The sequence below is a fragment of the Denticeps clupeoides genome, chromosome 2 (genome assembly GCF_900700375.1).
Source record: "Denticeps clupeoides chromosome 2, fDenClu1.1, whole genome shotgun sequence".
NCBI lineage: Eukaryota > Metazoa > Chordata > Actinopteri > Clupeiformes > Denticipitidae > Denticeps > Denticeps clupeoides.
In genome coordinates, this window is record NC_041708.1 from 33,756,379 (window position 1) to 33,828,467 (window position 72,089).

A 72,089-nucleotide genomic window follows, 5' to 3' on the forward strand; every position below is an offset into this window, starting at 1 on the left:
AGATACCATTTCCAAGCAAGCAGTATTAAATTTCCATCATTTTGCTATTGATCAATGTTGCTTATTATGTTTTTCCCAAAGATTCTTTGTTCGTAAAAAGAGAAATGTTGAATGGCTTGAGCCACGATTGTGGAACTTTTTTCACTGGAGGTCTCACGTGTTTTATGGTGACTGGGATTTGGGTGAATTTGTGTGAAAGAGGTGTTTGTTTTCCTCTGCTGCAGGCTGCTGATTTTTGCCGTCAAATGCTTGTTACATGCACGCTCCAACAGTGTGTATATTCTGCACCATACAACAACTTGTTTGTAAGAAAAGAACATCAGATTTTATGCCCCACTACTGTCATGTGCTTCCATGGTGTATATATTGAATCTGAAATAACTTTTTTTCCCACACAGTCCTTAATGAAAATGAGTTTTGATGACATCAGCAGGCATGGAAAAAAAATCCCCACAAAAAATCTCATTTTGGATCTTTTATATCAGTGCGGTGGAAAGATTGACTCACGGGTGGGTCTTATCCAGCTGATTTGACATTCGGTGTAAATGAGGACGGCTTTCCTGTGGAGTGATTTGTAATATTAACATGCAGATTGCTGTGTGCACATATGGATTACTGTCACCTTTTGGTGGCAGCTGTGTTTCAGCCATAAGATTATTAGTTTCCAAAATGCATGTTTGCTTTGCAGGATTTTCATGGATTCATTCATTCATTCATTCATTTATTTATATCTACTCCAAATTTAATGAAAAAAAAAGACCTTCACACGATTTAGCTACAGAGAAGACAACTGTTAACAAATGCAGTGAGTAAAATAATTTTTTACTCCATAGGGTCAAAAGTGTGTTTTGAAAAAGTATTCTGCATTTTTCAGGATGCTCTGGCATTATCCAACCTACGTCAGGTGTCAACTGTAATGAAAATGTATATTTGTGCCTCGTTTGCATCACACAGCGATTTACTCCAAACCATCCAGTGCAAATGCTGGCATCCTAAAAGCAGAATAAAATAGGATACTGTAATTACCTCCTGACCAGGAATGGCTAACCGCGCTCAGTGGACCTCATGAGAACTACAGCATGACGTTTCTGCAGCTGCAAGGTCGACAGTTCATCCCTCCAAGGTTGTCGTTTGCATGTGATGGTCAAACAAAGAAGCATTCTTACAACCGGGGGAATGAATTGACATCAGGGCAGATTAATTAATCTGCTAAAACGTTTTTTTTTTATACAAACCCTCTGAGTAAAGGACATTAACAACATTGATACATAAATCAGACAGTTTGATGGTAGCTGGTGACAGAGCTAATGTTATTTCCCTGAAACAGATAATAGCAATAATAATATGCATGTCATATTGAGCTCATAAATATTGCAGTCAGTCTCAGCTGAGCGGATGCATATGCATAAATACCCCATGTCGTGTGTCACATGTTGTGACTGGGGTTCAACGCGGTGGCCTTCAACGGAGTGTTGCTTTGCTATGCGTGTAAAAACAGGAGGAAGCATTAATATCTCCACTAATGACCCCCGAAAATGAAAGGCCATTACGGTAATGATATTGGGGTTGGGCGGGGGTGGATTTTTTTCTCTCTTAGTCTCTTCTGGTGAGAAAATGTATTGATATTAAAGGTAAAAATTCCTTCTCACTTTCCTTTTTTAATGACCACAGTGTTGAAAGTCACATCCAGTTGAGTATATCTCCATCTACAGTGGTTTGTTTTTGTTTTATTTTTCTCAATTATGGTCAATTAGGTAAAATGAGCATTTTCCATTCCACCGCCTTTACTCCCTGTGTCAGTAAACAAATCGAGACCAAAGCGGTGCATTTTCCTCTCTGAGATCACCATGACAAATGCACCCATTCTGTAGCTCTATTCCCTGAAGAATATTGGCTGGATGGCACTGAATTGCATCACAATTCCATTTATGACCAGGGGAAGAAGCCAGGATTGGATGTTATTTTTCTGAATCAAGGACGTCTGGGTGAAAAAATGGATGTTGGCCCCAGCTGCATTTGCATTAGCTTTTATATGTTGCCCACCTTTGTAAAATGCACTATTTGTGAACCTGAGGCATTTAGAATAGGTCTCTGGGAGGAAGGGACGGTACAATATCATTGTAGGGCCCTTTGAAATCCGTTTTTATTTTTTTCCTAAATTCCATTTTTTCTGTTTTATTTCTTCTGAATTCCATATTTATTCACCTTATATATGATAAATCACATTTAATTGCTTGGACATTTACTGTTTGATTTTGTAAACCATTTACATGTAAATAATTTGTGCTTTTCATGCAAAGAACTATTTCACAATATTACACATTTTTCCATTTGTAAAATAAAAGTGCTTCACATTTGACCTCAACATAAAAAACGTAGCAGGTAAACAAAGATTGGGGAGACCTGGAATGCATAACAAACTGGAACCAAGTTAATAAAATCATGTTTTGAATCAATTGATTCGTTTGCATGACCAAGAGTTTGCTTGCGTGACTGGCTCACACTAGTTTTGCTTCTTTTCTCTGTTTCTGATATGAGTTATTGACTGTAAGTGGTCACATATGTTCCAACAAAAGAGCTGTTCTTCTGATTCATAAAAAACTGTTTGGGTATTGTTCCGCTCTAAACTTAGCACTAAGAACTCGAATTCCGTAATTTTTGCATAAGTTTGGTATCATAAACGATCGGGCAAGTGGTCCAGACTTGGCACCGACAGCCTCTTTGCCATCGCTGATCGCAAGTTTACATTGCGTTGGTGTGCGAAAGTCCCGCCTCAACCGGAAACACGTGCAGTGGGCTGGAGCAGCCAGAAACGCTAATTATACACAGTTCCGTGTTTTATAGCAGATTTGTTTGATTCCGTGATTCCGTCCATGTTTTCCACATCATGAAAATCTTAGGGCCCTATCATTGTGACTGCGTTTGTGCCTGTTTTTAGTACTATTGTTGGATGCATGTCTAAATTCTTTTTCTTTCTGGTGTGGTATCCCAAGACCAGGGAATGCTGTTTATGAGGTAAAACTTCAAAATGTGAGATTTACTGAGTCATTGCTGTCAGCCATGACTGTAATGTCCTTTGGTTAATTTTACATTGGTATACATTTTCTATGGGCAGTAGCTCTAAATAGTGGTACACAATAAATAACACAAACACAAAGATAATGCTTAAACAAATATTTATTTTGTATTTTGCATTACAGAACTAAAGGTGAGCAGCAGAGAGAAAAGCCTCATGCACATTCATCAGTCCACCACAAGCTCTGTCTTTTTAGAAACCTACCTTCTCCTAGTGCAGCTTTTTTTTAATATATGTATATATGACCAAAATCCATGGGAGTGGCACCAACACCACATCACTTCACCACTCTAATTACAGTTTTTAATATCCAGGTTACATTAAGGAAGATAGATTACAGCGCCGGTGCAATCTGACTGCAAACTCATAAACGATCTATTATAATACCAGCTTTTGTCCACGTCTCATCTAATTAGATTCTCAAACGGCCACGGTATCAATCAATAATTTCAATTTCGGATCCCTCTTTTTTTCGCCGCGCGTTTTCGTGTTTGTTTTGCTGGAAATAAAGCAGGAGAACAAAAGCTAGTAATTTATTCTCCCCGCGGAGCTCGAAGCACATTCCTGCCCATCAGTAACAGACTGCGGTCTGGAGCCTGACATCGCTCTAATTAACATGCAGATATGCATCATCTCATTCGCAATTCAAATAGCTTCCCTTTTTTCCGTAATGCACCTCAAATTGTTTCGACTTCAAACACCGCGTGTGATTTCCGCAGCCCCCCCGGACGTCCTATAATGTCTCCCTTTATCCAGACTGGGAGCCGTTTATTGAACAATCTGCTGCAAGTCGAAATATGGATACCTGGAAAAACAAACACAAAACAAGCCCACCCCATTAAAACAGCCCTGGCACGAGCTTCATCTTCACGTCAGGTGGTGGTGGTGGAGTTCCCTTTGCCCTGCGTCGGGTTTCGGTGGTGGCGTAGATACTCCTGCCTCCGCGCTCAGTGTGTGGTATCTCCCCATAAAGACTATTCCGGTGGCACACTCGGGAGAGGGAGGAGGCTGTCGACTCAGCACTTATTAATATGCGGCGCATAACTGTAGCCTTCAATGCCAGCCTTCCACTCAACATTAAGCCAAGAAGCCCCCACATTGTCGTCACCCCCTCCCTCCCACGCGAACGCCTACATACCTTCCCCCTTCCCCTCCTGCACATACGGGGCTCTCCCAGCACCACGTGAGCACCGAGCAACTTTCCCATGTGGGGAAGCGGAGCCCTCTGACATGGGTGACATGGAGGGAGATTCCCTGCCAAAGATTTGTTGGGGAGGATGGGGGGGCCCTGCTTGCCATGCGGCAACAAGTGTTGGAATCAATGGCGCGCAGTTACTCAGCACATCCACTCCGGCCGGCCGTGGCACCGCGCCAGATCTGCCATCTGCCTCCCGTCCTGCTCCGGCAAATGGGCTCCACGTTTCGTAATGTTACGCGCCTGCCATCCCTGTTGCGCGTCCCGGGCGTGTGCCACACATCCTGCTCCCAGAGCGATAAGGCGGTCCCCCGGGGGCCAGGTGGCGTGGTGCCCGCTCTGCTGTTAGTCCAGCAGAAACAAAAGAAGCAGGGCACTGGGGGAGGGTAAAATAACATCCAAAGAGCATCCATATCTTGTAGTGTCATCAAATGGTTCCCTCCGTTGCAGTCGATGCCCCTCTGAATGCCGAGATGGATCCGGCTTGCATGGGATCTCTTCCTTCCTCCTCAGACCACCTTGGTTTTGTTGTCGGGCTGCTGGCACCGTACACCAGTGCGCTGCTCACCGGGCTGTCTGCTCCTGCTGCGGCTCGCACTGCCACCAAGCCTCCTCCTGCCCTGGAAAAGGAGTGAAACACTACGGGATCTAATGTGCGCCAGCCCCGTTTGAAGCTGCAGAAAAGTGAATAATCAATTAAGTATTGATTTCTTGTAAGATTTTGTAAATTTCAAAGCCAAGACAAAGAGGACAGCTTAAGGAAAGAACAGCAGGGACCCGGCGTAAATTAGCCAACAATCGGCTACGTGGAATAAACGCCTCATCAGAATTGCGTTTTTTTTTTTTTTTTCCGCTCCTAATGGAATTAAGGCCAGTTGCTTCAAGACAATGACTCTTTTTAAAAATCAGGACGGCAGGCAAGCAAGAGTTCAACCCATCTGCAGCGAGGAGAGCTAATTAAACGGGCTTGTGCGACGAGGGCTCATTTGAATACGGCTATGCAAATGAGCTTGCGGCTTTTTATGGATCAGAAGCCAAGCCACACGAGGAGGAATTAGCGGCTATTATGCACGCGGAGTGCTTCCTTTTTTTTAAGCATGAGAAGGAAGAGGAGAAATGCACTCAAAAATTAGAGGCGTTCGAGTGGCTTCATAACTCAACACAAAAGATCACTGAAGAAGCGTTCAGCGGATTCCACTGTCTTTTTTTAGCATTGGGTGAAAAAAACATGATAGCGGCGAACCTATTAGGACGATTCATGCATGCTGATGAAGTCCTCGGCGAATGATAATTACCGCTGTTCGAATGCCTAGCCGGTGAGCGCGGGTGGAAACAGGAGAGAAATGTTAGGCGATAATGATATTCGGCATGCAGAACATGTCATATGCATGATGACAACGGGCAATTATAATGAGCCATTCATTTCCCTGCCAGATAAAAACGGCTGGATGGTGCTGGAGCCCCCCAAAAAAAGAGGGAAGTTCTGCCTTTGTCCTGATGGCCGTTCCGCTTCCGTTAAGATTCCTAATGTTTTAATTTTGTTAAAAAAAAAAAAAGAAAGAAGGAAAAACATAATTAAGGTTCTTAGAGACAATTAGCGACAGAACACATAAATGATCTAGTTGTAGAAATTACGCATCTAGCGGGTCCCTCGTTGAGCACACAGGTCCAGGCGCTTCGTCCATGTGCTTGGCAGAAGGGGAAGAGCCGTGAGACAACTGTAGAGCTGCCGCCGCCAGCCTCGTGCGCTGCTTTGCATATATGCACGCGCCGCCGTGTGACTGGAATAAATAGCAGTATGTTAAACAAGGGGATTTACATGCCACTTTGTAATGACGGGCTGGCGCCTGTTGGCAGGGAGAAGGGGCAGGTATGGGGAGGGGCGGCAGGGGGAGTCGGGGGAACACCTGCGTCGCAGATCTTGAGGGATCACGTCGAGGAACAATGTGCCAGCGTCTGACAGGTTGCTTACCCAGCCCACCCCCTTCCGGAATGTACCATGGGGGGTGTGGCGGGCAGTCATATGACTGCGCCGAGGACTTCCTCCCGCCCCACGTGGAGGTGCCCGTGAGTGGCACAGATTGGCTCGCTCAGCCGAGAGTGGTATTTGGCCATTAACAGCCTGGCAGTCTCCTGGGAACCCTTGAGGAACATCTGCTGCTGGAGCATCTATTACACACAAGTGGAGATAAACAATGTTGCAATTAATGGACATTAACGACCTTTGATGCTTCGTAACAAGATGGTTTTATTTCGCCGTGTTATGCTACGCTACATTACTGACCCGTGCCCTGCTGTTTACACTCTGCGCTAATATCGCTATTACATGCAAGATCATTGCATGTTGAAGATGTGTCAAGGCAGTTGTGGTTTTGTGGATAATTATGCTTTGCAAAAAATCCATTTATATGATAACCAAAAAAAGAAAAATTCGACCAAAGAAGCCCAAACTATTTAAAAATCAGTGCTTGATCGCACAACTTTAATAACAAGGATATTCAAAACTATTCTGATGCACTGCTATTGTAGGGTCCCTGTATTATATTGCCAGACTCACTTTATTCTCATTAAAAGAGGTGACAGAATATAAATTTGATTTTAGACTGTATATAGAAATAACCCTGGAAAATGCTGATTTTGTTGTTCTTTCGGCTGGTAATACGAAAGTATCCCCGTTAATTCAGAGAGACCTCTGGCAGAAGAATTATGGCATCTCTAAACAACATTTTCCCACTGATGCTTGCTCTGGGGGTCTTGCCTCGTACAATAATAACAGACTAATAGCAATGTGAGGTCCTAGTGCAGTTTTCGATCATATCATTATATAATTAAGTGCAACCTTAGAATGTGTCCCTCAGCAGCACCAATGTGATTCAATTACATTCATTACCAAACAAAGGTTATTTAAAGGATAATCGCAAATACGAATGCAGAGGTAATTTACAGCAGACTCATTAAAACACTATTATATGTAATATCCTGCAACAAATTTCATTCTGAAGATATCATTACATTGGAAATAATAAATTAGCTCGCTGCGGTTTAATACAATTTGTATAACCTAATGCCATTATAAACCCAAAATAGAGACCACTGCGAAACAAGGCTGTTGAAAAATTCTGCCTAAATGAGGGAATATTAAAGTCATCAGTGCTGTGACATTCCTCTTTAATGGCTGTGTCTGGGGTGCAATATGACAGGAGAAATATCATGTTTCATAACTGACAGTCCCTGTGTTTGTGTTGCCTGGGGTCCCTCAGCTGAGCAATAAACTATAATTTGATTGATGGAAAATTGAAGTGGCCCATCTAACATGCTGTTCCACCTCACCTCGGGCCTTGCAGCCACTTGTACATGCCGGGTGAGGCTTTCTTACACTCTCACAAATGACGTTTGTTTTTCTTTCCATTCATCTCTGCGCCGTCCGGACGCCTCGTGTACCGAACATAAAGATGTAGCCGCGCAGCTTAGATGAATTAATGTAACAAAACAAATGAGGCAAGAGGAGGGAAGGAGTTGCGTTGATAGACCAGGCAATGCCATTTCTTTATCATTGCGGCCAGGCCCCCTGTCTGCATGCAGAGTCTCTGTGAGGCTGGATTAGGGCTCTGCCTCAGAGGCACCATGACATTGGCAGCAGGGAAGAACAATGCAGAACAATAAACACATGCTGCCTCTCCGCTCACCCATCTCTGGCTCCCATCAAATCAATCCAGCCATCATAATACTGTATGTTAGCCTGAAAAAGTAAAGCTTGTGAGGGCCATAAAAAAAATGCAGCTGTAATGGTTGGTTTGTGGCAGAATATGTGGTTCACATTTGAAGATGAATATCTCTGGGAACTAGGTGGATTTCTTAATGCAAGGCAGATAGTATAGCTTCAGTGGGGTCATTATGTGTACTTCTAAAATCCATAGAAGTTGCGTAATTCATTAACCATCCCAAACAGAAAACTCAGTGATGATATTTAATCTGTGTAATGCAAGGACAGTTATCCATATGGGAGTTACGATTCATATACTCATTACGTCTATTCATATCATGAGGTTTAAAGTCTAAATTACTTTGATTTACAAAAATGTATTTCGTTACTTTATGCAAATTTTTACTGATTTTCTATAGTGGATTCTCTGCTCAATTGTTCGGGTGAACATTTGCAGGCCTTTGAAAATGTGCATCATTTTATGAAGGTTATGATGTCATGAAAAGGGAATTGGTTTTATTCTTCAGTAATTTTATGATGGCTGTATGAAACCCAATATCCACAGTTGTACTGAAGAATCCAGTTTTACAAGAGCAATATGATAGATGCTTAAAAGATGGGACTCTCCCTTTCTTGGTACTGGCCATCAAACCGCACCAATGTATATTAGATTAAAAAATCAGTCATTCAGATATAAAAAGAGAAAAACACAAGGAAACCATATCAGCTCAACTGGCACCAGCTCCCTTCTGGTATTTTATTGCAAAATGGGGCCAAATAGCTCTGGAAGGCATAGGAATACAGTCGCATGATTTAAACCAGCAGTGTGCACTATTTCTGACCAGAGACCTCAAATATGTCAGACACCAAATGGGCTCCAAGTCATTTTATGGTGGGATTAAAACAGGAACAGGGTTTAATTGGAAAAAATGAATCCAAAGTACAGAGAATATATATATGCTGTGTGAAAAGCAAGTGAATAGGTTGTTTTAAATGGGAAACTACATGTGCCGTTTATAGAGAAAAACAAAGCGCTGTGTGTGAACTCTGTGGTGAAAAAAAAGAACAGTATACATATATGCAACAGTATATATAGACTCACATCTCTTTCATATTCTTTTTATATCCAGTGCTTTGCAGATGCTAAATCCTTTGGATAAACTACAAAAGACACAGGTTTGAGTTGAGTTGCTGCCACAGCTACATTTTTAAAGGACGATAAAAGTACTACTTTACATTCAAAGGGTGGATTGGAACAAGGTAGGATTACTTGTTATGATGTTTACCTAGGTGTGATGTGTGATGTCTGCATTTAACAATGTCCCAGATTACCCAAATTCTGTATACATCTGTTCTGCATAAATTTGGAAAGTGTGTCAGTCTTATTCTCTTACAACTTCACTTTCTAAGAAAAGAGTTGTTCTACTGAATTGTTGACCTCTCTTCAAATGATGGTACAGCTCTAAGTTTTCACACCCACCTTAGGCTATACGGGTTTAGATTAATCAGGTTAGTAGAACCTACCCCATTCTTGTTGAGACATCTGTTCTATGAAATGTTCTATTCCAGATATCAGCAAGATCTGGACCATGCTATTCTGTTTTTTTTACCAGACTGGTGTCCAAGTGTTTGAGTGGTTCTGAACATATCGAAAATGGCTGGTCTTGTTGGGTGTTCCCAGTATTCAGTTTGTCCTTAACAAACAAAAGTGACCAAAAGTGACCAGATATCAGCAAGATCTGGACCATGCTATTCTGTTTTTTTTACCAGACTGGTGTCCAAGTGTTTGAGTGGTTCTGAACATATCGAAAATGGCTGGTCTTGTTGGGTGTTCCCAGTATTCAGTTTGTCCTTAACAAACAAAAGTGACCAAAAGAAGGAAGACTAGTGGACCAGTGACACGGTTATGGATAACTAAAATGTGCAATAATAATAATACCACACAAAGAAAGTAGGAGCAGTGTGTCCATGTGGACCAGACTGTGTTTTTCTGTAAAACCCTTGCTCCCTCCTTCATGTGGAAGCTACTTTGACATGTGCCACCTACCTAAACACAGTCACTGACCAAGTACACCAAGTACACAACAGTAAGAGTATTCCTTTATTGCAGGATAAGGCACTCTGCCACACTGGTGAGGATTGGTTTGAGGAATATGACCAAGAGATCATGGTGTCCAAATTTCCCTGATCTAAATTTGAGTATCTGTGGGATGTACTGAAATTTATGCACATAGGCAGGAGTTTTCATGTTGGACCCAAGAACAAGGTCATAACACACTCGTGCAGCAATTCTTATATTCATAATACATACGTAGTTAATATTATGTACGGTGAGTTTGTACCTTTTTGCTTTTAGTTATAATTTCAGGAACAACTGTCAAACTGCTTGGTATGCAGAAATATGCGGTGGACTTTGATGGCATCTAAGGATGTTTTAGTTACAGTATTATTCATGTGTGGACTGCAGAGGATTCACTGAAGGATGTGTTCATTCTCCACTTGATGGGGGGCAGAAGTACAGGTATAATCTGCTACACAAAGGCAATGTCATTATAGATGTGGCACATTATTCTAAAGTGGCAAGTGATGATAAGGTAAAGCGGAAATACAGAAAGCACAGACTGAGCACTACAATTTGTCACGGCCAGATAAAATGTGCAGCAGTTGATCTGAGGGAAGTGCCAGCGTTGTTTTTTGGACGGGGGGTTTATCTGACACAACGGATGCAGCAATTTTATCTAAATAGACGAAAGTGCCATGATGTCCACCCATACTCTGTGGGTTGACCTTGAGCGAGATGTTGGCGTGGATCCTACCTGTGCTATAAGTACAGGTTCTGTCAAAGGAGTGGGCTTGATCGAGTGTTAAGAAAGTGTTGCAGTAATGTAGGTGTAAAGTACACATCAATAAAACTTACAGAAATCAATCCAACATGGCAGTATTCATCCTCCTACTTGCTTTTCTATTGTGGTCTTCCATATCTCTCTTGTTTCAGAGGCCTTTATGGATGCTTTGTACCCACCATGCCTACAATCTGTACTTTTCTTAGCTATGACTCTGGTTTTGTTTGTCCTGTTTAAATATGCAATTAAACATATGCTGCCATATAAAACATGCAGCCGAATTTTGGGATGTAGACATACTTGTGAATTCATGTTTAAGTAATATTTCAATAATGGTTGCCACTAAAACAACAATTCTACAACTGTACATGATCAGAGGTGACTATGAGCCAGCAGATTTCGGTTCAGTATGGGGCTATATCAGTGAGCACCTAGAAAAATAGTGTTTATAGAAGTTTTAGAATTTTTGTAGTAATGCACGTGTGGCTGTTGTGTTGGGAGTTGTGTTTAATTAACATTGATCAATGTAAATATGTACATTTCATTTTGTATGTTCACTTATTATATATGTACAAATTTGTGTTTTCTTGATTTTCACAGTGATCTTATCTGTGGACATTCATTATTACCATTGATTTTTATCAATATAAATATTGGATTACATTCCTGCCCTGTTTTTGGCAAACAGGCACTGGTCATTAAAACCCAACCGCTATGAATGACTTAAATGAGCAAAAGCAATGTTAAACTGTGCATGGCAATAATCTGCTGTCAGTTAAAAAAAAAAAGGTTTGATGCGTTTAATTTTTCCAAAATGTTTGATATATCTGTACGTCTGAGTAACAGCCTTTCTCATGAGGGACGATCTAGGTGCGTTTATTTATTTTTTTTGAAGGGCCATACAATTCCTCCAGAGGCACATTCTCTCTCTTCTGGCGTCCAGGAACTGCCACATCAGCACTCCCGAATTCAGATAACTGCTCCATTAAAAATGGAACCTTTAATTTATTGATCATCGGGTGCGGGCGCTAGCGCTGACTGCAGGGATGAGGAGAGGAAAGTGCGTTTTGGTTTATTTATCCCAGCTGCTGGGTTATTAATCACAGTGGAGTCTGATACGCGTCGGCACTGTGAGGAGAGAATCGCACTGTGCCTCCTCCCATGAATCACCTGACTGTAAACACTTGCCCTCCGTGGCAGAACTTCAGCACTCATTAATAGGAACTGCGTCAAATGTGATGGGTTCTTCATACAGTGGGGCTCATGTCTGAATTTCTGCTTTTGAATATACTGTATAGATTAAAACAATCAGTTATACCGGGAAAATAATTCTAAATTGTTTTAATACAGTGTGCTTATATACACACAGTCAAGTGAAATGATAATTAGATTAGCGGAATAAGAAAGCATATAATTCTAAAAAAGTCTAAACGTGATGCTGAACTTTGTGGATGTAATATTACTTTATCGTTTGGATTAATCTATTATTATATAGTCTATATTAATCATAAAAATAGACTATTTTTATTTATTTATTTATTTATTTTTTGTTTATATATGCAGTGCATTTGCTTGTGTATTCTGGAACATGAAACCAATACATATTAGTGGTCTTGAAGCAAATATACCCCCTTGAGGTAGGCAAAATAAACATGCCAGTATATACTAACAGCACTTCTGACCAACTGCCACCCCGTTACCAGGTACAGAAGCCAACCATGGTGATGTCTCTACTTCCATTTTTACTAAAAAAAAATTAATGGGATGTTGGCATAAGGCTATATGATTTATTTGTATTAAAACAAAATAAGGCTTAAAACATAATAAAGCCTTCTGATTAATCACAAATGTTAACATTGACACTACAAATTGTGTATGCATGTATGCATGAAAAAGATTTTTGAAAAAGTACTATTGTTCAGTATCTTCCAAATCTGTCACACTGATGAGTTTATGCTACATAATCCTGTTTCATAACTGTACCCAGTGTACAAATGTCTTTATGCAGTGCCTAGAGAACAATATTGTTGCATAGTCTTAAAAATTGTGCACTGAAATACTCAAAATCTTACAATATGAGTGTGTGTGTGTGTGTGTGTGTGTGTGTGTGTGTGTGTGTGTTTCACATGTTTGATTGGGCAGACGTAACCTTTGTCCTTAAATGAGAGACCATTAGGGATTTAAATGTATAGAAGATTGACTTCATGCTCAACTGGAGTCCTGAACAATCTGTGGAATTAGACAGTGTGAGATTGGAAATGATTGTGTTAGTGTCTCCACTGTCTCCCATCATCTCTGGGGATGTACCACGGCCTGTTGCTTGTTAGCCGTGAAATTGCTGATTGGTAAAGCAACTTCTTCTGCTTCTTCCAAATAGTTTGTATCAAATGAAATAATAACCGTAATAAAATGTTCATACTGATTTCAGAGCGGTATATGCTCTTTAAAAGGGAGATAATATAACAATTGAGACTCAACAGCAAAATGTACACAGACATACCTCCATAACATGAAATACCTTAATGACTTCAGCAGAGAGATAAACATAAACAGAGAAGAAAAATGAAAAAAAAAAATGTCTTTGGTAAATTCTCGCACAAGTAGCCCCAGTCATACGTGTTCAGATCTCTTTTGGAAGTGAAACTAACGTGGCCTGGCAAACAGGCCCCTAAAATAGACTCTGAGACCCAGATGTGCATAAAAAAGGTCAGACAGGACCTTGAATCCTGCACTTTGAATTTGTAGTTGTGACAGTTAACAAAAGAAACATTTACCAATGGCAAAAACACGGCACAAGAAGATCAATTAGCATATATGTTGTGACACCTACGCTGTCTCTGAGTGAAGAAACAGCACAAAATAAAAACAGAATTTACAAGTTAACCACATCATCCACTGTTGTTGCATGGTGTGTTGGGTAGAGTTTGTGCATTTTGGTGACTATAACATATGAGAAAGGGTTGCCATTACTCATCTCTCATGCATACGTCACTTAAACAGAACACACAACCACTCAAACAGCTTTATTGTTATTGGGATGATATTGGGATGGCTTTATATCCCGATGGTTGTGTGTGAATGTAGGTGTGAGAGTAGGTGGATGAACATGTGTTTTAATGTTTGAGGAATGCTTGCATGGACCGCTAAAAACCACAGGTCCATGAGGTTGTGTTGCCATGGTAGTGCGAAGCCTCCTGAATGGTGCTTTTGTGAAGTGAAAGGCGCTTGAATAAACTCAGACTTTTAGCCTCGTTGAGAATCAAAGCAAACACTCAGTCTTGTTACACTATCGGCCATCACGTCTGAAAGTTGGAATCATGGGCTTTATGTGATAAACTCTTTTTTACTCAGCTCAGATACCATTTTACTTCTAACACTGGGTTCGTACCTAAGCGTTGCTTTACTAATATTATGAACATTTAAAATCAGAGGTCGCGATATTGTACAGCTTCACATCATAAACAATACAATTTCTCTCTTGAGGAAATTGGCAACTAACGTGTTTGCCCATCAATGCTTGATTATTCTGTCTTCAGACTTTTGAATGTAAAGCATTGCTTTCGTTTTGTGATACTAATGTACAAGATATTACATTTGTGTGGATGTTTTAAAACGGCCTTGGTTTTGCATTGTATGAAACTATGTATAAAATTAAGCCTTAATGTCTTAATGAACCCCTAAAAAGTCTAAAAAGGTTTGACTTCTAAAAACAATAAACAATACAGTCAATACAAGATTTGTATTAGTCTTTTTGGAATCATCAAACAGCCCAAACTGTTTAGGGCAGATCTCCTGGGAATTGATACCGTAATGTTTGTATCAATAGCTGCATCACTTCATAATGATGTATACCAATGTTGATCCCGCCCCCTGAAAAATGATTAGGTTAGCCATGCACATACTGCTTATCTGCATGATGATATAATGTAGCACACAGCTGTGGTTACTGCTACTCAGCCAGAGGTGTCAGAGCTGTACAGCAGGTGTCTGATGGAGGCCCGAATTAGAGCTTTTAATCGGCTAATGTGGGGAAGAGTCGCCCCACATCTGGAAGTTTTACTGCAGTAATTGCGGAACCCCAGTGCCCCCCCCCGCCCCTCATGCCTCGAGAAGAATGGATTTCATTCAGTATGAAACGAGACGGATGTGATAACATTTGGATAAATGAAATTTGTGTTAATTTCAGACGACTGGCTTTTCCAAAGTTATTTGGTTTTTTCCTCTGTTTGTTGACATTGCTTTTAATGTGACAACTGTGACATATATTTCCACAACAGATGGATTAATGTCCCCCCCCCCCCTACCTTTCTCTCTCTTTCTTCTTTTTCTTCCCCTCCTGCCTCAAACGGTTTCATCTAGACAGGTGCTTCCTGTCCCACTTTGACATGAAATTAAACACAACTCCAGATGTTCTGTCTGTAACATGGCCAGAGAAGGCAGTCCGGGCATTTAATCAAAGCTGGGAAAGGAGAACCTGCAGTAAAGCAAAGAGAGAAATATACATCACGTAGGTGTAAGTGCAGACTTTTCGTAGGTCAAGTTTCTCTGGACATTTGTACAACACATACACACACACACACATACACAGTAGGGATTAGACTCATTTTATCTCTAAAGAAATTGACAACACGTTTCTGATGTTTCAGTCACAATGCAGACAATCTGGTGAACTGGAGTGTACAACCAATGTGTGGGAACCTGGACATGCGAAGATCAGAAAAGGCGTTGGTACTGTAAAGATGTAAATTCAAATATTTTTTACTCTTTTGCTGGATTGAGGGAATCCAGTCTTTCTTTGGCCAAATCGGGAGGATGTGGGAGGCGTTTGGATAGAGCGGAATATCCGCACGATTAATAAAATAGTGAAAGGTCAGTTGTGATTGATGTCTCATGTTGCTGTCATTTTCAATGAGTACATTTTATCTTGCAGCGCTTCTTTCAGATGAATTTTTAATACTGAATGATACAAACAATTATCTGACTGACTGGTATTTTGTATGTGGTCATGTTATTCCCCTGTATTTTTAGAGAAAATATAAATAATGGATTTTAATGTCTTTTGTAATAACTTAGTTATTTAGGAAGAGTATGTCTAGCACAAGGCCTTGTACTTGTATCTCAATGTTAAGGCATGTTCCCTATATGGTACTGTTAGAGCTGTTGTCACATATAAATACAGATCATTTATTTTTGTGTACAGTGTGTGCTCTTTATATGCTGTTAACGTTTTCCAAAGAAAGAAAATACCACAAGCCTTTTGAAAACCGGGAGGGGGTGGCCAGACGTGTTCATGGTACTTTATGAGGGCAACTGGCTGATATATAGCTTGCTGTGACTGTGAAAAAAGAACTGTGCCATTTGGAAGAATAGAGGTCATCTATGCTAAGGTCATGTGATGTCTATAAAAATCTAACTTTTTTTTTAATAACCTGTTATATATAAACCACATGAGAATCTTAAACAATACCTTAAGTGCAGAATTGTGTTCAAGATATACAATATTTCAGTACTGCAAGACGTCTTTGAAGTGTTGGCTGTGATTTTGACATAAGGAACCAATTCCTTGTAAATACAGTCATGATTTAGACATTATTGTTATCTGATTGAATGCAATAGAGGGATTTTTCACTCAACCCCAGTTTCTTCATTCTGCCCTAAAAGATATGTATGAAGTCCATAGTCTCCCGTTTTGTGCCCCAGGACTGTATTTTTAGCCCTCATTTGTTTGAGGGGTTTTTAATCTGAAGACACTGAAAAGTTGTGCCTGCCGCAAAAGTCGTCAGTCATGCCAGGAAGAAGAAAGAGGGGGGAAAAAAGCTCCTGTGATTTGTTATCTGTTATTTCCCTTGCTGTGGTGACAGTCTCCCTTTGCCAGCTCTGCGCTTAAGGCCATCACTTACAGAGGACCACTGTCTGTCAAAACCACCGGCAACTTTAAGGGCTGCCTTTGTTGCCTCAGACAAATGAGGGTGACCTTTAACAATAAAATAGACACCTACAGAGGGGAATGAAACAGCAGTTTAAATTAAGAGCACCAAGCGGTCATTTCAAACACTTCCTGGGCGATGCAAAGAGAAAAGATAAAAAAAAAAAAAGGTTTGAAGTTTAAAGTTGAACTTAATTATACAACAAAATGTGTTCACTGCTTGTCAGTAATGAAATCTTACTGGTCAGGGATATTGACGAACAGTGAGGAGTAAAACTTAATGTGGCCTGAAGCGTTCCAGAGAGCTATCAATTATGAATGGTATTGATAGAGCCTGTAACAAAAAAGAGAGATGGACTTATTGCACATAAAGGGCTGGTCGAAAAAAAAATTCCCCCGCCCGTCTTTTTAGTGAATTACAAAAGCCCCCCAATATGATCCATGAATATTCTAGAAGGGCAGCTGAATGAGATAAGAACTGACTGAAAGCTTTGATTCTCGCTAATAGCTACTTCAAAAGGTGCAAAAAGTGCAGTGGCATGATGTTATTGGCTTTGAGCCTATTGTCAATATTTCAGTGCAATTCAAAGCAGCCTTCACTGGTTTAGACACAGGGCGACCAGGACAGTCTGTGGTTAGGGGATGACTCTGGCCACCTGACCTCCGGCAGTGGCCAGAACAGACTCTGACTGGGACGGAGTGAAGGCTGCATTTTTTTTTGCGTGTTCTACTCTAGTGTTGAAATGCAAGCATGTGAAAAAATGCTCAAATGCAAAGACGCTCGACATGCATTCGACCTCAGATGCGCAGTACACCAGTCACCATATTAATATATTTGAGCAGTAATTCACTCAAGGTCATAATATAGCGTGAGCCATCGTCACTGGTGTGATGCTGCGCGGCACAAGGCTGAGGGCTGGTATAACACAGCCCTTATTATTTTCTTGGCTGTTGTGACAATAAAGACTTACTGGGTAATTTGATAGTTCATCTCTGATCTAGCAACATCATTCCGGCAGCAGCTTTTCGCATGAAGATGTGACTAAAAACTGCAAGCAGTGAAAATATAATGTTGTTGAAATTCACAATGGCATTATTATGAAATATTGTCTCTCTCTCGTGATTATTCCTAGAAAATTTGCAAACTAATGGCCCTTAAAGACTGACTGAAGGCTTAACACACTTGTTTGCTCCTGTTTTTTATTTTCCTCAACTCTTCAAACTGGGAAATACTGAAAATGTGAAGGTGTAAGACAAAAATATAACTGCTAAATATTTCATATTGGTGTGTGACTGCATCTGAGATTAATTTTGGATAAAATCTGTAATATTCTTGAGTATCATTTAGATGAAACCCCTTTGTGAGCTGCTAGTACCAACACTGTCCTGTAGGCTGCTGCCTCTGTTTCTGCTTAAGACTGGGGGGAACTGTTGAAATGCTTTACATGTCTCTGGTTCTGACCGGTCCCTTTCCCCCCCTCTCTTCCTAAAGATATAAGATGAATTATTGAACGCTCTGTGGTTCCGTAAATCCTCAGAATTTCAAGCACCATTTCCATCTTTGTCAGCTTCTGAGGCCCTAATGCCGGTGTAACCCAACACCCCTTACCATCACTGCGAGAGCTGAGCCCACTAACTGCAATCCACACGATGAAGGCGTAGTGTGTGTGTGTGTGTGTGTGTGTGTGAAACAAAAAAAATCAGAGCAGATGATTACCTTACTGTGAGTACAAAAGAGCTGGTGTGCTGGTATTTATGTACTGTTGCTGCGGGGGCTGCTGAGGATGTGGATTTTCAATCTAAAACACAGCGAGTTTAGGGACGACCACTACTGAAATCTCAAATTCTTAAAAATTTTAAAAGCCACCAGTGTGCTTATCACATTACAACTTATTGTCTGCTGTTCATATGCAGTAACAACTGAGATATATATGCTTCTCACAGCTCATGTCATGATCATGTCCACATGCCACCAAGCCTTACTTATGGTTGTCCCGCCCCCTGTTTATCATAGCACTACCTCATTCATCCATCCAATAAAACTGGCTACATATATAATAGTGTCCTTTTAAATTTAATTTCCCCCATGTGCTAATTTCAAAAAATGACTGGAACCAAATCAATATTTCCTAAAGATATATTCAAATGTTACCCAGAAAAGCACTAACCCATTTTTTTTTTATGCCACCGTGTTGTGCAAGATTATTTTTCTCCAAAAAAACAACATCTACTTGCAGATAAGAGACCATCGAAAGGATTAGCAGTGATTTGTTTTGGAAGCATTTGCATGATTTGATCTTCATTTAAAGGATTCGGGAACAAGTCGTCTTTTGTCTTAATCTCTGGCTAAATTCATTTTAATGCATTCTTATGAATAACTGTGGCTGGTTGCCAGACAATCTAGTCTTAACATCATGCTTAGAGAGCGGATGAACGGTTGAGTTTATGTGAGTTTTCGTTGACACGCCGCAGAGAAATACACCAGAAGTAATTACCGCTGTCATCCACACAGTTTATTGCATATGAATACACCGACCTGTCCAGTCAGCGCTGACCAAATCTCACTTTATTGTCCACGCTCTGTTCTTTGCTTGCTTTTTTTCTCCTTTTTCGGCAGGGTAAATAGCCATATCTAAGCCCGGATAGGCTCAGAGGAGGACGATTATCCAGGTAGGGAGTCCCGCCATTTGCGGCAAGGTGACCCACCTGGGGATGTACAAGAAGGTGTGAAGGCCTTGATGCTGGGCTGAATTGTGCTGATGTGTACAATGGAGAGGAAAAGCTTTTTTTCCCCAGCAAAGCCCATTTTGCCATGGCGATAAGGCTAAAAGCATTGCAGATGGACTGAATCAGCCCTTCCCCCTGAGTTAAATTCTTCCCTCTCCTCCCTTCCCATGCTGCCCTTGCATGCATGCCTTCATTAATGCGCCGCTCATGTGCCTTTCGAAGACACATCATCAGGAAACAGGCAACACTTTAGTCAAAAGACACTTATGCAGACGCCGTGAGTGCGGTTTGTGTGGAGTACCTGCGCCGCAGTGATATTGTCAAGAGAGTCTGGTTCACTGGTATTCATAAAAAGGAGAAGAAGGGTCTGTCAGTCCAAACCCCGCTTGTGTGTGTAATGGATTACAATGATGGATAAGGTGATTTATTCTATGGTCCGCCAGTTCTCGCAGCCCCTGGACTCGCCATTGAATGAAATGGGATTTTGTCTTTTGAATCATCATCATCCAAAGTTCTCTTTCCTGCCCTGAACCCATGCAAAGTTCCTGCTGTTTATCAGATTTCCCCCTAAACAAGATTTGAGCTGGCTGTTAATTTCCTCATGCAGATCTGACCTTTGCTTTGGTGGGTTCTGCCTTGGTCCACTTTCTCATAGCTTAATGCACTTCTTATATCCTTACACTTTTCCATTCCGTCCTCGCCGTATTCCTCATAAAAGGTGCAAATGCAAACCACCCTTCCGTATCCATGTTTGCCCTCGCACATAAAGGAATGCTCAGTCCCAATCATGGAGAATGTACACGGGCCCCCTAGCATCCTAGCAGGCGATGCGTCCCCATGTATATTGGACTCTTTTCAATTGCAAATTGCAAAAATGTATTCCTCCACCTACATGTGTCACCTTGAAGAATGACTTTTTGCCCCCTGGGAGTTAGTCGAACAAGTATTTCATTCACGGTGATAATCAGCCCCTACCTCAAGCAATATCTTGCACCTTAAATTTAATGGTCACCAGTGATTAGGTGTAAAGATGAAGGATCATTTTTGTCAATTTGGAAAAAAGCAGAGATTGCTCTCTGTATTCATTAGCCAAAAATTGAGGTCAAATTATTCTGAATTGCATTCCAATTCCTTTTATGCTATACTGCTCAGAACAAAAATGACTCTTGGAATTAATAGATAAACTTAGATAAAAATGTAGCTGAACCTTCCTTTGCTTCAAGGCTGCATATAGTTATTTAGACAAAAAAAATTATTTCTTTTACTTTTTTTGTTCATTTTTATATGATGTTGGAATGGGGCCTCAGTTGAATCAGTTTTGTGTTTCTGAGGGAAAATCTGCTTGCAGCTTTGTCTTTGCAAGAACCCCCATCCCCCCAGCGTTATTGTAAATTTGCCGCTGTGAGTGCATTGCGCCTCTGTGGTTCTCTGTGTATTTGTAATGTGTGTAAGAAAGCAGTTCTACCTGGTGACAAATTGAAGAAGACCAGCGTGAGGTGAGTGATGGGCGCAGAATGTGGCGATGGGCAGCGATTTCTGGAACCTCATTCACGGCCGAGCGAAAGTGAAGAAAATGAGGGCTGGAGCGGCAGCAGTGCAGCATTATGAATGATACATTACCTGATTGTCTTGGATGGAACCCAGAGAATCACGCCGACTGCAGATGCTGACTTCCTCTGCATTGTCATTCTCCATTTTCTATCTCGCAGTCCGCACTTCACAGTGGGCAGCACGTTCGCAGTCTATTCCCATGAAATATAGGTACGGCACACTCAGTACTGGGGCCAGAGCAGAAAAGCACTTTCTATTCCCTGTTACACAAAACTAATCATGATTAAAAAGAAACGTTCATTTTTAGGTGTAATTTCTAGTTAAAAAGCTTATGTTATGTTATGTTATGTTATATTAATAATATTCTATGATATAACTTATATGAATTAATAAGAGGTTCCTTTCCTTTTATGATGTAGCTGTTTTTTGTATTAAAGTTTAGTTAACTTTAATACAAAAAGTGAGTGACCTGGGCCACACAGCAGTGAGGACATCATCTTTCTTATATTCATTGTTCCAGTTTCTGTACATCTGAAAAATGAACAAGAAAAGCTGTTGATGGCTCGTTCTCAACCTTGCATGTGTCCTCTTCACATTATATAAGAGGATGGAATGTAATTGAGGCAGCATCCAGTTTGTTCATCACCGCTGACACAGTTTGTATCCCTATTCATGGAAATGGGCTTTCAGTAAAAAAAAAAGGTACATATAAGAGCGGAGAAAATGAAATAACATAAAAAAAATGAAGCCAGGCATGTTTGATATGCATTTCAAAGGTTTGAAAGGCCGTGCAGAGGCCCCTGGTTAATTATTGAAGAGATGTCGAAAGGATACATGAGTGAGGAGCGTTCAGGCTTTCATCCCTGGTAACCTTTCATTGTCCTTTTTTTCCCTGAGATTTCCAAGTCAGAGCAGATAATAAAGGGCCAGACTAGCGTCACAGAAGGCAGGGGTCTAATGAATAGGCCTGATTAAAGGGCCTGACGGGGCTGAACTTTGCATACATTTTTATATGGTGTCAGGCTGTTCGCCTGATTGAAAAATCATTAACGTAATACCACTCCAGTTGGATTTTCGCCACTGTATCACAGCGCTACAAATTGAGAGGTTATTGCTTACGGGGGAAAGGGACACGTTTGTTTGAGCCAAAGATCTTTATTCATTTCGTCTGCCTTTTTATGCCCCGTCTTGGGAAGGGCTAATGCATGAGATGCCGGTAAATTCGCCCGGAGTGGCCGCTGTGTATTTCGTACCTCTGCACTGTCCACCCTCTCAGCAATTAATTGATATCTGGGGAATATTTGGCCAAAAATAAATAAATAAATACAACAACAGCCTCAACATGGTAAACGGTGGCTCTGTAGCAGGTGGAAATTTCCGGCACGTTTTTTTTTTTTTTTTTTAAATCCCACTGGGATTTTTTTTTTCTTTGCACTACCTCCCTCCCTCCCTCCCTCCCCATATATGCAATTTTGAAAAACATGGCATTATCTGTGGTCTGTAACTGTGGCTTTCCTCTCATTTGTGTCCCTGGCTTCAGCATGTAGCATGAATATCATGCACTAGAGGGATTTTGTTGTCGCTGCTCTATTTTCAGTTTTTCCCTCTCCCCTCTTTTACCATTGATTGAAACCAATCCTGCCTCCCCCTAAAAAAACCCCTCCCCCTCCCCGGGCATATCATTGCTAAAAAGAATGACTACCACAGACTGATGACTTTCAATATGCCTCTGTCTAGCGCGCTAGCATGTGGGGGCAGGGAGGTCAACAGTAATTCATAACTGCTTTAAGATTGGGTGGACCCCCAGCAGCTGTCGGGGCCCTCGCTGCTGCCACGGCTCCGTTTGTGTATGTAAATGGAGGACAGGGAGCTCTCCGCCTCAATCAGGGGTATTTTCATTATGCCCGGTTATTTACCACATCAGGACAAATTACACCGGCCAGCCAGTCCTGCCTCTTCTGGGCAGCGCCGGGCAGCCAACTGGGCCTCGGCTGTGGAATCTTATTGTAAACATCATGGGATGAATCTCACAATCGCGCCCGTCAATCTCCCCCTCGCGTCGACGACTTGCGAATGTTGGGAGTCGAAGTTTTACATTTTCAGCACCCTCGCATGTCTTCTCCTCTTTTTTTATTTGGCTGAGATCTACAGTTTCACTTGTGCTCCTGCTGTCTAATTGGGGACAGATATAATTTTCTGCGCGCAGCGAGACGACTTGCAAGTGGAGGGCAGGGAGGACTACATAATCTTTTTTAATATCTGGTTCAGCGACATGTTGACCTGACTGCCGGGGAAATGTGGCCCACCCGTTTCTGTGCTAATTCCCCCTCCACGGCTAGGATTAAGCACAAAAATATATGACTCTGACAGTAAAGTGGGATGGTTTCCCTAGTTTATGAGACATGTATAGGATCAGGTACGGTGGTGTGTACGCTACAGCACTATCCTGGGAAAGGGACATTGGTCTCTGCCTCAAAGCTGTGGCTTATAATGGGAGTATCATTCACGGGCCTGTCATCCTCCCCGTGATGACTTCCAATCTCCCGGCTCATTTCATTCCATTGTAATCTGTGGGCCAGACCCGCTGCCTTATTCATGAATTAAATATTTATAATTAAACGTGTGTACTTCTTACATGTAAACAGTTTCCCTTTGATGTTTCTTTACTTTGGGCTTTTTGATTTTCTTCCCCCCCTCCTTCATCTTTTCAAATCTCACAACATATTTTGCATTCGCTCTTGGCACAATCGATTGATTTAGTGTCATTCCTTTCTCTCCCACAGAGGCAGATTTTGCTCTTTAGATGTAGGCTCCATATGGATTAGATGTGTAAAATAATGTATAACATATTCTTGTGGTATAGGGGCTGTAGGAGAGTTAGTAGTGTGTGCAGACTGCAGTGACAGCCTTTTTACCGCGCTCTCACACCCCACCCCCACATCTGCGGGTCTTCTCTAATTCCTTCCCTTATTCATGAGCGTGCCCCCAATGAGCCGAAGAGTCAGGTGGGAGCGGCAGATAGACAATAAATAGGAATATGAACTGCGTTTACGGCGCTGCTGGAATGGGCCTGGACTTTGATGAAGGCTGGGATTACTGGAGCGAGCAGAGTGCGTGTGTCTCCACTCGAGCACACACACGCCCCGGCCTCCAGCTCGAGTGTGTGGAGATATATGTACCTGGTGCGATTAGTGGCCAAACATCTGCCGCTAATTGGCACCTAATTGGAAAGGCAGCGTAAAATAAGGGGAGAGATCATGGAGACGGTGTCATGAATGTTGGACTGGTGTAGGTCAGGTCTTCAGACATCTGCAACATGACAAATGTGGGAGGGCAGTAATAACTGTAAAATGCTGAACTGTTAGGCTAAAGACATGAAGAAGATGAAATTATGAAGAAGAAACCCCACCATGTTTTTGTACTGTGGCACCTTCTGAATTAGCTGTAGCGTGATTTGTTTTTTGTGATTGACTGTATTTGTGCTGACCTTATAGGTGCAAAACAATTGCTGGGTCATTTTTTGGGTCAGGATTTTGCTTTGACCTTTTCAAATCTGGTTGAAGGTTCTTCTGCTATCCATAATATGTATAACCTTAAGGATACAGCCAATAAACAATGAAGAAGAAATCCCACAATAAGCGACAACTTGGCTGATGGAAAAAGGAGTTACGTAAAAACAGTGTAAAACACACACAAGGTCAGATCAGATCAAGTCTTCTGTTTGTCACGGTACTGTGCATCAGTTAGAATTTTAAGTCCATTGTAAAGATACAGGTATCAAATGGATTTAAGACTTTTATATCTGTGTGTAGATGAAATTAGAGGTCCAAGGTTAGTGAGTCAAATCTATGCTATTTTTTATTTATTTAATAGAGCTTCTTTCAACCTCTTTTCCTTTCATGTATAACATTAAAGGATTTAGTAATTTTTCATCATATATACTTGATTCTAATGTTATTTTGTACATAAACTATTTGATTGCAGAAAGAAAAATGCTTTTATATTATTGGCAAATGGCAAAAAACCCACGTTCTTGTTTTCACATAAAACATGTAAATACATGAATGCTGTTCTCCCATCTGCATGTCACTTTGATGAAGTCAGGATCTCAATGAAATGGCCTCAGATTCATTTGCAAAGGGCAGCTATGGCCAAGGTTAAGGCCACTCCATGGACCTGGTGTTTCTCAAGGAGGAAGGGGAGGCACCAAGAAACTAGGTGGGGGGTTGAGTTCTCTGGGTTCAGAGGTCAGCCAGCGAAAATTTCCTCCTACTTAACTTAATAAATCTTGACAACCTAATCATGGCCGAGGCTTTGCAGTGTTACCCTGCAGATGGAGGGGGCACAGCACCTGTAAAGAGTCCCAAAATGGTCTGAATAAGAGGGACGGTGGGTCCAAGCATATGGAGAGATCGCAGGACAAGAGGGGAAGTGTCTGGGGGGTGGACGCGGAAGACACAGCGTTGCAGCGCGGGTCCAGTGCATTTCCATTCCTTGACATCTCCAGCAAGCCTCTGATGGAAAATATGATATGACTCCTGCTGGGGTAATAGGCCCAACAAATGTCGCGGCCTATGAAGTAGATGAAGCCAGATCAAGTATCTGGGGCTGCACTGGGAGAGCAAAGACCCGGGAGCTCGGCTGGAGCTGCCCGAGAGAAGGCTCAGTGGAAAGGGGGGTGTGTGACAAAGGCTGTGGATGAATGCCAAAGCCACCTACAAAGCTGAGTCTGGCTGGCAGGATTTGGGTGCTGTGTTGCTGCTGTAGATGGTGCTCCCCCTTTGATACCCTGGGGGAGATTATAGGGGTAGGGGGAGATAAAAGTACTATATAAACATGTTACTTCTCTTCTCCTTTGCTCACAGAGGCCTGCCATTGGAGAGGCTTTGGACTTTCAGGTGGCCGTCGAAAGTGACTTGGCAGCGTCTGGGCTTTGCAGCCACTTCCAGACTCCTACTGCTCCCCCTCTGCAGTAATGACGGCCACTTTCTGACACCATCCAGCAATATCCCTTTTCCAGTGGCCTAATTTGTTTTCCTCGCTTGCAATGTCTCTGTTAAAATATCTGGTGGGTGTCTTGTATCGCTTTATAAGGTCTATTGATTTAACTCTTGCCACAATCTATAATGCTGTTGTCGTGCCTTAAGTGTCTCATCTGTACAATTCATGTGGGGCATGGAATATATCAAAATCAGGCTAGCTTCAGGTGAGAAATATTCAATTATAAACAAGATTTTGATTTTTAAAAATAACCTGAAAGCATTTCAGTTTGTAGTTTAGTACATTGCATGTAGTTTAGCACATTGTGACTGGGGGAATTTTGAAAAAGAAAATTGCTCTATTTTTCTTTTATAGATGTCTGAATCTGATGTTTAAGCAGCAAAAAATATTTGTTTTTGCTATTATGTAATATTATCACATAATCATTAATCATATTTATGTTCTATAATTAAGCTCAGTTAAATTGGTAGCTAGGCATTAATGTTTCATACCTGGCAAGAAAAATCACATTGACAAAATCACATTGAGAATAAGTATTGAAGAACTTATTACGAACAATATCTCTCATATTGCAGTAGTCCATTTTTATATGTGTTTTGGTGCATGTTTGGTTGATTTTAGGCTGAAACTCTCATATCTACTTGCAAGTCATCTCATACTATGGATGCAACACCTACAAACTACTTCAGCTTAACCAGTTAAGGGGAATGGGGTGATTTCTAGGCTAAACGGCTTTTTATAAGTATACCATAGTTTTCCCAAATGTACATAATTTGAGTATGAAGTCCTCTAATGGTTTCTTTCTGAAATCCAAAGATGTACATTCTGATTATTGTTAATGTGAAAGACAGGAGCTGTTTTAGGAGCTATTCTAGTTTTAATGCTGTTGTTTTTGGACACTTCAACAGCAAGCCCTTTATTCTAAAGTAGGTAATAGTTTCTGATGTTTGCAATGTGAATTATAAATTACTCAGCACAATGTATTACCGTGACCTCTTAATGGCAAAAATATCCACATTAGCAATGCATGCACATGGCTTGTTTTCAGCCGCAGAATGACAGTCTGCTGATAAACAGTTGGGGGGTACTTCTGGGCCGCTCACTTTCTTTCCTTGTTTCATTTTATGAGTAGTAGAAATGGGGGCTGTTTATTTCATTCACAGTCTCATGGAACGGCAATCAGTTATGCTTGTGCAGTTCCAGTGGAATGCTGTGGAGGGGTCAAAAGCCAATGGAAAACAGCTTTATGGAGTAAGCGAGACGCCCGGCCAGGCATCCAGTAAGCAGCTCGTTTGGGATGTTCTGTTGTGCAGAAAAACGGAATTAGTTATTATCAGAAACGAGGCCATTTCACAGATGTGGAGGACAGCAGAACCTGATCCTTTGCCTCATGCAGATGTCCTTGATTGGGAAGAGCTTTAATGACTCAGAATCGCTGTTGTCTGGGATTGAGGTTTACACTGCAGCATAACTCCCATGTCACAAACCCACTTCAGTCATCATTATGGGACCTTGCTGTGGACGCTCATCAATACAATCATTGTACGTGATTGATGTCAACATCTCTGTTAAGTATTGTGCTGTGTGCCATAAACAAGTTCTCAATTACACAATCAATTTCGGCTTCGGCGCAGTGGGCCGAAAACATCTTATGTTACAAGTAAATATTGCCACTTATTTGAGTGTATGGTAATCTTGCCCCTTTGTCTTTTGATTGTGTAAATGAACCGTTGACAGTAATAAGGTTGCCTTACTGGATAACAGGGACATATTCTACATTTAATTGGGGGTTTTTAAGTAATGGGATCCTACTGTGGTCTTGTGGACTGGGAGATCTATAGTATTTCCTCATTTGGAACGCGAGTGTGGAACGGGAGTTCATTAGACGTATTCTGAAGACATGGGCAAGACATGTTGTGTAATCATTGCATTGTTTGGGAGACAACAACAGGCAGTGTCTACCTCAAATGGATCACAGGGCCTTCAAGTCCCAGGCTCAAGGATAAATAGCTATTGATCCCAGGCACAAACCTTTAATGAAAAAAACAATTATAATCACTCATGGAGATGAAAATTTTAAATTAATTTAAGCGCCGTATTACTATAACCCCAGAACAAAGTTTATTGATTGAGTCATAAATAGTTGACATGAGGCAAAATACAAAAAAATATATTCTTAACCAATGCCCCTCCCTTAAGGGAAGCAAATTCAAATAAACACAAATTTTCAATTTAGTTCTTATGTAGTCAGTCTTCCGTATAACATTCCAGTTGTTGCAAGTGACATGAAAATTCCACTTTGTGAGATTATTTAACATTATTTTGAGTTCCCCGTAGCCTGTCTATGGTTCTGCAGTGACTAGAAATGGCGATAGGCATAAAGAGTGCTTTGGCCATTCTCCTTTGTTGTTGGTGAATGGTGTTGCTGACGTCATTTTTGCGAATGCCCCTGCAACTTTTATTGGCCGCTCTCCTCCTCGTCCCGCCTCTCTCCTCCTCGTTAGCATTTAAAGCTACAGAAAGGGCACATCTTGGGGAAAGCTCATTGGGGAACTGGCTCAAAGTGGGTGTACTTCTGCACCAAGAGACTTCAGATACAGTATTAGGGGACCACTAAGACTGATATAAAAGCAGAAATATTTTCATGTCAGGGGACCTTTAACAGGGATACATTCCTTGTAAGGGGCAGCATGCTAAACAGTGGCTTGCTGTGATCCATGAAAATTAAAATGCATGCACAGATTAATACTATTACACATTTATTTACAAGTATCCTAATCCACTAGAGCAAGAATGCTTGCAATGTGTCTGAAATTGCTTACATACATAAGTACAATTCCATGTAGTTCATTGTGCTTGTTCACTAGATAACTAAATAGATGAAACAATATAGAAACAGAATGCTTAATGATGTTTGATCTTACATATTTACAGTGGAGTGTTTACATAATTGTTGAGGTTGAACACACCTACTGAGATGAAGACGGCAGCTGTAAGTGTTTTGAACTATGCGACTTGAGACACAGGGACAGTTTGTTTGTGCTTTCTATGTTTTCCAGTAGCTGGTGACAAAAAAACGAAAAACACAATATGTGACAGAAAATGTGACACAAAAGTCACATATTGGAGGATCCACAGTGTGAAAAGTGAGTGGAAAATCAATATTTTCTTGATTTTGGCTGAAGTGCTCCTTTAACTGTCCTCTCATTTGATCTCGACATCCTTTTATTGTACATCCATTTATACATATGTTGTTGAGCCACGCTGCTCATAAATGCATTCCAGCCAAGCCATATTGTGCTTGGCGGCAGGTCGTAAGTCAGGGAGCTTGCACCTTACTATTTAAGTAAAGCTGCACTAAGTGGTAGAGAGTGGAGGTATGAATTGCAGTTTCTCAGTGCGCCTTTAAAAAAGCAAAGTAAAGGCATGCGGATGCATTGACTGCCGTGACATACAGGGAGAAGGAGCTGATGTAATATGGCGGGCGCCAGTGACCTCACAGGCCTTCATTCTGCAGCCTATGCTGAGAGATCAGCCTATAAGGTGCCCGTGCACTGTGAACTCGCCCTTCATTAGTTACCCAGAGGGTCCGGTGAAGCTCCACTCCTTTCAGCATGTCTGTGATCTTGCCATGCTCTCTGGCAATTATGTCTGATGCAGGAATTGAGTGATCCGGCCGTTCCGCTTCTTCCCAGAGTGACAGTAGAGAGCTGGGAAGACTGGGATTGTGGGAGTGCATTGAGTGTCTTAATCCACACTGGACTTTGTCATCTACTGAGAGGCCATGGGATGTGTTAAAAAAAAAAAACACTGCATTTCCAAAGCCCCAGACAAAGACATGTCCCCTTCACAGTATATATATTTTTTTTATTTTTTTTGAGGAGTGGCAGCAGAGGGACCTGCATACGTTGGACCCACACGGCACGTGTATGAAAGCAAACAGCCTCCCATCATTTTAACTGCAAATGGTTTTTTTGCTTGCTGAATGCAATGACGTAAAAAATTGAATTCAGACGGTTGTGAATAAACACATTTAGGCCCTAAGAAAAGAGCGAATATGACTGTTGAGTTGGGGGGGAATTGCACTGTGATAAACATAGTTCATAGTTCAGCACATGACTGAAAGGCGTCATCTCATGACCTTTTTTCGCTTTGCCCTGATTGGCATCGTCCTGGCATTAGCTTGGTAATGCTAGCTATTCCGGTCACAATGCAGCCATTACATTAGCATGAGCACTTTCTTCGCGTGGCCTTATTGCTTTGTGCGTTTTATTTTCTTGCTTTTTTGCGAGACATACATAATAATCAACATAATTCAGCAAATAAATGTGACAATCAAACACAGTCTAAATAGAACCACTCTGCTTTATTGTAATGCATAAGAATTTGACAGCTGTGAATAGCTGCCAGTGGCAAGGGCTCTGAAGTGGCGTATATAGAATCGGCTATTTTCATTTGCGTGATTTTTGTCCTAATGGTGCCTTTATTGGTCAAACTCGGTTCATCTCCCTGCTGTGGTAAAGACTGTTTCTCAGCAAGCCCCTTATCTGAATACAATAAATAAATGAAAAACTTTCTTCAACACATTATGCTTCACACACACTCATGTATATGTGTGTGTGTGTGTGTATTTTTTATTATATCTGTTCCCCCCGCTCTATACATTTATACATTATGTATTTGCAGAGTTTATACATATGCATTTAAAGGAATTTATCTGTAAGTCGCGAGAATCACTACAGTTTGCAGAAGGCCAACAAAACAATACAAAAATACTTTTACAAAAAGTGCTGCACAGAATTGTAGCTAGTCAAGCCGGTGCAATTTAAGAGACAACTTTCCAAAATCCTTTAAAAACAGAAAGGGAAATGATTTCACAGTACATTAATTCAACATTCAATTCAACTGGACAGCTCTTTGCTGGGTGTTTTCCCAACAAGCCTGCTAAAATGTAGGTTGGAACTGAATGTAGGTTGCAGCACAAAATTCTAATTAGCAAGCGTGATGGTCATTTACTGAAACCCAATGAAACCTGTCTTGTTGATATGTTATTGATGTGCCTTAAGTTCATTAAAAAGCTGAAAGAGTTTTTGTTTTAATTTGAGTGCTTTTCAGTTTGTTTTATCTTAAAAGTCCCACCATTATTAATTAACTGGATGTAATAAACTATTAGTAGCCATGCAATTCCTGTATCAGCAAAGACCATTGCCACAGTACAGTAATTTCTGTCAGGGACGTCACACTCTTCAACCCTGGCAACAAACAGCACGGGCGTATGCAGTTAAATGACAGCTGTATTGTACATGGTGCGTCCATGGTGACCATATATATTTTTTATTTAAGTCCCTCAATAGCGTGCTTCATAAATATTTCAGCAATTTTGTTTATTTATTTACTTCAGTCATTTTATTAGGCGGATTCTTTCTTGGAAATGCCACAGCTAATTTCCTCATGTCTGGAGGAAGATGGAAAGGCCCTAGTCAGAGTTGCGGTGTACACAGTGCATCTGCGTGACGTGTGCCAACATATTAAAGCCGGGACCAGGGGGATGTCGCCAGAGGAAAGAGAGAGAGAGAGAGAGAGAGAGAGAGAGAGTAAAAAAACAAAATGACTGTCATAGCATATGCCTGAGGAGTGGAAATACCCTTTTCTCTCTTCTGACCTCCACCCACCAACACACCACATACGTACTCCGGCCCCTGCGTTTGCATGGACGGTCAGCAGCTGTTCTGGGCATGAGACGCCAGCGTGGTGCATTTGTTCTGTCAAACCCCTAAATCCACAGGAGCTGTCTTGAGTCCTCACCAAAACCATTTTTGGCAGGACGGCCATGTTCTATGCTGCATGAAAGCACATCTTTTATCACAAGGGAAGTGTCACATGCGCATGTTAGGTACGGAATATGTACATTCACTTTTTTTTTTTAATATGCATCTGAGAGAAGTTTCTTCTGTCACAAATGTAATGTCATGTTGAGACACACGGTACACTCCTGTTTATGTCTTTCTTATGTCTGTTTTTTAAAAGCGCATTCTTATTTTCTTGTTCTGCTCTTTTGTGTTTTGGAACGTAAGTCAATAGGTAACGTTTCAGGAAGGCATGTTTGTTCTTTGCTGTCATTCTCATTACTTCATTCTACATTTGATCTGCAGAAAGACGTGCCTCTTAAATTCCTTGGGCTGCTGCAGCGCTTCAAGTTGCAGTCCGACATCAAACAGGTATGGCGGGCAGGCAGCACTCTTATATAATATATTTAAAACAAAAACACACACGCACACACACACAAAAAGATGATGTTTCTGACAAGTGAGAAAAAAGGGAGTGGAGGGATGCAACACACATGAGCATAAGGCGATACGATGGGATGGGAAATGTGTGTTTGGCATGATTACTGTATTAATAATTGTCACTTGCTCAAACGTGGCACAGCAACAGGTACAACAACAGTCGTCACACACGCATACCCGGTACCTCTCAGACAAAAACATTTCCAGGGACTGTGGCGCAAGGAAAATGGCGGGGGGATTGAACTTTTTACTGCGCGGGGAGCCGATATTACACCTGAAATTACAAAGATTAGCCGGGTTTCGTTTGGTCTCGGCTGAAACACTGAGCTCCAGAAGTTCTGCGGCCTGGATACTGAACTCAGAAGGAGGTTGATCTTTCCGTAGGACGATGCGGGCTCCTTGCATCAGACAGATCCCTCTCGCCCCAGGCTGCTTGTTAAAGCGCAGTTAGCCAAGACGCGGGGCTGAGATCAAGATATATATGCTCATGGTGTCGGTGCGAATTGAAATAAGTCCGAGGAATTTAGAGTTAAACCGGGAGCGAGGACAGGGCTGGTGTCAGTGATCCTTCTGGGCCGCGTCTGTGAGTGATGTCACAGCTAAATTTTGTTTCACCTTCTGCAAAATAGTTGTGGCTGTGATGTCTCCACTCCCCGAAGGCCGCGGTTTTCTCTTCCTCCTGCTCCCTGCGGTCGAGTCGTTGCACTTTGGACGACTTGGTCAATGTGGTGTGTCTTCCCTGCCACAGGGACACTGGATTGTCTTTAAACCCCAGTGGCCCGAGGGTCACACGCTAGGCGGTGACAGCAGGGGGAGGCGGTGCTGCGACGCTCCACCTTGGCGAGCTTCTCCATAGATCATCCATCAGGGAAGCAGCGTCACGCCAACTGCCGGGTGGGGGGGGCTCCATGCAAATCTGTGGCGGCCTGTTCCACATGACGGGGCTACCAGTCCCGGAGCAGTGGGAGTTCCACACCATCCACCCCCCACCGCTGCCTGTGCATAAAGAATAGAGCTGTTAAGGTGTGCAGTTGTTTACTTCGTCTCCTGCAGAAATCCTAAACAGCAGCCGCGAGGCTGATGGCGTCGGCCGCGCCGCAGTAAATTCCCTCGCTTTCTGTGGTCATTCCCCGGCCGCCCTGTAAAAGTCACCATGCCTGATCCCTGCATAAATTTCACCCCCCAAAAAATCCTCTCAGAAGATGGTATCATATTCATGCACCACAGGGTGCAGCAAGAGCCATAAATCTGAAGCTAACATGTGAAAAATCTTCACATGAATAACCGGGCAAACAGCACCGTGACCCGCACCAGAACAATGGAGCCCTCATGTGCTTCGCAGCTTAGCAGACGGCCAGGAATTCTGTTTGGAAGTGATAGCTACTGTCTATATAATATTTAGGGCCTATTCACGAAGCAACTGGCAGGGAATAAAAGGCCTTCCGGAGCTCGCATCTGCTGGAGAAGGATGTGGTCCCTCTGCCTGCTCCTCCTCTCCCGGCTTTTTGCAAATAGCACAACATAGGAGACAGTTGTTTCTGGCTGCCCCGCTGCCTGTCATGGCTGTCAAGTGAAATCCCATGAATTATGGCTCTTCCAGATGTAAGAGATCTCTAAGCTGCCTTCAACAGCCTGTGGTTTGTGGTAGAATGGAGAGAGTGAGAGCAAGTTGGAGGGCCAATGTGTTCTTTTTTTTTTTTTTTTTTAGAAACGCCCACAATTAAAAAAGATTTATAAGAATTATTATTGCATATGGATAATGACATTATATTGAATTAATTGTACATTGTCTGTAATAACAACTGCAGTTACCACAGAGTTAATGAGAGTAAATGTAAAATTTAAAGTTATGTAAATTATACATTTTGTTTATGCAGTAAATAGAATGGGATTTATTTTAAAAATCATTTAAAATTTGACTTTGTTAAGCAGAGTCCCTCATTAGGAGTTTAAAAAGAGCTTATTATTTGCAATTATGACAGCATTAGGCTCATTAATGTATCAGTTTAAAAAATCAATCGCTGAAACCCAATCTCGCACACTCTGGCCGGAGCCTTTTTCCCTCTCAAATGGTAATTTAATTTGCAGTCACTAAAACCTCCTCCATAATTACTGATTGCCTGAACCTGAGCTCAGCGTATTTATTAGATATGCTTTTTCAGCTTTGATCACTGCGGCCTATTAAACCACCTGCAGGTTATTATATACGATTGCTGACTATCTGTACAAACTAACGCCGCTCCAGCAAACTGCCACCACATCAACGGGCTTCATTATCAGATTAACTTGCCAACACCAAATGTCTAGCCATCACCATCCGTGTTTGTTGTTTGGAAATGAAATTCGTACAATTGCATTCATTTGAGCCATTAGTGTGTAACTTTTATTCTGTCACGTGTGGCTGAAGGGTAGTGACTTTGGGACCGGGTCAGACGGGAGAGAACCTGCAAGCATAATTGTATTAATTCACTCCTCCCAAACATCTTGAGGCAGGGCCCAGCTCATTGAATTAAATGTAAAGTTATGTACTGCCTGCCAGATGTAGGGGGCTGTCAGGATAATCCTCCCCTTTTCATGTGGATCCAGAAAGCATGGCTTTTATTTTTTATCATTTTATTTTTTTGAAGGGGCAGAGTAGCTGCTGAAGTCATGGGCTTGCACCAGAGGTGTGGCGGAGGGGGGGCAACAAAGAGTTTTTGAGTAATAAAAAAAAAAAAAAAAAAAAAACATTAGAGAGGACACAGAGGTGGTGTGCAGAAGCATTTGAAGGGGCCGATGTACCTGTATTTATTTGATCTTGGTCCTGTAAAGGAGCAGAATCCTCCTCACTTTTACTACAGGTGCCATTTTCAATTTATTTTCAATTTTCCCAACAGTAGCAACAGAACAAAAAGGGCATTCGTCTGATGTGTTCTTAATTTATTCACCAAAAAAAAAAACAATTTCTGGTTGTTTTCTCTTTTTTAAACAAATCTCTTTGTTCCTTGTCGATTAAGAGACCGTTGATGTTCCAGCTCACCATGGAGAAATTCAAAACCTGGCAGGTTCTTAAACACACACACTCACACACACACACACACACACACACACACACAGATAGTATGTGGCATCTGTGGGGAAAGGATTTTGCCTTTCAAAAATTCTGGCCCATTAGCATTCCAACGCTATCATTAGCTTTAAAGCCCAATTTGCTGTGCTTTTAACATGAAATCAGAGCTGCGACCCACAAAGCAGACAGTTTCATGTTGCGTTTTGACACATCTTTAAAACCCATCTCGGCACTGTTCCGTCTCCCTCGCTAGTCGGCTCTCGTTCAATTATAGGGACGTCCGTGGGGCGAGACATAAAACAACAACAACAAAAAACATGGCAAACGTGTGGCGGCAGCCGGCTGATGGAGAAAAGCTCTGCTGCGCAGGGGTTATGGCGGGGATTTCTGCGAGCAAAGCGCCGGGAAACAACTTGACGTGAGACTGTGACAGAGCAAAGAGTTACTACTCAGATGCGGAACGCAGATGGAGGGAGAATAACAGCCATTAACGGCATATAAAACATTTGTTTTGTGCATTAACTGTGCGGGGAGTGATCTGAGGGTTCTCGCCCGGGCCTTTTGTCCGTGCTTGTTGTGTATTCCGCCGCGGACTTGTGCAGAAGACAACTGCAGCCCCTCGGTTAAAAATTGAGGCTCCAATTGGCAGCCGGTGAATGAGAGTGGTGAAATGAAGAAAAGTGAAATGAAAAGAAAGTGGTAAAGTATGTCAGAAATCCTGTTAACATTCATTGAATGAAGAGGGTAAAAGGGGGGGGAGTATATACATTCTCCTGTGATAAAAGCAGTGAACCTTGTACTCGCAGGAGCAGCACACAGTATTTTCATTCGCCCTTATTATCCCTGTACAAGAAGAGTGGCGCTGATTTTTTATTTTTTTTTTATACTTTTAACGCCTTTTTACTTTCAGTCGCTCCAAGACCGGATTCTGCACCCGTTCCGTGGCCCTGGCAGCCGCCCGCTTATCCTGCTGCCGGGATCTGTTGATGAGCTAGAACGCAATTAGCCGGCCATTTTGACATCTTAATTGCCGCAATTCGATCTTTGTGCTCAGGTTACCTCGCAGATGCACCACTTAGCTTGATCTTATAGATTATTGCTCTTGGAGGTTAAATGCAAGTTACAGGTTGGGAATTAGTGCGTCCAGAGGAGCTGAATAAATGCTCCAGTGTGGGCCGCACATCTGCGGGGATTTGCAGCTCCTAAAGCGTCTTTAGTCTGTCCCTTTGTTTTATGACTTTGTGTTTGAGTACGGCATTTCATTGCAACTGCAGACAGACTTGGTTGATCAACGCACTTGTCTCACATTCGTCCTTGTTGGTGCAAGGCATATAAATGTCATGTAGCATGGGGATGCATTTTGGAACTTGCCTGATCTCTGGTGTGTTGCACTGAGATGGGCCTGGCGATGCACCAGACTGGGCTAAACTTTTTTGCATTTCTTGTTTCTAGGTTGAATAAGAGTCTAAATCAGCTCTAAAGCACCTCTAGATTAGGTCCTATTCACACCACTGCAGCTGCACCTGCACCAGAAATGAGACAAATTAAGACGACTTGGCCCGTTCAGTCTAATGGATGTCTGCAACAGACGATCTTTAGACGTTTTTCAAATGTCAAAGACCTATTTGTATTTATTTTACCATGTGTATGTGTGTAACAATCATAAACTACATCTTTTTTTTACTCGTTTTTCTGTTCAGAGGAAGTATAGCGGAATCACATCAATTAAGAAACACCTTCAACTTGAGGGGCAGAAACTCGCAATCGATCATCAAAGGGAGCGTCTCCGCTCACCGCTTTTAAATCATCAGCATCTTAAATACAGCATTCCATCCAACTTAAAAATAAACACTTTTTTTCTATACACATTAAAGCTGCGCCAGTTCGAAGCAAATGAATTGATTATTTGCAAAAGCTTGGACTTAAGATGTACTAATGCAGCCGGTACACCCCCCCCCCTCCAATTTACAATGTGGACCAGAATTTATTATGAGTAAATTGAAGTTTTTCATCTGAACTGCCACAGGGTTTGTTGCATGTGCTTGTGATAGCTTGACTTATTGATTATAGAACGTGGTATGCCCAATTTCAAAGGGAAGGGTAGCGCTCGCCATGTAACTTCAGAGAATTAATTTGGCTCGGTATGGCCCTTCATGAGAAACACATGTCTGTACACAGCTCCAGGTAATAAGATCTCACTCCTCTTCTAATGAAAGGGTACTGTGCCATCCACGGACAGAACCATAAAATCACCCCCAAAAAGAAATCTCTCCCTCTCTCATTTTTCCCTGCCGACGTCCCCCCCCCCCCCTGCAACCCCCCCACCCCCCTCATCTTTCGCTCTCTTTTTCTGTGCAGAAATTACCCTCAGAAAATGTCCACCGGTCAGCCGGTCTGATCCCTGTGAACCGAGAATGTTTTCCTTGGACCCGTCTTTAAAACCGCGGCCGCCCAGACGCACCTCTGTGGAGCAGAGACTCGGCGGGGCCGCTCACGCTAATTCATCGCTGCGTACAGTATATGCTGATTGACACCACATCTGCCCCGTGATCTGTGGGAAGGAAATGGGAGAAAATGGAGTGATGGTGTGAGAAGTGAAGATGGCGTGCAGGGGAGTTTTTTTTTTTTTAAACCTTTTGCTGCAGAAAATTTACGTCTCTGCCACCATCTTGGTGAAATCGGTCACCACACCATACTCGCTGGTCTGAGATTTGCAGATAATCACCTTTCCACAGAGATTACAATATTTAAATAGAAAATCGAATGACACACAGGACATATGCTGGAGGTTAGTAAACTGCAAAAAAAAAAAAAATACTTTTTTTATTCGTATTTTTTCAAACCTGTAATGGTTGTGTGCTGTGTAAAGCTTTATTGTCTCTGCATTTGGAGGTGAGGTGGCAGGATGGCAGCCCTCTCTGTCATGTGCTCTCTCCCCTGTGATGTGAACTGGTGCTGTTGTGCTCCCTCCAAATCACTCCCCTCCTGCCTGTGGTTCAACAGCAGATGCTGGCTACAGATAGAAGAGCCTATTTTTGTATATGTGCATCACTTTCCAAACCCTCCCCTGAAATTCTAATGAGCTGGGACTGCTCACTTGCTTTCTCTGCATGCAGACAGCTTAGGCAGAATATTTTATCTTTGAAAAAAAAAAATCTCTTCCCCCAGGGTATCCAATGTGGAGCCTGGGGAGAACAAATTGGAACTTTTTGGTGAGTAAAAACTTTGTATTGTCTATTAATATCTGGCTTGATCTTTTTGGAAACAGAGGATAACTCTTTGGTTATTACCATTTTGTCCAGTAAAAATAATTTCGGGTGAATTAATTGTGAATAGTTTGATGATGTGTGGAACGAAAAAAGAACAAATAAGGCCAGGGAAAGTTTTGCAAATTAGGGGACCTATTGCGATGCTGGTTTTGATTTTGCGAAAAAAGTATGCAAGATAAAGACTCCCAGTGCCAGGAAAACAATGCTGTTCATTTGGGTCCATCGAAGGTTAATAATAATGCAATCTAGAATTAAAATTGTGCAGGTGAGGTTGCTTGTAATAGCATCCACTGTCATGGCAGCCTTCTTATTAAGATAAATATAGCAATGGGTAGATTTTCAGCTGCAGCTGAAAAAAGGGACAGACACATTTATCTTCTCTCTGTTGGTGTTTGGGGTGTATTGAGGAAAATGGGTTTAAGCCCCTTTAAGTCCCCACAATGTATGGAAATGTATGTGCATTTTTTAAAGCGGGGCTAAATTTATCCCCCCCACCCGCACACGCTTCGTACCTTATGGACCTATAGATAGTGTGATAGATGGACATACAGAGAGACAGACAGTGGTGTGCACAGTCGCATATATTGTCCTTTCCCTATGTCATATTCACACATATTTGGATATAATCCATACTTTTACATAATGGTATTGCTTCCCTGCTGTGGCCTTGTCCTTAAGATAATAAGGGTTTGCATTCAGAAGAAACCAGATGGATATTTAATGAGAAGAAAAAGCAGGGCCATATGGAGACTTTTCATCTAACACTATACTGTGTGTGTGTGTGTGTGTGTGTGTGTGTGTGTGTGTTCTACTGAAGTAAAGACAGGTTGGCTCATGCTTATTTATTTTACAATTTTGCTTTTTTATTATTGCTCATTACCTGAAAAAGGGAAGAAGACTAATTAAATCTAGTTTTGTAATTAAACTGTACTTGACCATTAGGGAGATAAAGAGATCATTTAGTCCCAAATTTTATTCAGATGTTAAGTTGTAAGTCTCGTAAGTTCCTTAATTATCTTTTTGAAAGACAACTGAGGTCCAAAATCAGCCATTCTGAATTGTTTTCCCTGTGAATTATTATTAAATGTCCTTAAAGTAAGGTTGTTAATCACATTAAGATTCAAAATTTATATTTTATTAATATCTCAATAGAGAAAAATATCTTTATATGTACATTGATTATTGACAATTCAGTAAAAATTATACAAGTAAACTGAAGTCACTTTGAAACAGTTCTTTGTTTATAATTCGTCTTTGTTAATAATATGTCTATCTGACATTTTCAATTCTGAGCCTCACGATTCAAGACAAAGTGATTTAATTCAGTGTTTTTCCTTGGGGTGGGAAATGTTTCCATTTCCTATTTTGATGCAGACATATTCAGGTTGTGTGTCATGACTATCCAATCTCCATCCCTTATTTCCATTCAGGTTGACACATGATGTCATGATACATCAACAGAGAGTCCGGTGTATACGGCATGCGTTTTATCCACTGTCAGCAAGATGAGAGGAGGAAAAAAAAAGAGAATGGATTTTTTTTTTCTATTTAGGCAGCAGAAAATTTAGCCACGAGCCACAGCCACCATAACCAAATGTAATATATTTATATTCTTATACGTCTACACGTGACCTGATCCTATTAGAAATTTCAATTGGCCAAAAAACAGAAGGGCAGTGCTAGCGGCTTGGCAGCCACTGGACTAAAAGGTCGTCGGAAATGACCCAGAGTCAGCCAATTGAGAATATCCTTGAACTTGACTGAGGCACCAATTGGCTTAAATGACTGCGCTATAGGAAAACAAAGGCTTGTATCAGACAGCATCAGCAGCCAACCCGCCGGACTCCTTCTTCAGGGTCGAGGACAAATCCCAGAGGAGCCTGCTAGGCTGGGAAGCTCATAGGTCAAAACAGACAGGGCGAGGCAGAGTCCAGGAGTTGCTCTCCATGTGAGAGGGCCCACCGCCACGGCACCAGGCTATCCGGACCCCACCGAATCCGCATTTAATAGCTGCTGGAGAATACTGTCAGTGCGAGGGCTAATTGGCCATCTAAGAACCCCAAAGGTCTGCAGCACAAATTGGCGAAAGGGCATCCGCCACCAATTTGATATGATCCCTTTGTCACACTTGTTTCCATTATACAAAACCTTTGTTAGAGGGGGAAAGGGGGTGACGGGGGGGTTGTGTTGTAATTGTTGATCGCTTGTGTGACTGTTTGCATGCAGGGTGTTTTCAAATACAACAGAGATGCTCATAAATGTAAAGCAAATAAACACTCACATAAGCACACACATGACGTAATAATTTTTCTATTGTTAGAACAGCTCATGTATTTTAATCTGGGCAAAAAAAAATCCCCACTGGCTTCCAATTAAATACAGGTTTTTACTCCGCCCTGAGGGGAAACGGCTAATTATTCTGTTGAATACTGTTGTAAGGGGAGTGTACACAACTAATGTAGAGTATACTTTCATCTTCCATGCGCTTTATTCAATTTTAATAGTGCTAATAGTGCCAAATAATTTTTCCTTATCACGGCTGGACGATGAGGCTGTAATCCACGCGCATCTGGAGTCTCGCGGTCGACAGAGATTCAGGGTGAGAAGCCTGAAATAGTAAACAGGTTGTGAAAGTTTAGTAAGTGCTTAAGAGTCCTGGTGACATCGTAACCTTGACAGAGGGGAACGGCATCCATCGCATCGCCCAGACGTGTCTGTACTAAATTTTGAAAAATGTCTTCACACCATATGAATGACCCTACAGATGGAACAAATCTCAGTGAATACATTGTTTTGCTGGAGATCTTGGCCATTCAGCAGAATCGAATTGAAACAGGGATTTTTTTTAAAATCCCTTTATTGTTCTCAGACTGTGTGTTTTTTGTGCATATTAAATTACTGTAATTACACATAAATGCTCAGGTTCTTATTATAAACATTCATTTTACTGGCATTTTGGTCTTTATCAGCTGGTTTAAATATCTGGGCATGAAAGTAGTCGCCCATATGTAATATCTCAAATGGTAAATTGGTGTAGGTTCATATGAAACATTTTGCACAACCATAACATTTTGCCGTACAACAAAGAGTTTACATAGAAATGAAGTCGGCGCAGGAAATAAATGGGCCTTTTGAGATAGCACAACAGCATAATTGTGCTGCTACCCAATCGGGGTGTTTTACTGTATATAATATATGTTTATTTTATACAGCCTGCAGCTGCCAAGATGTTTTCAATTTACCATGGCTCTGCGATCATGATATCACCCTCTGTGAGCTGTTCCAGATCGGGATGGCCACAGCAGTCTGAGGTGATCACCTCCCCAAACTCAAAGGGTTTCTTCAGGAAGAATAATTCCACAGTTGCTGAGGTACTGAAAAAGCAATCTGCAAAACACCCCAGGGTCATGTCTTTGGCCGGATGATTTGTGAGAAATGTCATACATTAAATATAAGTTTAACATTCAGGCGTACACAGTAAAACTGCTGTTTCCCCCCACTGTGTTTTAGGTTTAAGCAAATGGTCACAAAGGAGAGAGACCATGCTCTCATGCCCCATCCCCCTTTAAAAAAAAAAAAAAAAAAGAATCCCCAGATAGGAGCAGGACAAGGCCGGAATGTTCAGCAGCTGCCTTTCATTTGTGAATGCAAGCCAAAACATATATATATTTGGGGTTTTTTTTCACCCTATTTTTCCTCAAGAACACAGGCAATTCCGTCCAATTTAATGGTTCTCTTCTGCCTGCACCTTCATCTTAGCAGGTGTTGGTTTCATCTGAGCCACAACGTGGAAAGGACAAAGGTAGTAACTAATTCATAAAGTAGAAGCTGCTCCTGAGAGATGCCAAAGAGAAAGGTGTCCCTAGGGATGTCAAGGAGCCAGTCATGCCAACAATCCCGCTGTCCATTCTACTCAATGAGATATGACAGAAGTGCTACAAAGCATGTCATTCTCAGGATGGACAATTGATGTTTTTTTTCCTCCCTCCTCGCTTGTTGTTTGTCTTTAGAGAGTGTTTCAGCAAAGTTTCTCTCCAAGCGTTCATAAAAATGAGAATATGGATGTTTCACAACCTCCACTGTACTCGGGAGCATTGTAAATCTCAATCTATTTCATATGTTTTTCACTTCACGGCGTCTCTCCTTGACGGATGCCTAATCACGTTTTTAGGAAAAGGAAGAAAAAGTTATATCCTTGACTGTATCCCATCCTGTTCTTTCTTCTTGTCTTACTGACGATTTCAAAATGCATTTGTCTCTGTAGGGGACAAATTGGAATTTTTTTTTGTTGTTGTTGTTGAATTCATTCTTAGATCCTTTAATTGAGTTGTATTCAGGGGTTCCATGCAGAGGAAAGCCAGTTTATCAATTATCCATGCAGATCCCTGTGTGGTTCCATTTATCGGTGCCCTGCAATTGCATGGTTTCAGATTTATCAATTTAACCTTGAAGGTGTTGTCTACACAAAGGCATTTATCTTGTTGTAATGAAGCTTTGAACAGTCGGCAGGCACCTTCTTAGCGTAGCTCCAGTCCTCCCCACCCACTTCAAAACAAAATCCAGGCAAATCTCTTGATAGAGTTTTGGGAAGAAAGCAATAGCAAATTTCTAATTTGTAGCAGGTGAAGAGATGAAATGTCAATGCTTCTTTTTTTTTCTGGAATCAAATAGGGCAGACTGTCTGTTATTCAATGCTGCCTAACTAGCTTTTAATTTTTTTTATTAAGAAAATTAAATGAATCAGTCTGCACCTTGAAGCCACGTCCATTGACTTGTGCACTCTATACAGCTTAAATGAGCAGTGAGTAGCGGCCGTCTTTAGAAATGTTTTAATGCCAATTTAATTTGGCCACTTTCGCTCACCTTGAGAATAATAGATTTTATAATGAGTTGCACAGTTTAATAATGGCCCAACAGGGCTCTGCCAGTCCAGTGGAGCTGTTTCCATATTCACATTCAGAATACTTTTTCTGACAACAGGTGTTGAACCTAAACGTTGCCTTACTGATCATATATCGTACTATCTACCGAGTAGCCTACAACATCCAGAAGAAACCCTTTGCTTGTTGTGAAAAAAGGGATTTGTTCAGTGCATTGTGGGATTATGCTAACATTTGAAGGACTCATAAGCTTTCCTATTAATGCAATGTGTTTCTTTAGGATTTTGCAACTAAAAAGGTAAAAAGGTTCACAGGACTGTTTACATTTACATTTACGGCATTTATCAGACGCCCTTATCCAGAGCGACTTACAATCAGTAGTTACAGGGACAGTCCCCCCCTGGGGCAACTTAGGGTTAAGTGTCTTGCTCAGGGACACAATGGTAGTAAGCGGGATTTGAACCTGGATCTTCAGGTTCATAGGCGAGTGTGTTATCCACTAGGCTACTACTAGGCTACTACCACCCTACCACCACTGTTGTAAGTGTTGGATAAGCACAGTGAAATAATACATTTGCTCAAGGTCTTTAGAGATAGAATCTGAGATTTTGGGGATAGCATGCTCATCCAATCTTAAAAAGGCATTTGCGAATGCTCCGGCCCTGTTGTTTTGCGTTGTCCTTGGGCCACTGTTTCATATTTACACTGTGTACACCTCGCACCCCGCATGTCAACCTGACCTCAGCACTGATGATTTGTCCCCTGCTCTTTACCTGGACAGCGTGGTGTGTGGCCCACGCCGTCCTGTGTCAAAGCGTGTCACGTCCAAGCGTTTGTCTTCTCCGGGACGTCCAGGCACCCCCAGACTCCCCTGAGCGCTCTCTCTCCCCGACATGCCTGACAAGCACATGCTCATGCAAATAGACAACATGACAAGAGAGGTGCACAAGGGCTTAAACAGCTGCCGCACACTCTGCACACGTCCTGCCTACCTGGACGTGACAGCCTCTGCCACCCCTCTTCCTCCGGCAGAGTGCTATATGTTAGCATAGGCTAGCCACGCAGCGGCACAGCCAGGTGACATGGTAACTATGGTGACCATAACCATGAGTGGCGAGGCTCACTCCCTAGACAATCAGAAGACTAGTTCACTGATAGCTAACATGTATTTTAGCTAAATTAGCAACGCAGGATATTTGTTTATTGTGTATTTGCATGCTTTAGAAACTCACTGGTACTGGTCAGATTGGGACATCTGGTCACCCTGGTCGTACTAGAACTGTATGTCTGAACTGTAGCTCACGCTAGTTCATCAACCGGCCAATGATCACAGCTGTGGGACGCAATTTACAACTTGCGTTGCGTGTTAAGCCTGACAGTTGCAGCTCTGCGGCCGGTCTCTTGATGTATCGGCAGTAGGCCTCTCAGCGGGTCCCAGCTTCAGACCAGCATTTCATGACGCCGTCCTCTCAGACGCTACAGCTGTTTAAGGGCTTCTTGAACAGTCTCACTCCAGCAGCAGAACGGCTCTCACCATAGCTGCATGCTGCACAAATGACTGGTGCTGACATGACATCGCTGAAATATTACTACGTCCCAAATCAGACGGTCCCACTGCAGAGTGCTGGCCTTGTGTTGTGGTGTTCTGGTCTGTCATATTAACCTGACCCCGCTCTTGTCAACAGCAGTCTGTGCTCTTCTTTAAATGTGCAACCGCGCCAATGAAAGGCTTCATATCTTTCGATTAATATGTTTAATGAGTTTATTATTCAAAGCAAGAATGTATTAAATTATTTATCACCCTAATATATACATACCCTAATATTGGCATTATTGTAGGGTATGTTGCCTTGAGGAAATCCCATGATGTTGTAGAGCCCCATCAAAGCCCGGCTGAGCGATGAGTGTGGACGATGACATGCACAGAACGAACAATTTCACCTCTGAAGTGCTGTCACTCTTAAAGAGGCCCGAGCCCATTGATTTTACTATGGTTTGGCATTACCTGCAGTAAATAATGGCAGGGCTAGCCTTGGGGAGCAGCTGGGGCCTGTGCATTCATTTGGACCCCTGTTTGAACACACAGCGGCATATGCACTCCTCTTTTGTCTATTATCCCACTCTGGTGCTATTCCCAAATATTGACACCGTCTGCTTTTATCAGCACTAACTGCTCTGAAGTCTCCTGGTCTCATGCTCGCCTCTATTTCCTGCTATTGATTACCTCCTTCAAGCCAGCAGGTAGCCATCCACATAGGTTGTCCTGAGGAATGGCTCACAATGACTTTATACGCACCATTTACACACAGTTGTTTAAAGAGAATATAACCCGGGGTCCTGATGTGCCATGACAGTGTTCTGTCATATGTCGGTCGTTAAAATCAACAGGCACTTTTCCCAAATTAGGATCCCACTCATATCTTCCTCCGACATGCTGCTTCCTTAGTGTTTATATTAGAGGTGTGTGTGTGTGTGTGTGTGTGTGTGTCTTTGCACATCGGTAGTGGTGTATTGTGTTTAATTTGAACATTTGTATGGAGGCGGGGGGAAAAGTTTTGAGGAATAATGTTTTGTAGAGCGGCATGTTTTTGATTATGCCCAGTCAGGCAGACAACAAAGAACCTTTTATATTCGAATATGAAGTGAAAATAAAAAGCAGAAATCCTTACGGTTGGCAAAGATACTGTTGTAATATGCTGAGTATGGCATCTTGGGATTTAGTCTTTCTTGTTTAAAACGGTTCATATTATGATGTTTTTTTTATCTTTTATTTATTTTTTTTTTAAGAAAAAGGTCAAAGTATAACATAATTATAGAGGATAACGGGTGTTATGTAAAACACGCATGCTTTGAAATAATATTAATTTTAGCCCTGGTGCCACATTTCTGTTGAGCCAGTGGACAGACTTTAATATATATAACCCTGTTCCTTCAGCACCCAACCCACAGTATGTAGTGAATGCATATGTTAAGAAATCCACACGTCCACCTGCATCACAAAAACCTCCTCGGTGTTCAGTTCTTTTAAATGTCCCTTATTTCACGGATTAATCCACACAAACATACAAAGGGAAAGTGGAGGAATATTAATCCCAAAAGATGGCCTTTGGTGTAGATTTTTTTGTTTACTTTAGTGCTTCTAAACAAGTTTTTCCCCTTTATTTCTGTCTGCTCTGAGCTGAAATGTAGGCTGTCACAAAAGGTGCATTCATAGGAAAAAAAAAAAAAAATCTTCACCCAGATCCACCATGGCAGGAGATGAGCGGCTCCGGCTCCAGAATGAAATTATTTTTAAATGCAGCTTATGCATTTTACATGACCTGTGCTTCCTACCCTTCCTATCCCTTTTTTCTCTTTTTAAAGAGCACCGAGGGGGAGCGAGGGATGTGAACCCCAGGAATTGCAGACTTGCTGAAAGTTAACCAGTCTGGCCTGCTCTACTGTCCCCCTGTACGGCTGCCAGCCTGACGCCCCCCGCAACCAACTTTAAATATTTTTTTTTTCTAGCGTTCTTTTGCTCCGAGGAATCAGCCTAGACGTCCGGAGAGCCTTTGCTACTGGAGAGGGGGGAAAGGACAGGAATAACCGCACCAGACAAAACAGCACAAAGGCAGGTGGGGTACGGCAACCGCTCGTCCGTTTGCCTTCTTCAGTCCGAATCTGCAGATTTTAGCTGAGGAAATATACCATTTCTATATGTCCTCTAAGTTTCTGTCTCTGCCTCTCACTAGATCTGTGTGTGTGTGTGTGTGTGTGTGTCTGGGGTTTAATGCCAGCGGGATAAAAAGAAGGCTTTGCAGGCTAAGGTTTGATGTGCTGTTTGTCTTGGTTTGCCTCTCAGCAAGCGTTGCGGGCTGGTTCTTTTGGATTTATCTGCGTTTCCTGTGCTCCCCTCCTGTCGTGGGGAGAGAGGAGACGGAATACTGATCCTAGGACATTTAATCTTTGGGGAATTTCATGCTAGTTAGCGGTTGTCATCAATTGACTGAAACATAAAATACCGTATTTTCTTTTTGATTGCTTGGATATATTGAACTAATTTGGTGCCAGATATCATCTTTTGACTTGCACTAGCTTTTTGAAGTTTTTCCTCTTTTAGTCTTTGCTTTTTCTTTTTTTTGGGACTGGGGGCTCTGGCAATAATTTAAAGGGGCACATATTGTTTATATTCATATATGCATTAGTATTTTTTTTCCCTTGCACATTCACTGTGTGTAATTTTTCCTCACATATTGCGCCTGTATCCTGGATTTTTATTTTTTTTTTTAGCTGTGGGTGTTTTAACCTCCCTGGGTTCTGCTGCCGTCTTCTAATGTCAGGGAACTAATCAAAACCAGGTCAGCCAGGTTCCAGTGATCGGACACTCAGTCATATGCATTCACTTAGTGGGAGTGCAGCTGCTGCTTCATGCATTTCAGTTGAGCCACACAGTCACACACAGACAGCATATGATTAGACCTGGGCATTCTTTATAACGTGGTACATATTAAAAAAAAAAAAAAACAGACCGGCCTTGTTTTGTTTGGACTTTTGTTGGACAGTTTCTGACTGTGCATACTGTATACTGAATGAATTTCATACTGTTGAATGAGTTCCATGCTGTGTTTTATTTCCTTCTTGGTATAAAATACATTTTGAAAATAAAATCCCTCCATTGTGCATTAGTGCCTATTTAAGTCAGGTGCTTCAACAGTGAAAGTAATTGTTGAATAGGGTGGTTTTGCCCAGAGACAACAAATTAAACCTTTAGATTTTTCTGCGTTTCAGTGTTTTTTGACAAGCTGTTTAATCTGCCGGTTGTGAGGATATGGAATATGGCAGCTTGTCTTTTCTTCAGGTCTCCGTGAAACACCGCGTTTGCTTGTTTTATGTGACCCACTTTCTTTTGTTCTCTGCTGTGGATGTAAATATAACCTTAACCTTAGACGTGCGCAACCTCAGCTGAGGCTTTGACTGATGTCAGTTATGATTAGCAAGTGAGGAGTCCCCAAGTTGCATGCAGGTACCTGATTTTCTTTTTTTTTTTTCAATGAATAGCCACCTGTTCTCCTGGCTTTTCAGGTTTCTACATGTTGATAAATCGACTGATTATTAAAATTCGATGTCAAAGACAAATTCGGAGGTTCTTTGCTATGTGAAAATGCAGCAACGGGTTCCCATATGTGTCCCGATATAGCGGATTTATGAGGCGAGTGATGTGTGATATTTCGCATTTCAGCGAAAATGCACGGTGCACCCAGCTCCCCTCAGACAATGGGCTTCTTTTTTCCTTTTATCCTGCTGCATCCTCTCCTCCTTGCTGCCTTGCTGTGAGAGGCAGTCCACGCCATGCCCAGCGTTCTGAGACAGAGCAGGTTGCTGTCAGTTTAAAAATGACTATAATAAAAGTGACCATGAAGATGGATCTTGTGATTTTGCGTTTCTAATCAGTCATCTGTGAAGAACACTTTTGCTTTGATTCAGCAGAGCAGTGACAGGCGTGATTGATAGTGCATGTGGATAAAAAAGGGTTATTAACTGTCTTCCTATTAAACTTGGGGATATGGTCTCTCTGGTTGTAGCACTCATGTGATTTAAGTCAAAACCTCACCCAGGTGAGATGAGTGCAGGACCCCTAACTGGCCTATCGTATTCTTTATCTTTCTTTTTATTTTTTTGTTGTTGTTTTACACCATTACAATAGCAGATTTGTGTCAAATTATCACATTTTCCCTTTTGCAGAAAGTGGTTTCGGCCATGCAAGCATGAAAGAACGTCTCTGAGTTTGGATGGATGCATGCATAAATACCCACATTATTTATCACCCTCTAATATCCCTTCCATACAGATATAGGATTTACGGTGTGTAATTACCATACATAGAATTTGCAAAGAAATCTGTATATATTTTTTTAAATGCATCTGCTTTATTTAGCCATGCATGCAATGTCACAAATGTTTATATTCGTTAATAGCCCCTTAATGCATGTTACATGGGGTAAATACTCATAGCTCAACTAAACTGAAATCACAGCATACCTAAGATGCATTTGACATATCGCAGAAGGAATCAAAGCAAGAAAAATCCACCACGGCACTGTCAACGCCCCTTCAACATCAGCGCTTTCAAACAAAGCCAGTGGACGGGCGTACACTTACCTTGTGCATGACAATCCTCCTCTATTTAACCAATACACAGCCATCTTAGCCTTCCACTGCTCAGAAGAGACAAGTGATTTGGGCTTTTTTTCTCCAAGTGTCCTCAACGCTGGCACTGTTGAAATATCTGTGCAAACAGATCCCAGCTTTTTGTAAGGCACTAAGGGGTTGTTCTCAGCTATTTGGCCCATGGGTGCATTTTTAAAAAGGGGTGGGGGGGAAGCTGGAGGATCTCTTCCATGCCGTAGCCTTCAGTGGTGCCAGGGCTGAGCAGAAAGTCCACAGCTTACACCCCTGATCAGAAGAGTTAAGGATTACCAGACGGCACGAGAGCGAACATGTTGAACAGGATGTACTGTATGTTGTTCTTGCATGTTAATGGTAATTGCTGGTTAATGGTCTAATTCCTTTAATGATTTTATCAAACCTCCAGGGCCTCTGTGCACACTGCAGGTGACAATGCACGTCTCTGTGAAGCAAGTCGTGCATAAAGCCCGGCGCAGGGTTTGCTTAGCGGAGTGATTCATCAACCTCGGTTCACGTGGCTCGTTGCGAATCAGATGTATTTTGGGCACCTTTTCTGTTTGAATACACGAAATTGCGGTCAAAGTGCCTCCCATCTCAGTGCAGCTTTCAGAACACATCACTGTTCATCTGCTCACATCTAATGTTTTCTGGCATTTTGTTTTGGAGGGACTGCATTTAATTGAGAGTGTGATATGGATGTTGCACAAGGCGAATTTGTGTGTGTGTGTGGCTCTCTCTGTTTCTGTGTGTAGACAAATGCACTACTAATCTGCCCCAATTTTTACGTATCGTGCAAAATGGTCAACAAACGCTCAAACCTCCTGACACCTCGATCTTAAAGACACATAGAAAGGATTGCAGTAAAATGAATAAGAAGTACGGAGAGAAGTGCTCAGGCCGCGCTTCTCTTTTCATCATCAAATTTCGCTTTTTAATCAGTAATGAGGGCTGGCTTCATGATTTCCATTTTTTTGGTATCTCTAAAAAACCCACGGCGTGTAATAAATAAATAAATGAATAAACAACACAGAGCGAGGAATTTCCAAAAGTTTTTATTTTTGTGCGTGTGTAACGACGTGCACAAAACTTGTAGACGCCACCATGAGAAATTCAAGGTTGCAGAACTGTTGCAGAACATTGCCACTCCACTTGCCTAAGTGGCATTAAGGGAAATCAGTGCGTTGGCTGCGGTCACTTGACTTAGTTGTCTCTGATTTTGTCCAGCTAGATGGATTAGGCTTATCTGTCAAGTTGGCATGGAATTGACTTCTCGCTTTGCCAATGCTGACCATTTGTGGCCTGGCAATTTACCAAACGGGACGGACCACTGTGCACTGGAGGGAGGGACCCCTTCTAACCCAGATAGGCGTACTTTACATTAAAAAGCTGTTTTTAAAATACTCCACCGGCATATATGTGTAACTGTACTGAGTAGTGAGTATTTGAAAATGTTATAATAGTCAAATAAAACCTACTGTTGCTTATTTGTTGTCCATTTTGATCAGTTCGTAGGTAGTGTTTTAATTATTATAATTATTGTAATGAGTAAATGTGTGTAATAAAATTATTAATACTCATCATAAGAACTTCTAGTTGGTTTAACGTATGAGCAGGATTTTAAAGAGCATTATAAGACGAGCAAATCTATATGTTTTTGCCATATGTGGCTGACTGTGTGGGACCCGCAGGGAGAACAAAGAGTACAGGTGCAGTCAGAAGAGACAGGAGGAGGATTTTCTTGTATTCCCCTGATGCGCCTGGTGCACGCACAGATCCCCCCCCCCCCCCACCCCAAAGAAAAGAACAAAACATAATAATAATAATAATAATAATAATAATAATAATAATAATAATAATACTTCATTAGCGATTTAACGAAGATCGGAGATAAAGCGGACCGACCAACCTTTCGCCCGCAGACGGGGTGCAGGAGCCAGTCCGGCGCGCGTGTCTATTAAAGGGGGATCAACAATGAAAAGATCCACCGCGAGGAGCAGGGGCCAAGTGGGAGGGGGCGGCGGGGCGGGGGCGCGCTGACCGGGCGGGAGCGCGCAGGCGCGCGCGCGCGCGCGCGCGAAGGGGAGTTCGGTGCGAATTTCCGCGTCGCATCGACTGGCCCGACGCGACGCGAGTCGCTTTTCAACAGCTGCGAGAAAAAAGAGAAAGAAAGAAAGAAAGAAAGAAAGAAAGAAAAAGAAAGAAAGAAACAAAAAAACCTGTACAGTCACCGCCATTGATTTTCTTTATCAAATAAAAGAGCGCGGCGGCGCGGCCCTCTTCCTCCTCTTCCTCATCCCGGCTGGGACCTTCATGCAAATCCGGCCGAGATTTACTCGCTCCCCACCCACACACCCAGTCCACCTTATATATATATATCTAAACACATAAATATATATATACAAATTCAAACCGTGTCAGTGCAGCCTAGATTAATTATTATATCATAATTACACAACGCGAGCTCATTCGGTCGTGCCCTCTAATTGCCATCGATTTTGCCTTTTAATTAAAAGGTGAATATTCAGCGGGTTAATTGCTGTCATGAGATGACCGTTCGCATCTGGAAGCGTTTTGTTTGTTTGTAGTCACTAGTTTTATTGTACACGCGTGCATCTTCCACGGAGAGAGAGAGAGAGAGAGAGAGAGAGAGAGAGAGGGAGCGAGAGGGGAAAGCTTGGCCGCAATCGCGCGCGCGCGTGTCGCATGGATTTTCGTTTATTTAATCGATCGAAATGTCCCGATACATCGATTCGGAGCTCGCTGCTTTACAAACAAGCGCCCGTGGCCCACGGTCTCAGCGTCGAGGCGGGATTTTCGGCCACTTTCGCCGGACACCGGCGGGGAACCTGGTCGGCGCATTAAACCCCCTTCCCGAGCGCAGTGATTGCGGAACATTGAATTAAAGTTTATGGTAAGAGGGAGAGGCGCCCCCCCCACCCCCCCCCCCACCCCACCCACCCCTCCCTTAAAAAAAAAAAAAAAAAAAGAGAGAAGTTGTTCCCCGCGTCGCGGGGCGAGCGCTCCTCCGCTCGTCAGTGACAGCGTGCCAAATGTAGGCATTTTTCTAAACACTTTCCATATGCCGTTACCGGAGCTTCAGACACGCACGCCGAGGAAACCGGAACGCGCGTTCGTACCAAAGGTAGCGGCTTTTTATTCAAAAGGGAATAATAATAATAATAATAATAAAATAATAATAATAATAAAAACATTGAGCAGGATCGGGCATTTATTGACTTTTTTTTTGTGTGTGTGTATGTTTGTACTTGTCGGTGCGGCGCCGGGTTTTATTCTGTGGATCATTTTTTTTTTTTTATGTTTTTTTTTTTTTTTTCTTTTAATAGAATAATTGATCTAGCGCCAGGTTTGTGTTACACGTCTTTTACAGATGATGCTGTAGATTTACTTATGCGCCGTTCATCTCATTTTTTTTTTGTGTGCGGAAATAATCGTTTGACGTTCACTTTTCCTAGCAGTGTAAAAATCATTATTTTATTTGCTAATTGTGATAATAATTTTTGTGTATTTATAAGTGTTCCGGTGGTGTACTTTGACGGCATGGACGTGAGTTTGATCGCAATCTTTTGTTAAGTTTGTTTGGATTTTTTTTTCTTCCTTTTGCAGAATGCTCACTTGCTCTTTATTCGTACTGTATTCGAGCCGCTTGCGGGGTAGGGAGAGGGCAGGGGAGAAAAGGGGGGGTCCCACTCTGTCAGGACGTGACCTTTCCAACCCCAGAGGGCGCCAGGCGGTTTCACCACAACCCGGCGCCGTAAAAAGCCGGAGCAAAGGCGGTGGGGACAATTACAGGATCGATGCACGACTCCACTTTTAATCATAGCATCGATGATAACAGCTTTCGTCGCCGATCACTTTAATTCCTTCTTGCACGATGCGTTTTGTGTTTGTTTTCTTCGCCAAGCGTAACGCAAGTCCGGTTTTTTATTTTCCGGCGCACGGTGGCGGGGTCAATACCGGACGCGGGACGGTACCTCGGCGCGTCTCTTTTGTCATCCAGCCCCGGGAGAAAGAGCAGAAAAGTGAGATGGGGAGAGAGGGTGGAGACGGAGGTCCCCTTTCTGCTTTATTTGATTTGATTTTGTACGAAAGGGAAATGAAACAAACGAGAAATGATCAGGAGTAAAAAGACGCGGGTCAATAACGGCGAGAGTTGCGCAAGACGCGCGAGAGACAATCGATAGTTTCAAAGTCCTGGACACGGAGCACGTTTAGACCGAGACGCGCCGCTCGGGGCCGCCACTGGGATCCCCGGGAGGGACAGCAGCCGCGGGTGGGGTGGGGTGGGGTGGGCCGGGCCCCGAGCCTCGGACTGACGGCGGCGGCCTCGTCCTTATCGCGAGATCCGGGAGCCCGGCTCACCCGATTCACCTCCCTCGGTGGCGGTCGTGGTTTTTTTTTTTTTTTTTCTTTTCAACCACGAAGGAGAGTCGATCTGCCGATTTCCCTGCCCGGCTATCTCCTCTCCATTAGCGGGGGCAGCCATTCTGCATATATGCCCTTTTATTCCAACCGTGGACGTGGCTACGGCCTGTGTTTACAGGCCCGGCGTGCGTGCGTCGTCGATATCGCCTCACACACACACACACACACACACACACACACACACACCCTCCATCACGTTGTTATTTCCTGCAGTTTGTATCGGCACGAAACGCCGGTTTCCAGTGATCGGCGGTATTTTTTTATTTTTTTTATACGTTGTTCGCTGTCACGATATTTTAAATACTGAGCTCGTCCTTTATTATAAGGCGCGTCCCTGGTGCGATTTCTTTAAGCATGAGTGGAATTACTGCTTGCTGATATTATTTCCTCCTGTTGCTAGAATGTCTAATTATGTACAGCATATTTTTATAAACCGATAATAAAATAAATACAATATGCAGGGAATTCCTATATATATATATATATAAACAGGCGAATAGGCAAGTCACACACCACAGTGCGTTAACAATACAAATGTATTGATGGTAGAGTTATGACAAGTGCAACGCCGCAGCTACACACACACACACACACACACACACACACACACACACACACACACACGCCCGCTTTCTGTCAGCGCGGAGGACGCGAAAATAGAACCGTCTCGGTTATTACATATATTACAATAGAATTGTTAAAAATTAAAAAAAAAAAAAAAAACTAAACGTAAAATAAAACAAAACGCACACACGTGCATACGTAGGCTACGTTGCTGTATCTGCATGTGCATATACACCGCGTTAGGCTTATTTTGTCCATATTCGGGTGATATTTCTGCGCCCCCCCGTTAAATCGGGGTTTTTGGGGGGACCGTCTTGGCTCGCGCGCGTCATTTGCAATGTGGAGCTGTTGATCACCTCGCTAATTACACCTCCCTCTCTCTCCCTCTCTCTCTCTCTTCAGCTCTCTCTCTCCGTTCTCGCTCCCTCCCTCCTTCCCTCGCTCTGCCCCCCCCCCTCTCTCTCTCTCCCTCATTCCCAGAGTGCATATCGGGAATAGACACACAAAGACATGCGCACTCAACTTAATCAGCCATTTTTTTTAAACAGGGGGCTAAAACGACAATAATTAAGCAGAATAAAGACGCGTCGGATTCTCATTTCCTTCTCCCTCCCTTCCTCTCCCCGAGCGAGCAGCCAGACCCGAGCACGACCCGCGCCGGCAGGCAGGACCGCAGGACCGTCTCCTTCTCTCGCCCTTCCCAATAAACTCGGAGGATTATTATCGGCGCTATTCTCGGTTCCTTCTTCTTCTTCGTCTTCTTCTTCTTTTTTTTTTTTTTTTTTTTTCTTTTTTTTTACGTTTCTTACTTTCGCGATCATTGGATGTGGGTTTTTATAAAAAAAAAATAGTCGGAGAAGACGCGAAGGGAACTGCGGGGCAAGAAAGTAAGTTCTTTTTCTCTTCTTGTTTTCCCTTCTTCCACCTCTTGTGTCTCTTAAGAGAGAAAAAAAAAACTTTTATCGATTATCGGCGGAACCCGCCGAACGCTCGGTTTTTGGTAACTCGCATCCGCGTTTTTCTGCCTGTTTGCCCGCTTTTCTACGAACCGCGGGGTGTCAGTGACAGTTCGACCCCCGCCCGGTCAGACTCACCCCGAAAACGTCCCCCCCTCCCAAAAAAAAAAAAAAAAAAAATCCGCGACCCGGTCCGGACTCCGGAGAGCCCCGTCCTCCCTCTCCCGTCCCCCGAGTTCGCGGTCCGGGAGTCGGCAGCAGCCGCAGCCCGCTGAGGGTCTCTAACCGCGATTTTCTCACAATTTCTCGGTCCTTATTCCGCTAAATCGCCGACAACAACGACGACGTTTAAAACTCGCCCAACATTCCCCGCGGCGAGATCCGGAGAATCCGGGTTAAAAAGCAGCCAGCCAGCCTCACATCCAGCCCGGCGTCCTCACCGTCACCTGCCGCCGCCAGCGGCCCGAGCTCCGGCCGCCGGAACTTTCCCCCTCTCCCTCCTGTCGGCGGTCTGGCGGCGGGGGCTCCGAGGCCGAGAGCCCGGGCTCCGACTGGGACGCGACGGTGACAGGGGGCATCGATCGGCTGCGTTCTAGAGCCCGGATAACAAAAAAAAAAAAAAAAAAAAAAAAAAGGGGGGGACCGCCGCGGCCGCGTCGGCGGCAGAACCGCGCCGGCGTGCGGGAGGGAGAGTCCGGGATCTCGGGCCCCTTCTCCCGTCTCGTCCCGAGGATTTTAAACACGTTTTTGTTTTTGTCGTGGCGCGAAATAATATCTCGCCTGTTCGTCTTCTTCTCTTTTGCGCTTTTTCGCTACCACCGGGGAACAAAAAAAGACGCAAAATACTGTTTTGGACATGTGCTATTCTACAGAAAAGCCTTGTTTTGATCCGACATTCGAAGTGAAAAATGTATTTTCCTGCGTTCAGAGATTATTCTTACTGTAGAGTAATGGCCTGGTCGTGCACGTTCGACCAGGACGTGTTGTGTCCCAGATTAAAGTCTTTGGTTTTGCACTTTTTCCGTATTTTGTGTGGCTCTGCATGCATTTTGCCGATTTTTATGCTGCATTGATTTCAGTGGCTTGTGATGCGATGGGCAGTGAAGAATTTCTTGACGATGAAAATGAAACTGTGTGTTTGTGATGGTGATTTAAGTGGAAATATATATATTTTGAAAGTCTATGGTTGGATGGGGGGGGGTGCATTTAAAAAGTGGATCGTTGCACAGAATTACATCAGGAATGATGTAATTGTTCAATGAGGAAAAATGTCTGTAGGACTCTGGGTTTGGGAGGTAGGGAGGTTGTCGCGCCGGTGAGGTGTGAGTATTTTTTTGTTTTTAATAACAGCGCGCCGCCGTAGCGTTCGTAAAGGATAAACGGTTAAAGGATCCAGGTTAATTGCAGGCTGTTGTGGGGACATCATGAGAGCCGGTGGAGAGAGGTCTGCGGTGAGGTCGGCTCAGGCTTCTGCTCGGGTCGGCAATGTGTCATTTCCATGAAGTCAAATTGCCCTCTGCCTATATGATATTAATGTGCAAATCAATATTTCAGGGATTAAATTTCCCTTCTTCATTTTTTATGGTTTCTACCTCAATAAGTCTCTGGCCTAATAGAAGAGGCTGAATGATTTAAAGTCCTTTTACCGCGGGGAGGCTCGCAACAAGCCTATTGCGGCGTTTTTAGCGTCCGAAGGCTGCGAGAGCCTCGCCGGGCCATTAGCAGGAACCGGCGCTGCCGCGCGACACGCCGAGCCCGGCCGGCGGCCCCGGGGACGCCCGTTTGCTCGGGGAGCTGGTAGAAATATGCCAAACGGGAATACGAGCCGGCGATGATTATTATTTGAATAATTTTAAGACGACACCTGGCACCGGTGACACAGGATAACCCCCCCCCCCCCCCTCCCGGCGTCCCTCCCGCCCCCTCCCCTTCCGCCCCGGTCCCTGCCGTCTCCCATGCGGCGATACAGTATTCTCCCAACCTGCCGGTAAACAAAACCCGCGCCGGGCCGGAGAGACCAAATGGGACGTCGCCGCGTCTCCCACTCTGGACATTCACTATCGGCCCAAATCCCGGCGTCGGCAAAAGAAAAGGTCAGCCTGATTTCTGTTCCCGCGAAGAGGCGCCGCCGTCACCCGCCCTGCCCCTCGGAGCGCTCGCCGGCCGCCGTTAGGGGGTTTATCTCTCCCCTCTTCTGCCCCGTACCCGGTGCCGGCATGAACGCGCCGCCGCACCAATTTCGTATGGAATTGGATTTAAAAAAAAAAAACCCTGTTCTTGTATTTCGCATCGCAGACCTTCGAAAAAACAGACTGGCTTTAATTCATCCGGCGACGAGAAGCGTTCAGAGGGGGACAAAGGACCCTTTAATCTGCCGCCGGCTGTTTGATCTCCTCGAAGATCCCTGTCCGCTCCGATTTCGGCACTTCCGTCCGTAACTTCGGGACAAAGTTGGCGTCCGTATTTATTAGCCAGCAGGTAGGAAAGGGCCCTTTTTGATCAGCTTGCGTCAGCTCCTATGCGCCCCCCCCCCCCACAACCGCCACCGCCGCCACCGCACGCGATTGCCGTAGATGGCGTGGGGGAAAAATTATCACATTGTTGTCTGAAGGACTGTGGGCCCTTTGTGGAATCCTGGCCGGGTTGAGGAGGGCCGGGGTCCGCGGCGGCCGGGCGGAAAGCCGAGAAGTCAGGGGCCGGGCTTAATGTATTAAGTGGGGGCCTTTTTTTGTGTCAGCCCCGAGGCTGTGGTGCGGCGCGCGGGGCCTTCCCCACCCCACACCCCCGCTCACCCGCTGTCTGAAGGGTTAAACACTTGGACGGGGTTCAAGCTCCGGGGCGCCCGGGGAAAGTGCACGCGGATATGTACGAGTTTCGTGTAATTGGGGCTTAATTATATTAACATATGCAAATTGGGGCGCGGGGGGGAGGTTTGTTCAGCTGGCGGAGATGGTCTGAGCACGAACGGGGCTCATTGTTACTGGCCACATCACGGATTTGGGGTTGGGGATTGTGGAAAGGCATAACCAGCTATCTAATTTAAGTCGCGCCATAGCCAAATTTCATTAGTCTCCATGGAGACAGGGTTAATTGTGCTGACTAATGCCCCCCCCCCTCTCCCGGCTGAAGCAGGGGCCCCCAAAGGGGGGGGGGTGGTGGCAGCGCATCACGCTTAATCCACCTCACGGTGACACTTGTTTACACGCGTCTGCCCGGCGCGTGAATTTGCATATGCAAATGCGCCGCAGCCTGCCACACGTGGCCCGGTAAAGGACCCGGCCACATTCATTCAGAATTTGTTTCTGATTAATAGACCAGACCTTGGGGCTCGTTCTGCTCAGGCCTTGGCGAAAGAGAAGGTCGGGTCAGAAAAAAGAAGAGTCTCCACAGCAACCAAAGCTCCGTTCCCTCGCCGTTGACTAATTAAATCACATTCTTAAAGCAAGTCAATTTGAGCTGCGAGTGAAAGAAAGAAATACAGTCCGGAATAATCTCTTGTTTCCTATAGCTGAAGATGGGGGCGGGTGGGTGAGGGTTATCCAGCGAGATGCTAGTACTCATGCAATAATCTTGTTTTTTGACAGAAATGTAAACTGATATAATTGCTTTTCAGTGGAAGGAATGGAGGGTTATACAAGTGTGAAAGCATCGGAAAAGGATTAGCATTTTTTTGCATAATGCACAGGCAGCCTTGAATGGGCCAGTGAATGGTTGACTGAGTGACTGAGATGAAAGGGAGATGAAAATGCTCCCGCTCCTTTCTTTATTCCCGGGCCCGGGCTCTCCCTAAAGATGTGTTTGTCGAGGACTTGAGACAACAAGCTCAGACTCATATTTCTGGAGCCTCCCAAGATGCCCGCAGACTTTGTCATCACGTGGAGTAATATGTATGGTAATGAGGCTGCTACTGACTGGTAAATAGGGGCAGCTGAGCTTCTGCGCAGTTAAAAAAATATGATTACGCTAAAAAAAAAAAAAAAAAAAAAAAAAAAGGGCGGGTTCGGATGCGATGTTTTTGTGGACAAACAGGCCGTGTGAAAAATAGTCACTAGAATTTTCTTTTTAATTGTCAAAGTCCAGCGGTCGAAAGGTAGGAGGGGCACGAAGGCCAGGAAACACAAGCTATGAATTTTTTTTTTTTTTTTTTTTTTTTTCTTTCTTCCCCCCCCTGCGTGGCTCTGACGTAAGTCCCGGCGGTCGCGGTGGGAAGCGTAGCGCGGCCCCACGTTACCAGCGTTACATCTGCTCTGCGGAAGTGGTCTCCGGAGCGAACACGGGCCGGCTACAAAAGGAAGCGTCCCCGCGTTCTGTTGTTCTTCGTTAGGCCCGGGATTCTCCTTCGCTGGCCTTTTATGCACCATAACTTCCTTTTCAAACGCAAATTTTTCTTCTTTTTTGTGTGTGTGTGTGTGTGTGTGTGTGTGGCGGAAGGGAAGATGTGGCGAAGGCGAGCTACCTTCGGACAAAGCGTTCTTACCCCCCCCCAACGAGAGCAACCTAATAGCTCTCGCGGTGAAAAGGAAGCAGGGCCTTGAGTTGATCGTAATGTCTGAGATGTCACACTTCTTAACCTCAAATGAAAAGGACGCGGCGTGAACCATCTTCTTCCTCTTTTTTTTTTTTTACGTAAAACGGGCCACTCGCCGGCAATTGTTTCCGACGCGGCCTGATCCGGCCACGTCGGAAATGGCGGCCGGTCGGTTCCAGGCGGCGGTCGGGTGTCCTCTCTGGTGGACCCCGCCTCGGTAAGCGGAGACTAATCGAGTTGCCGGGCCCTCGAGTTGCGGCGGCGATGAGCAATCGGCGCGTTTCAAACGTCGGCGAGGCTATTAAGCGGAGGCCCGGCCATCGAGAGGAAATGTAATTTCTGTCCTCGCTGAAAACGTTGGTTATTGAACAGAGTTATCTAAATGTTTTTGTTGCGCTTGGGCCCCGGCCAGCCGGGGTCGCGTTACTCCTCCCGTCGGCCCGTCTCTTGTTTCGGAGGGTTTTTTTTTTTTTTTCCATTTTTCTTCACTCCCACGTTCTCAGGCTCAGCCCCGCTTTCGCGTTCCGTACAGGAAACGGGGCCCAAAAATGCATTCATCATTTCCCTTTTGTGCGGCCTCGCGAAGGAATAATTCTGCGCAGGAACGAGCGCGATCGCGGCCTTATCGCTCGGCCCCGAGACTCTCATCCAACCAATCATCCGCGAGCGGAAGAGTAGGACGTCTTGTTTGCGTAAACGCAGCTGTGTCCGTTTAATCCGCTCCTGTGCCGGTGAGCGTGTTTTTTACTTTTTTTTTTTGACGAATCGGGGTTGATGGCCCACGCACGGCCCGGTTGGGTGTTCCAGTGAATGAGATTCCGCTGTGTTGGCTACCCACTAGCGTTCCTGCCGATGTGCTTTCTACACGACAGCTTAGGTAAAACAGATTAGAGCGTAAGTAGCCCATAGGCGGACCCGACCGCTGGCCTTCAATGTCTGTGCAGAATGAGAGTCTCCGAATTAGAACGAGGAACATCCCAAAAAAGCGTTACGTTCAGAGTCTTGTTTATTCGTAATTTTTTTAATGGGTGCAGTTTTATAATAACTATCGTTACCTGGTCCCTGAAGGCCAGGCAAAGGACAAGAGCTTTGGTTGGCCCAAGGTATATATAGCACAACGCCATAAACTATTCATAACGTCTGATTTTGCCATGCATATTTTCTGTTCCGATTGCCTTAGGATAACAAGCCCATTATTATCGTTATGAGGATTTGTGGGTAATTAAATATGTATGACTGTGGTGTCATAAGTAAACAGATAAATGAGAAGTGGCCTCATGAATATGCAGGCTGCCCGCCCATGCGGTAATGAAATATTGTTGTTGTTTTTTCCCTTCTTCGTGGGGACGAAGGAGTACCTGTGGCTGTGGGGGGGGGGGGGGGGTCATCCTTCCAGACACACGACACACTGCTGGCCCTGTGTTTGTGTTAGGCTGGAGGCTGAGCACCGCTCCCCGAAAATCCCTAGAGGAGTATTTAGTTAATACTAGACTCTTCATATCCTGTCTCGGTCTAGTCTGCCGTGTGTGTTGGAATTGTCTGTGCTTTAATTATTCGCTTTAAATAAGCTCAGACCGTTCCAGCGGTGAGGAGGAACAGTCCTTCTGCATGATTGTGATGGGTGGTAGTAGCCTAGTGGGTAACACACTCGCCTATGAACCAGAAGACCCGGGTTCGAATCCCACTTACTACCATTGTGTCCCTGAGCAAGACACTTAACCCTAAGTTGCTCCAGGGGGGGACTGTCCCTGTAACTACTGATTGTAAGTCGCTCTGGATAAGGGCGTCTGATAAATGCTGTAAATGTAAATGTTGTGATTTACTGAGTCAGTTACTGAGTCAGTTCGTCATCGCCGTTGTCATGTAAAAGTGTAGGTAATTGGCAGGTATATGGGATATTATAACAGGCCTAATCACACTTGTATTATTGTTGTTATAGAAATGCATTTAAAGTTCAGAAGTGCAAAAGAGCTTAAAAGATGAAGAAAATCATTAAGGAAAATTGTTCCATGTAAAGTCAAACCAGAGGCTCAGAAGGAAAAAAAAAAGGTAGATTATTGGTGAGGGCCGTTCACTCCGAGGAAGGGAGGAGGGGGTGACGCTCAGGGCGCACGCGCCTATATACATCTCACCCCATTCGCCACCACGCCTTTTCGCTTATTACGGCGTGACACATGATAGGAAAACAAATTATTTTCTCCCATGAGCATTAACATTGGGGCCTTACGACATAATGTGCTTTCTTTTGCTTTAATTAACTCGGCGCGCTGCTGGGTTTCTTCTAAGTCGTCATTGACCTTAAAATACCCCCGGTGTCTTGATGAGGCTCGAAAGAGCCGATAGCCATAACACACTCCGGCTGCACTGGTCTGCAGCGGGGCACGACACACACACACACACACGTGCACAGAGGGACGGTTCACTTGCCCTCGCTGTTTATCACGGCGCGAGATTAACATCCGATACATGCCTTCATCGTGGGGACCAAAAATTCAAACCTGTTCATATTCCATGCGATAGAACCGAGCAAAAACCATGAAACGGTCATGAAATCGCACACTTTTCCGTCCGAAGCTCTGAGGTGGGATGACCCCACCGTGGCACGGAACGCAAGTCTGTTTCCGTGGTCGGAACGCGGGGTAAACGCGCCACAGCTGTCAGAATGAGGTTTGTTTAAAAAGCGAAGGCCTTTGGTCTAAAGTTCGCCCTCCGAGCGCTCTAATTAAATATAGCCCCAAAGTTAATTAGTAATTCTCTGGGTCCAGAAATTAGACACAATCGTTTACACAACCATATACGGGCAAAAATCCATGTTCCAGGGCCCCCGGGGCGTCTTGTATGTTAATCCGGTCTTTTTGGACCGCGGACATGTTTCTGAAATATATCTCGGAGGAATGCTGGGATTTCCATACAGATAAGAGCGGCGGAATGCTCGGCTCGGCTACCTGGCACTGTGATTAAAATTTACACGCGTAATTACAGGACGTGGACGGGCCGACCGGCGCTTTTATAACTTACCCTGGGGAAGGACGCAAAAACAACCCTGACAGTAGGATGGAAAAGGTCAGCAAAAACGACACGTCCTCAATTAACCAAGCAGTGTCGTCCAACTCGTACTTAAAGACGTTTTAATAGGCTGCTCTTTCTTTCCTCGCCTCTCGGTCCGGTCCCTGTCTGCTCTGGTCTCCGTGTTTGCACTTCGCCGCGACTCTGCCGGTCCCAGTATGGACAGCGTGCGTTGGACAAAGAAAAGCGTTCGGTTTGGTCCATTTTTGAGACCGCCGGAGACGATTGCGGGATTTACGCTTTAGCGGGATTATTAATTTCACTTCATAAATCCCTGTTTGTATTTTGAAGGTACAGATGCGCGTGAAAGTGCGATTTATGTAACTCATATTGTATACATTGTACCTCACCAGAGCATGATTGCCCAGCAGATTAATATTTATTCCGCGTGGGGAAATCAAGGGATTAGGCCGTCATCATTTTAACCCTAATCCTGCTTTGCGTAGACGAGACAAAGAGAGGGTGATTAGTGAACATGAGGATGGCAGGGCTGCAATTAGATTCTCTCCTTCCTCATATACTTTTGGGGGACAGAAAAAAAAAAAAAAAAAACGCGCTGGAAAATACACACTCGTTTCAGGGGGGTGGGGGGTGGAGATCAGACCTCTTCGGTGTAGCGTGAGGTAAACTTGCTCACGGCTCATGCCTGTGTTCACGACCCAGAGATCACACGATGGGTTCACTTCAGACGAAGGAGCCGGGGAGGGTCATTTTAGTTAATAATGTGTGCGTGTGCTTATTAGAAAGGGTGTGTATGAAAGTAACATGTCTGCTTTGTTAAAGAAGCTGAGGTCCTCAGACGGAGGAACTGGGGGAGTTGAGAAGCTCAATCCTACACTGTATGTGCGTTTGGGTTATGCCTTTTGGTAAAATACATAATGTGCACTTGGAAGTGTCTCGGGCGGGGTTACACGTCACAATGCAAATCTGCCTATTAGGTGCAGACCTTACTGTTGAAACATTTATGTGTAGAGGGGAAAAAAAGGAGAATCTTCCATCACGTGGGCACCGGCACCAGAAAAGGAGCCCAAGAAGATGTGAAACCAGATGTGAGGTGGAAAAAAAAAAGAGGAAAAGAAAGAAAGAAAGAACGAATAAAAAGGAAGGAGGACAGCGTTGGTGGAAGCTGCCCCACCCCACGCCATCCCTTTAACCCTGTCCCTCTTCCTTTAACCACCGCTGTGAATCTTAATGATTTTTCTTATTGGGGGGGGGGGCTCACCAAAATAGTTCTGCAGAAAGACACAGCGTCATTGTTTGTTGCAAGGGGCTTTTTCTTTCTTTCAAACTTAATTACCTTCTCCCCCCTCTTTGTCGCGACTGGGCCTGAAAGTTTGCGGGGTGTCAGGAGGGGTCGTCACACATTCTTCCGCGCCGCTCTTCATTAATCCTGGACGCAGGAGAGCTTCTCCCCGCGCCGGGAGAGGCCGAGCGGCTCGGCCGGCGGAGCCCCTGCGAGACGGCGAGGAGCTTTAAGCTGGTTAATGTGCTGTAATTGTCTGGACATAGACTCGCCTTTGTTTTGCGCGGTTCATTTGGAATCAGCCGTAATTAACTCCAGAGTGTTTCCAGATTGCCAGCAAAAGAAAAATGGATGCCTTTTCTTTCTTTCTTTCTTTCTTTCTTTCTTTCTTTCTTTCTTTCTTTCTTTTTTTTCTTCTTTCCTGCTTTGAATCGGGCAAAGACATTAGCTATGTAGATTATGTTTCCCTTTGATACTGGCCCCTCCCGTTAAAACTTTAACAGGAGAGCCAGTTGCATGAAGCCAGTCAAGGACCCAGTCATTATGACCCCCACCCCCCCTGTCTTTAAAGGGTCCGCTCACTTCTGTAATCTCGCAATACCCCAAGATGTATTGGTTTCCTGCGTAAGATCTTTTAAAGCCATTCGCCCTGGTGCTATCTGATGGAGTATAGCAAATGCTGTTACTCGCTCGCTTTTTTCCTCGAAGAGACGTATCCACTCGCCTGCCCTGGTATTAGCCGCTTCTCTCTTCTCTCCTTCTCTCCTTCTTTTTTTTTTTTTTTTCTTGTGGATGGGTAATTTGTACAACAAGATTCCTGGGCTAAATGGACTCCTTTTTTGCCGATGTGGAGCTGCCACACCCTAAGGTAATGATATGGTGCCTATTGAAAATGAGGGCCTTAAACGTGTCTGTGGCGCAGGGGAATTCTGCTGCGTCTACTGTTACACCTCTGGGCACAAATGGGGTCGGCGTATCCTTTGTGAAGGGGGGAAAAAACGGTCACGCAACCCCTCTTTTCTTTTTTTTTTTTTTTTTACCCCTCTCCCCTCTTCTCTTTTTTTGTCTGTTCTCTCTCTTTTGGACTTAAACAAGAAAGAATTAAGCCTCCAAGTGTCCTTGGAGGCCAAAGAAGCTCTTGATGTTTGGATAATACCGCTTTGATGGATTTTTCATCAATTCTTTCTGCATGGCAACAAATAAACAAGCATAATTACGCTTGTGAAGGCCTATTCATCGCATTGTCAGGATTAGATATATGTGCAGTTTTCACACTGTGCCTCCCCTTTGTCTTTGCCTAACTCACTATGACATTTTGATAGAGGATTTGGTGTAGGGGAGAAAGCCACAGCTGAGACAGGGGTGACCTTTCGTAAACCTGATATAATTCAAGGATGCTTTCCCCCCCCCCCCCTTCCCGTTTCATGTTTATAAGTTGCTACCGCACTCATTCCACAAAACTTTTGACCTACCTTGGCTTTCCCAAAAAAAAGTCAGGGAGTTGGGGCGGTAAAAGATGAATGAAGGAATAAAGTGAGAGAAATGCCCTGTAAAAAAAAAAAAAAAAAAGGAATAAAAAGCCCGCTGTCCTCCTCGGTGAGCCTCTGAAAAGCTGATTTGAATGGTTGGGGGGGGGCTAGAGGGGTGGCGGGGGGGTACAGAAAAACAATAGGCTAAAGGGAGTCTCAAGCCCCTCTTTTCCCAAGAACTTAGCACTCTGGCAAACCTAGCATTCCTTTCCTATTATCCCCCCCCCCTTTCCTCTCGTCTCCTCACACCCCCCTCCTGATCAGATCACATTCTTTTTAATCACTTCACAGGCAGTGTCTCCACGGAGCGCCGAGCCGGGGCCGGGACAGTCTTAATTAAAAAACAGAGGTAGAAACAGTGTTTGCCATTTCTTTGTTCTTATGGGAACGGGAACTGTTTCTATGCAGAGAGACCTGTCCTGGTTGTAGAAAGAGGGAGAGAGATTTGTGTTCTGAGGAAAAGATCTGTGTATTGGGTAGTGTGTGTGTGTGTGTGTGTGTGTGTTCGTAAAGGACATGGCAACCGCGGAAAAAGAGGAAGGCTTTTACAGCAGGTGGGTGGAATGGGATTGGGGGCTTTTAGAAACGTACACCGACATAAGGAATTTTATTTTCTTTAGGCTGGTTTAAAAGGAAGAAGCGTGTTTTTACTGTAGCGTCATTTCTTTCTTACTTCGTTTATATGTTTAAAAACCCTGCATGCAATATATACTGATATAAATTTAGTTTGGGTAAAACCCGCGTTGAAATGGATGGAAACACTTCTGCCGCGCTGACTAAAGTAAAAAAAAAAAAGGCACAATGCCAGCGTTGAAACACACAGAGCGATTGTCACAATATACATAATTCATTTCGAAGAGTGTATGGCCTCATGTCCAGGCCACGCAAAGCTGGATTGCGTTCACCGTCCTTTTTCTGCGTTCGGACCGTTTCAAGGAGGACACCACCTGAATGAAAAATGGGGCAAGTCAGCTGCAAGGGTGCATCTGCAAGCCATTTCACCCCTTCCCTTTGATAAATGCAAAGGGTGAAATATATAATGGAAACAAATCACGAGGAAGTGTAGTATACTGCTGACAATGGAACAGGCAGAGGGGGCTGTTATGGGTGTTGTCAGAAGGTTGTTGTTTTTATGATGTTCAGCGGAGTCTCTCAGAACGTTGCAGGAATGCACACACACACATGCACTCAGCACCCAAAAGCCCTGGAGGCACAGATGTTGGCTTTGTAACGTGTCTAGCTGCTGGCTCTGTGAAGTGCTCTGTGATCTTACAGGGGAGATGGAGAAATTATCACAGGAGAACATTGTAATCTAACCTCAGCCATTCTGCCAAACGTGTGTTTTTTTTTTTTTTGGGAGACAGACATTCCTTCGGCATTACACAAACGCTGCCCTATCCGCCGCTTTTGTTGTTTGGAGCCCGGTACAAATGGGTGCTAATTTTCCAGCTAATTGTGGAGTTGAACTGCCTTTGGCATTTGGACTGCTCTCTGAGACGTTGTGTGCAAGCACGTTGCGTGTTAGTCGCGAAACGCCATTTCCCCGCTTTTTAATGTTCCGTCGATTTATCTGTCATGCACAATCCAAATGTCTTGTGTCTTGTGTTGTTTCTCTAATCTTTGAGGTTCCTGGGATGACTTCACAACAGATCTCGGCGTGCCTCTGAGATTAGAGTTTTATAATATTTTTTTATCCCTGGCTATAGGACATCCACGCTAGCGAACCTTTAGCTAAGGGTTGTTTTGAATGAATCTTCAAATTGCTTTGTAGCATGACAAGAAAAAATGAAAAAACATGGATCTTGCTGTGCTTTTACTGTAATTTGAACGTATCTTTTCCCCTAAAACATAGATCTGCTGACAGTTGAAAACCGCCGTCTACCTATAACAATCAGACCATAACGTGGTGGTCTGTGGTGGGATCAGGCGAGGCCTTGTTGTTAAAATTCTGGACCCTGTCAGTATGTCCTTCGCTTTTACCAGAGAACGGGGCACTCGCTGGCCTCCTCCACAAATCCCGGCCACCACTTGGCGCGCGGCGAGATCTGCTCCGTCATCCTGTTTCCCAGCACCTGGAGGCTAGCCTTCTTTCACACACACTGCATACCCGTGCTTGGCCCTAGTGCCGGAAGGCAGACATGTCTCCATCTGCATTCCCGGGCAGTGGAATGGACCGCGCGTGGAGGATGATTGAAGGGTCTTCATCAGGCCGGCTCGTGTGTGATTCGTGAAAGCTTGGAGAGGGCCTGATTGGAGCAGGGATGGTTGAGAGATGGGCATCCGTGCAGGTTTGATAGCGTCGCAGTGGTATTTCAGACGGTGTTCTGGATCAGTAGGAAAGAAACGGGAGGGGAATCATAGCATGGTCGCCAAGGGTGATTGCGGCGGCTGTGGTAAATATTCATTTCGGGTTCAGGGTTGCCAATCAACGCGGTCAAAGCGTGGGGCAGACTTTGGATGGACGCTTAATCAGGCCTTGTTACGTACCTGCTGGGGGATCTCTCAGAGGGAAGATTTGAACTAAGCTGATTTACAGGGTAACACAGGAACCAAAGACGTGCCGCTGCTCTCAGGCAAAGTGGTGATGATTTGAATTTTCCCAGCCTCCCCTCTGCGGTCAGCCTTTTCTAATCACGCTGCGTAATGAGGGGTCTCAGGGAAACTTTTTGTGAGGTTGCGAATAGATTTTTTTTTTTTACCATGTCATTTAGTTTATAAAAAATACAATATTTCATTCCTAATATTTTTATTAAATGAAATGGCGATATAAAAAAGGATATAAAACTACTTTTAAACTAATTTTTCTTCTTTTTTTTCCCCAAATTCAGGTCCCTGACAGGCCGGATGAAATGAGATCCCCATGTAGCGATTGCCATGGAAACCTGTGACTCCCCTTCTATCTCAAGGCAGGAAAATGGGCAGAAGATATCAAAGCTACGTGAGACGCCACATCTTGATAATGAGGTGCCAGAGAAAGTCCCTGGGATGGAGCCTTACAAGGAAAACAGCCCTGCGGACGACAACCTGAGGACGGAGGAGAGCCGGAGAGAGATTGCATTGGGACTGAGTGCGGAGAATGCAGCTGCCACCCCGGTCGCTACAGCAAAAGAGATCCCCTGCAACGAATGTGCCACTTCTTTCTCAAGTTTACAAAAATACATGGAGCACCACTGCCCAAACGCCCGCCTTCCTCCTCTGAAGGACGAGCACATGAGTGAGGTCAGCGACCTAGAGGACAGCGATGTCGAGAACCTGACCGGAGAAATCGTTTACCAGCCCGATGGCTCTGCGTTCATTTTGGAGGACTCCAAAGAAAGTGGCCAGAGTGTCCAGCTTGGAGCAAAAAGCCTCTTTTCCCCAGCACTGTTTCCCAACTCGCAAACTGCTGCCGGGGACAAGACTGAGCAGTCTGCTGCTGCCCCCGTGTCCTTCTACCCGCAGGTGATCAATACCTTTCACATCGCTTCATCCCACGGGAAACCATTTACGGCCGATCAGGCTTTCCCAAATACCTCAGCACTTGCAGGAGTTGGTCCTGTGTTGCACAGTTTCCGTGTCTACGATCTCCGGCACAAGAGTGAAAAAGACTATCTTACCATTGATGGCGCTGCCAAAAACTCCTGTGTGTCCAAAGATGTTCCTAACAATGTGGACCTGTCCAAATTTGATGGTTGCATTAGCGATGGGAAAAGGAAACCAATCCTGATGTGTTTCTTGTGCAAGTTGTCTTTTGGTTTTAGTAGGTCATTTGTAACCCATGCTGTGCATGATCATCGGATGACCCTCAACGAGGAGGAGCAGAAACTCCTTAGTAATAAGTACGTCTCTGCCATTATACAGGGCATTGGCAAAGACAAAGAACCTCTTATAAGCTTTCTGGAACCAAAAAAATCCAATTCTGTGTTACCCCATTTTTCTACTGCAAACTTCATGGGTCCTGACCCTGGATTTCGTGGTATATGGAACGCTTTTCACGTTGAGAATGGTGATTCCTTGCAGGCTGGCTTTGCCTTCTTGAAGGGAAGTGCGAGCTCTGTGTCTTCAGTGGACCAGTCACCAAGGAACACCCAGATGCCAAAGGCTGAGATGAACCTTGGGGGCGTGTCCGCTTTGGCACTCAAGGCCCCTGCGAGCTCCGCGTCCCTCCATCGCTCCTCGGCAGGAGCAGCCGGGAGGGACCAGGAGAGCAACTGTGAACGGCAGAAGGACGCTAGCACTTTGCATTCGAGCGGGGAGTTCCCCATCAAACGTGAGCCCGGGGAGACAGTCGATGCAGAGGAGGACGAGGACGCGTACTCTAACGAGCTTGAGGACGATGGCATAGGCGAGCTCGCAGATAGTACGAGTAGCAAAGATTTCCCTCTCTTAAACCAAAGCTTTTCTCCTTTATTGTCCAGTGTGCTAAAATATACTGACAGGGGCACGTCCTCCTCGTCCGTGACTGTCTCCGACGAGCTCGATAAGACCAAGCAGGCCGCCAGGGACAGCAGCAGTGATTCTGCCAACTGCAGTGGAAGTGGCAAGGAGTTCAGCGACTCCAGCGTGGGCAGAGATGGCACTCCGCCGGCGCACCACAACGACATGAATCGCAGAGACGACGAGAGCCCAGGTCCTCCGCACCAGCATGCTGCCACGCCCGGCACCCCTGGACCAGGTGAGGGGTCCCCAGGCAGTGGCATCGAATGCCCAAAGTGTGACACCGTTCTGGGCTCCTCGCGCTCCCTGGGTGGCCACATGACCATGATGCACTCGAGGAACTCCTGCAAGACCCTCAAGTGCCCCAAGTGCAACTGGCACTACAAGTACCAGCAGACCCTAGATGCCCACATGAAGGAGAAGCACCCCGAGTCGGGCGGCTCCTGCGCGTACTGTCGGACAGGCCAGGCCCATCCCCGGCTGGCCAGGGGCGAGAGCTACACCTGCGGCTACAAGCCCTTCCGCTGCGAGGTGTGCAATTACTCCACCACCACCAAAGGCAACCTCAGCATCCACATGCAGTCCGACAAGCACCTCAACAACGTCCAGACCCTGCAGAACGGTGGGACGGAGCCCGTCTACAACCACTCGGTGCCCGTTTCCAGTGCCAGCCTGAGCAGCTGCGGTACGCCCTCGCCCTCCAAGCCCAAGCAGAAGCCCACCTGGCGCTGCGAGGTGTGCGACTACGAAACCAACGTGGCCCGCAACCTGCGCATTCACATGACAAGCGAGAAGCACATGCACAACATGATGCTCCTTCAGCAGAACATGAAGCAGATCCAACACAACCTGCACCTGGGCCTGGCACCCGCTGAGGCCGAACTCTACCAGTACTACCTGGCGCAGAACATCGGCCTGACTGGCATGAAACTGGAGAACCCCTCAGACCCGCAGATGATGATAAGCCCCTTCCAGCTTGATCCTGCCACGGCTGCCTCTCTGGCTCCTGGGCTCGGTGAGCGGCTTTATCTTTCAGCCTTATCAGCCCTCATATTGCCCTTCCATTATTTTCTCCCGCGCTCCACCCCCCCGTCCCCCTGATTAAAAAAAATGATTATGAGCTGCCACACGAGAATTATTTTTAATCTTCCATTCTTAATTTTCTTAAGTCAGCTTAATCCACCCCTCCACTCCAAAATCTCATCTAAACAGTGAGTGCAGGAAGCAGATTCCCTCCGGAGGGCTGTGGTTTAACAATGACCCGATAGCAGCTCTCTCATTCGCTCTCCTAACCTGCAGGTCATCAAGCAGCAGATGCAGCCTTTGCTTCTATTTCTGAAAGCTAATATCGCCCCCCCCCCCTTGCATTTTGCATCGTCTGAGTTCATGTTGCTGTTTAGTATGAGCATGAACTAGCATGTACAGCACCGTTTTCTCTCCAAACAGAGCAACTGGCAGCTACACCGAAGACATTTGAGATGATCTGAATGATCGTTTTATACTGGGCTTTAAAAAATAATTGGTAATTGGTGGATTCGTCTCTTGTAATTTCTGATGTTGGCCTTTAAGAAAGCGGATCTACTTCTCTTTTAAAAGTAAAGGATCAAAGTAGTAAATTATAGCTACATGACTGCAAGAATGTATGATGATTGCTGTTTTTTCTTACAAATAA

At 43.9% G+C, this 72,089-nt stretch overlaps 1 protein-coding gene and 1 long non-coding RNA gene across 6 annotated transcripts in view; one reads left to right on the top strand and one right to left on the bottom strand.

Annotated features, from left to right (window-relative positions):
• Nucleotides 1-4,314: 4,314 nt before the first annotated feature.
• On the bottom strand, nt 4,315-49,748 carry LOC114766709 (uncharacterized). 2 transcript variants are annotated; one of them, XR_003742850.1, is made up of 5 exons: nt 49,646-49,748; nt 15,122-15,291; nt 6,244-6,440; nt 5,907-6,052; nt 4,315-5,795 (listed from the first exon to the last, which is right to left on the bottom strand). It is a non-coding gene; the product is annotated as an uncharacterized LOC114766709 (long non-coding RNA). The 2 variants fall into 2 exon arrangements; XR_003742851.1 differs by lacking the exons at nt 15,122-15,291; nt 49,646-49,748 and having other exon boundaries at nt 6,179-6,254.
• A 2,976-nt stretch (nt 49,749-52,724) lies between these two features.
• Nucleotides 52,725-72,089, top strand: part of zfhx4 (zinc finger homeobox 4) — a 69,120-nt gene continuing 49,755 nt past the window's right edge. Inside the window, exons 1-2 of one of the 4 annotated variants that reach the window (XM_028964065.1) lie at nt 52,725-52,814; nt 68,830-71,432. In XM_028964065.1, coding sequence (XP_028819898.1) covers nt 68,876-71,432 — 2,557 coding nt within the window. In that variant the 5' untranslated portion in view covers nt 52,725-52,814; nt 68,830-68,875. Of the gene's footprint in view, nt 52,815-55,483; nt 55,567-57,627; nt 57,729-65,266; nt 65,341-68,829; nt 71,433-72,089 lie in introns of those variants that run through there. The other 3 variants (XM_028964057.1, XM_028964074.1, XM_028964083.1) reach the window with 3 other exon arrangements.